This window comes from Pleurodeles waltl, chromosome 5 (genome assembly GCF_031143425.1).
Source record: "Pleurodeles waltl isolate 20211129_DDA chromosome 5, aPleWal1.hap1.20221129, whole genome shotgun sequence".
Classification (NCBI taxonomy): Eukaryota; Metazoa; Chordata; class Amphibia; order Caudata; family Salamandridae; genus Pleurodeles; species Pleurodeles waltl.
The window spans coordinates 1088015573-1088087661 of record NC_090444.1 but is presented as its reverse complement, the minus strand read 5'-3'; positions in this window follow the sequence as shown (position 1 = coordinate 1088087661).

Sequence of the window (72089 nt, the reverse complement as noted above, 5' to 3'; positions counted from 1 at the left end):
AGGTAGTTTTGTAATATATCATTTTGATGTGTCCACATACGTCTGTGATGTGTCAAACACTAAAATTGTGAAAAGAAACACACTTAGGTTATGTGAAAAAGATCCCTCACCCACCAACCAAGTTGGTGGCATGCTTCATCATCGGGGTCCCACCTGAGACACATAGCGTGTCTCACGTGTGCTGCGATGCCTGATTACAGCGGAGCAGGTTTTGTCATTTGTACCATACATACTGGTTGGATTTGGCACAAGGGTGAGTGATGGTTCAGTAGATCAAATTTTATTAACAAGAGATTTCACAAAAGTGAAATGCACTGGTAATAACTGAAAGGCCAAAAAACGGAACCAATGACTCACAGCTCGTGAGCTGTAAAGCCACGGCAAGGCACCAACTGCTTTACAGTCCATTCACACACCTTTCAGACATGACATGCACAAGACCATTCACGCCACCAGCCACGGCCCCAGCACATTACAACACTTGCATCGACAGACAGCGCCAGTCAAGGGCCCATCACTTTCATACGCCCACATGCCTGATACAGCAATCACACCAGCTGATGAGTGCGTGGACTGGCGTTTGGCTGGCACCGCTAGCCAAGCGCCACCCCAAGCACACCGCCAGCCAAGCGCCACCCCAAGCACACCGCCAGCCAAGCGCCACCCCACTCATACCGCCAGCCAAGAGCCAACCCAAGCACACCGCCAGCCAAGCGCCACTCCACCCACACCACCAGCCAAGCTCCACCCCAAGCACACCACCAGCCAAGCGCCACCCCACCCACACCGCCAGCCAAGCGTCTCCCCACCCATACCGCCAGCCAAGCGCCACCCCAAGCACACCGCCAGCCAAGCGCCACCCCACGCACACCGCCAGCCAAGCGCCACCCCATCCACACCGCCAGCCAAGCGCCACCCCACCCACACCGCCAGCCAAGCGCCACCCCAAGCACACCGCCAGCCAAGCGCCACCCCACCCACACCGCCAGCCAAGCGCCACCCCACCCACACCGCCAGGCAAGCGCCACCCCACCCACACCGCCAGCCAAGCGCCATCCCAAGCACACCGCCAGCCAAGCGCCACCCACTATGCACACCGCCATCACTTTATTTTTGTTTATAAACAACAAAGAAACCACTAACTAATTATAAAATGAGTACAAAACTACAAACACAAAAGCTCTAACTAAATACATGACAGTGATGCCAACCGTGAAACTCAACATATGAAAATATAAAACAGGCAGTTTACGCTCACAGTATTTCCCAAAAGTTTTTCCTTGTGTGGTAACTTCTAAAACAGCTGGGCACACACAGCCCAGGCTTTGAAGGGCATTCGGGGCAGTACATCCGGCTCTCCCTCCGGATTGATCTCCGGGCACATACTCTACATTTCTTTGTGGGCAAGTCTTTTTTGGGAGTGGGAGGAATGTGATCTGGAAAGTGCCGATCTTTCAATCTAGCCACATCCTCCACCACTTCTACTCTAGGAACTCTTGCCTGTTCCACCACAATAAGGCTTTCTATCACTGAGTCCTGAAATGTAACAAATGTCATCCTTGACTCAGGTGAACAATCCTTGAATACAATAAAAGCATTAAAAGTTGCCAAATGAAATAAATGTAGGGCCAACTTTTTATAGCACACGTAAGACTTACGAAGAGCAGTGTAAGGTTATAACCTCTGATCTACTCTATCAACACCACCCATATGCCTTTTGTAGTCCAAAATGCACACAGGTTTGCACACTTCCGCAACCTGACCCCAAACAGTCACAGGGGAAGTACTCTCATCATGGATGGTAGACAGCATGTACACATCCCTCCTGTCTAAAAATGTCAGAGCTAGCAACTCATTATTCCGCAAGGCACTGCACTGTCCCCTCTCAAGTTTTTTACAGACAAGCTCCGGTTTGAATGGATTGTGCCACAAGCAACATTGTCCACTCTAAACAACTCCTTGAACAACTGCACTCCAGTGTGGAAATTATCTACGTACAAATGGTGACCTTTGTTAAACAGTCGTCTACCAAGTTCCCACACAATTTTTTCGCTAACTCCAAAAAGGGGCCGGACAACCAGGAGGGTCAATACTGGAATCCCTACCAGTGTAGACCCGGAAATTATACACATATCCTGTACTGCTTTCTGACAGCATATACAATTTAATCCCATACCGTGCCCTCTTACTAGGAATGTACTGCTTAAAAACTAAACGCCCCTTGAAAAGGACCAAAGACTCGTCCACACTTATCTCTTTGCCTGGAATATAGACCTCTGAAAACCGATCTACAAAATGATCAATGACAGGCCTAATCTTAAAAAGACGGTCACAATCAGGGTGATCTCGTGGCAAGGCTAAAGCATTGTCTACAAAATGCAGCATACGAAGAAGAAGCAAATAGCAATTACGTGTCATAGTTGCAGGAAATATAGCCGTTGCCATCAAGGGACTAGTAGACCAATAAGAAGCCAGTGACAGCTTCCTGATCAACCCCATCAAAAAAGTCAAACCTAAAAACTTTTTCATCTCTTCCAGATATGTGGGAACCCACTGAGTAGCTCTAGACTGAGGCTTAAGTCTGGCAGCGTTGTCCCTCAAATATTGCTCTGCATACAAATTAGTCTGCTCCACAATCTCTTCCAAAAATACATCGTCCATAAACAAGTGAAAGAAATGGACAGGCAAAAAGTTTTCCGTATTGACTCTACACCCTGGGAGACCAGTAAATGCAGGTAACTGTGGCTGCTCCATGTTTGGGGCAATCTAGGTGTCAGGTCTTCTAATGGGAAACCCTTCAGCCCCAGGCTGCTGCACTCTTGGCACATCAATGTCCTCCTCTACAACAGGCCCTTCATCTGCACTGAGAGTAGCTTCCTCATCAGAAGAATACTTTCGGACAGAAAACTCACTGCCAGAATCTCTCACTTCCTCCTCTGCTTAAGATGCAGAGTCAGTCTCGTAATCATGGTCTGAAGACGACTCAAAGAGCATGCCAACAACCTGCTGAGCGGTCACTCTGCGGCTAGCCATGATCCTCACTAACAACAAATGGATTGCCAACAACAACTAGCACTAAAATAAGTAATAAACAAAGTGTAGCTTTATCACAAAGAGTTATGTACTAAAAAACTATACCACTCACTTGCCTGAAAAAGCTACTCACCAGCAACTACCTGCACAGACACAGCAATCACCAATGATATCCCACTAAAAAGAAAAAGAAAAAAGAAAATTAGACATATGACAACACAAATATCATTGTGCTCAAATCTAAGGACAATTTCACACACAATACTGCATTTAGTACACCACCTACAAACATGTCATTCATGCATGTCAACAATACTCCTTTGGAGTAAATTGCTTTCACTTACCTAAAACATGCAACTATGCAAACCGCAGTACAACTACTGCCAAAACTGCAAGGATCCATAGCAAAGGAAGCAAAAGCTTTGAACTAAAACAAAAAGAAGAAATAAACTGTTATAATCACAAATACAAATACTTCGCCAGTTGACAAACACCCCACCACCAAGAACTTAGAAATTGTCCCTGGTGCCTAAGTGGATTCTGCCCCCCTTGGGGGCAGATGGGCGTAACAAAAATTGACTGATCTACCCCCAAGGGGGACAGAAATGGGCAACAGCTCTGTGCCCCTTTAGGGTGCGACCCTTCCCAAAGGGGGCACCCCCAGCACAAAACAAAAAAAGGGGAACAAAAAAATAAATCCCTGGCGTATTGGTGGTTTCTGCCCTCCTTGGGGGCAGATGGGCCTACAAAAATAGGCCCATCTTCCCCCACAGGGGGCAGAGATGGCCAATACGAAATTTCCCCACTTTTGGGGGGCGACCCTTGCCCCAGGTGTGCCCCCAAACACACACCACACAATCCCTGGCGCCTAGTGTGTTTTGACCCCCAGGGGACCAGATCGTCCAAAAACATGGCTGATCTGCCCTCAGGGGGGGTTGAAACAGAAAAAAAAATAGCCCCCAGGGGAGCGACCCTTGCCCAAGGGGTCGTCCCCAAAATAAACTTATAAAAGTAAATCCCTGGTGTCTAGTGGGTTTCGCCTCCCCCCGGGGGCAGATCAGCAGAACAATCGGCCGATCTGCCCCCAGGGGGTGGCGAAACACTAAATAAAATAGCCCCCCAGGGGAGCGACCCTTGCCCAAGGGGTCACCCCCAAAATAAACTTATAAAACAAAATCCCTGGTGTCTAGTGGATTTCGCCCTCCCCTGGGGGCAGATCGGCCGAAAAATCGGCGATCTGCCCCCAGGGGGGTGCGAAATACTAAATAAAATAGCCCCCCAGGGGGGCGACCCTTGCTTAAGGGGTCGCCCCCAAAATAAACGTACAAAACAAAATCCCTGGTGTCTAGTGGATTACGCCCCCCGGGGGCGAAATACAAAATAAAATAGCCCCCCAGGGGAGCGACCCTTGCCCACGGGGTCGCTTCCAAAAAGTCATAAAATAAAAAAATCCCTGGTGTCTAGTGGAGATTCCTGCTCCACGATCGCTGGCCCTGCCCGCGATCCTGGTGCAGGAATCCAGTGAAAACAGGCACAGGGGGAAAGGAAAAACCCTTTAATTTCCCCCGTGTCTGTTTCCCCCCCACCCCCAAACCCCCAAAAAGGGAAGGACTTACTGAAAGGAATTCCTCTTCCCTCGACGCGCTGGAAGCAAATGGCTTCCAACGCGTCCCGGCAATACTTGATGACGTTGCGCGCTGTGCGCGCGCTGACGTCATCAGATTGCCGGGAGGGGTCGGCACAACCTGCTATAGGCACAAAACATTAAAACTCCGCTGCTTGTACAGTCGTAAGCAGCTATGTGGAGGGTAATAAATTCTATCCACAACATACCTTTACACAAACCCCAGGGGATTGCACTGCACAACTAGCAGTGATGACACTGGAACATACGGATCCTGACCAGCTAACACTGATTGTCTGTGATTTGTACTACTGTGTCCATTTCCTAAATTAATATCTGCATTACTGGCACCAGAATGGGCTCAGAGATTCCAAAGTTAACACCATCAAACACTGACTTCTGTGGGGGAAAGTAGATCTGAAGGAAACGCTACCAAATGTCCATGTTGTACATACACTTGGACACCAGCGCGTTGGAATGCATGTTGCTGGGAATAGATTGGCTGATGAAGCATCCAAATCAGCAGTAGCTACGGCTTCTGTTGCTGCAGTAACTCGTTCTAGAACGAAACCAGATGATGAAATACTGGCTTCTGTGAAAGTCTCGGCTGTCGGCACAGCTTTACCTGAAGGATTTCCCACTAAATATTCCTACCGGGTCGGAGGCATGCTTCACGCAGAAGGAAAAATACCAGGCGTGGAAGTTCAAGTGATTCCCAATAAAGACCAGAGTTGATCAAAGCATCACAAGAGGGAGTTGCTTCAGCCCCTGCTGGTGTGGCGGCTACAATATCATTGCTGCAGGCTCCTTATTAGTGACCAGGTCTATACAACCAGACCAAGCAGTATTTCCTTTGTTGTGGTATCTGTCAACAAATGAAGGGGTCCACCATTAAACGCCCACCGTGGACACCCCACTTAATTTCTAACAAACCATTACAGTGTGTGTACCTGGACCATTGCAGTCCTTTAACACCTGACAGTGCATACAAATACATCTTAGTCGCTGTTGACTCCTGCTCAAGATTTCTATGGGTGTGGCCACAAAGCTCAGCTGATGCTCGGACTGTTATTAAAGATTTACAAGTCTTCATCGGCACATATGTATTTGCGACTTTCCACTCCGACCAGGGTACTGCTTTCGCCTCAAGGGCATTCAGGGACGCCATGGCTTAGTTAGGAGTCCAACTCCATTACTCGTCACCATTTCATCCTGAGGAAAATAGTATAATGGAGGGACAAAACGGAAATCTAAGGCAATCCTTAACAGCCAGAGTACTAGGTACGGATCATAGTTGGCTTAATCACCTGTTTGGAGTCCAGAGAGCACTTAATAATCTGCCTAGAGGGAAATGCAGTGAACGACGACTCCGTAACAACGAAGTCGTGGTTAACGATAGCGGAACAACGCTTTCCTTAACCACGACTTTGTTGTTTTGTGCCTTAACCACGCATGTGCTGAACAACGCACATGCGTGGTTAAGGCACAGAACAAGGGAGTCAGCTGAGGAGGACGACGCGATTAGTCAGGTAAGTGGGCGGGGGTGGGGGTTTGGGGTTTTAGTTTTAGGGGCAGGATGGGGGGTTGGGGCATTTTTAGTTTTGGGGCAGGGGGTGGGGTTTTAGTTTTAGTGGCGGGGTGGGGGTTGGGGTATTTTTAGTTTTAGGGGCAGGGGTGGGGGGTTGGGGTTTTAGTTTTATGGGCGGGGTGGGGGCGTTGGGGTTTTAGTTTTAGGGGAGGGGCGTTGGGATGGTTTAGGGGCAGGGAGGGGTATTTTTAGTTTTAGGGGTGGGGTGGGGGGTCGGGGTGTATTTAGTTTTAGGGGCGGGGTGGGGGTTGGGGGTTTTAGTTTTAGGGGCGGGGTTGGGGTTTTAGCTTTAGGGGACGGGGCATCGGGCGGTTTAGGTTTAGGTTTAGGGTAGGGAGGGAGGGAGGAGGAGGGGTATTATTAGTTTTAGGGCTAGGGTGGGGGGTCGGGTATTTTTAGTTTATGGGGTGGGGGTCGGGCGTGTTAGGTTTGGGGAGGGGTATTTTTAGTTTTAGGGGCGGGGTGGGGGGTCGGGTATTTTTAGTATTTGGGGTGGGGGGGTCAGGGTGGTTTAGGTTTTTAGGGGTGGGGTGGGGGATTGGGGTGGTTTAGGTTTTAGGGGTGGGGTTGGGGTGGTTTTAGGTTTTAGGGGCAGGGTGAGGGGTTGCGGTCATTTTAGGGGTGGGGTTGGGGTGGTTTTAAGTTTTAGGGTTGGATTGGGAGGTTGGGGGTTTTAGGTTTTAGTGGCGGGGTGGGGGGCTCGTGGTAGTTTTAGGGCCTGGGTGTTGGGGTGGTTTTAGGTTTTAGGGGTGGGGGTTAGGGTAGATTAGGTTTTAGGGATGGGGTGGGGGTTAGGGTTGTTTTAGGGGTGGGGGTTGGGGTGTTTTTAGGTTTATGGGGTGGGTTGGGGGGGTCGGGTAATTTTAGGGGCGGGGTGGGGGGGTTTAGGTTTTAGAGGCGGGGTGGGGGGCTCGGGGTAGTTTTAGGGGTGGGGGTGGTTTTAGGTTTAAGGGGTGGGGGTTGGGGTACTTCAGGTTTCAGGGATGGGGTGGGAGTTGGGGTTGTTTTAGGGGCAGGGTGGGGGTCGCAGTTATTTTAGGAACAAGTTGGGGTTGGGGTAGTTTTCGGGGCAAGGGTGGGGGGTTGGTATGGTTTTAGGGGAGGGGGTGGGGGGATCGTGGTCATTTTTAAGGGTAGGGGTGGGGGGCCAGGGAGGATGCATGCTGGAACCATGCATGCCTATCACTAATGCCTTTACCAGGAATGCCTTTACAACGAGAAATCGTTGTTAAGGCATTCGTGGTAAAGGCATTAGTGGTAACAACGCGGTCGTTGTCCTGACCTCATTGTTCAGGCATGCGTTGTTCCAGCATGCGATGTTCCGACATACATTCCTGCCTAGAAGGTCCCTGGGGTGTCGTACTTCATACGAGTGCCTGTTTGGAACTCAAATGTATGCTCCAGATCTTGATGGTCCTGGCATGGAGGCGGCAGAAACACCCTGTGACATAATTGATTGTGTCACTGTCTTGCAGGAATTACAACAGTTCCATGATGACAATGCTTCTGCCAGTGCTGCCTCCTTAGGAATTAAGGATGTACCAATAACATCTACCGGCTAGATTCCAAAGGTTGGGGATCTAGTACGTGAAAAATTTGCTGTGGAAAAGGAGTTTGGTCCTTCTTATCGTGCACCGATTCCAGTCCTGGGGATGCCAGAACTGTTATTCTACCACCGCTGCCTGGTTCTAACGAAAACCACTTTGTCTCCATAGACAACGTCAAGTTACACTATATGGCTGATCCTGCACAGCAGACCAAGAGGAACAACCAGTAGTACCCGAATCCCTCTCCCTACTGGTCAAGATGTCCCTGTGCAAGTTTTAAACAGCAACGCTGACACCTCTTTGAACTTGGGGAGGGTGGAAAATGATCTTTCATTAGTTCCACTAGCATCCTTTACAACAAGCAACACAAAAAAATGTTATTGATCATTTCTCAAACTCTACACAAACGGATGGCATCATCTATTACGAACCGCCACAGGAGACTTCTGCCAGTTCTGCTCTTCAGAATACGGCTCCAGTTTTTGCATGAACTGCTTCTGGATACTTTGCTGACATCACTGACACTTTCTCGGACTCATCTGCCTCTTCTTCATCTGCACTGTCAAAAACACGTAAGCTGATAATTTGACTCAAAACAAGTTACTTTATTTTCCCATGGAACTATCTGTGGATTTCCTTGACTGTATTAGCGTTCCTCCTTTGGATTGGCTTTGTTATTACTTTCTTTCTACTAATACGTCATTTTCTTCCTGAACAATCAACAGTTGAACTGGTCCTGAAACCACATTTCTCTTCTCACAAGGTCCGCAGAGATTTGTCTTATGTGAACATTTCCGCTATACCAATTCCTGATGGGATAAAGTCACATTTGATACATACGGCTCGACAGAGGTCATTCATATACCATGTGTGTTTAAACTTTCTATGAATGATGTAATAATACCCAGAGTTGTTTCTGATGACTGGGATGTGAAAACAGTTGATTCTATGGTGACTGAATGGCATTATTTTACTGTATTTGAAAGTGAGGATGATTATCAATCCAAAGAGAATTATGGAGACATGTTCTGTTATAATTATTATGGACATCATTTAATTCACAGAGCAAGTACCCCAAAGACTTGTTTAATTACACACAATAGGAATATTGTCCAACTCCTCCACAAGGAAGTTCTAAAACATATTCTGAAAAATTTACATATTTTTCTGGCCACAATGTTAAAAATACTGAGTCATATTATTTCAAATTGCCATTTCTGGACAAGGTACATATATTACTGAAAGATACAAAATTCATTTATTTGGATTCTTTTGTTTCCCGGTTGCCTATAGAAGGCTATGAATATTGGCTGAAGTCGATTGACTTAAAAAGTGTGGGGGAATAAAAAATTGGCAAATAAGGAGTAGGAAGCTTTATTTGGGGGGACGTGGCTCAGAGCCCATGGCGTGAGGAGCAAAAGTGTGGAGCTCTGGCCTGGGAACTACCGTCCGAGCCATCCTGTCACAATGGCCTCGGAGCTGCGGCAGTCTTGACCCCTCCAAACCCCAGTGGGGGGACGGCGCCTGGAAAAGAACAGCGAAGTGCCGCGGTGTGGCTTAGAAACAGCCCAACGGGACATGAGGGCTGTAGACGACTGCCCACAAGATCGTGGGCGCGACCTGCATCACAGGATAAGGACCAGGTGCGGACCCTGCCTAGCGCTGAAGGCATATAAAGTACAGATGAAGAGCGGAGAGAGCCGGGAGGGGGGCATTGCCTGCGGCCCAGGTGAGCGAGGGCATGGAGCTGTGGCCCTGGGCGTGACTGAGCAGAGCGGTCCCGGCCGCGGCCGGTGCAGAACGTGGCTGGTGCCCCCGCCCCCTCTACCAGTGTGGGTGTTGCCAGAGCGTGGCGGGGACCGGAGGAGAGGGGAGGGGTGACAGCTGTTGGAGGAGGCCTTTGCACCCCGTGGACCTGGGACTAACGAGGAACCAAGGTGGGTAAGCCGGGCACCCCCCATCTAAGAAATAAGAAGGTAGCCCGCTGGGCCTGAGGGGCGGCGGCTGCGGAGGTGGCCCTGAGTGTGGCCCCATCCCTTCTGTCAGTGAGGACGGGGGTGGCGGTTAGTGTGCCTGGGGAGGAGAAGTGGGAGAGTGCCCCCATCGAAGTCGCGAAGGGCAGGAGGCAGCATCCCCCCCAGGCCAGAGAAGGGGCAGTGGAGAGGACGGCATGCAAACTTGGCCCTGGTAGTGGAGCGGGCCCGACATTGAAGGATACCATGGGTGAACTAAGGCGGGGTGAGTGGCCCCGGCCCCGCTGCCCCTTGAAGCCATCAGCAAATTGACAGGGCAGGGGGAAGTGGACGAGGAGCTGGTAGTAGGTTCCTCCCCCTGACAACTATCTTGGTTTGGGCCTTGCGACCTTCAGCTCGCGAAGGAAGCGCAGAACTAATCTGCACGCTTTGAGCAAGAACCAGCTCCCCTGTAGTGCCAAGCACAACTTGGCACAGTGAAGAGCCAGAAAGGAGAAGTGCTGAGGGGGAAAAATCTCACACTTAGACTATCCTTGACTGAAGCTCCTGGTGCGATTCTCGATAGAGACATCGGGCAGCACTATTGCTGGAAATGGGCAAACCCAATAAAAAAAGAGAGATGGCGGGGGACATTAGGTTGCAGTCCGGCTGTCCTGAGACACTGAGCACTACCACTGCAAATCCGGCACCCATGAGTGGACTGACTGGAGACCACTCCTTGGGGGACATACTGTAGGCCATCACAGCATCTAGGGAGATTTTGGAGTCCAAAATAGACACACTGGCAACGGACCTTTGCCTGCTGTGCGAGGACCAACGACAACTGACGGAGAGAATCACGACGATGGAACAAGAAATGGTGGACCTCAAACCAGCAATGTCAGCATCAGGGGACCGGGTGACCGCCTTGGAGCAGCAGGTGAGGACCCTAACGTTCCGCGCAGAAGACACTGAAAACAGATCACAGCAAAACAATATTCGAATAGTGGGGCTGCCTGAAAAGATTGAACTCAACGATATAACTAAGTACTTGGAGAACTGGATAGGCACTGAGGTGCCTGTCACAGTTTTTCGCATTTGAGAGAGCACACCGGGTGCCGACCAAGCCGCCCGCTCCCGGGGCCCCACCACGGCCGGTAGTGGCCCAGCTACTGCATTATAAAGAACACGACCACATCCTTGGACAAGCCCAGAAAAGGGAATAGCTAGGAGTAGAGAATAATGTAGTCCACATGTTTCCCGATTTCTCCAACAAAGTAAAAAAACAGCGAGCCACATTTCTAGGGGCCAAAAAACAACTGTAGACATTAAATATTCTGTATGCTATGCTATTTCCTGCCACACTGAGGGTGGCAGAGGGGTGAGGAGCGAGATTCTTTCGAACTCCACCAGAGGCACGATATTTGCTGGATAGCTGTGAAGGAGCAGCAGATTCTAGCACACACCAGAGAAACCGACCCAGGAGCCAACAAAGGCAGTCTGGGGGACCCCAACGCAGCGAAGAGTCACCCTACTTGGAGGAAGCATGGAGAGAGAGACTATGTGCTAATGGCGCTGTGGCATCCTTGAGCGGGAGGAAGTCCAGGCCCCAGTCAGAGGGGACAACAAGAGAAGTGCAGCAGTTGGACTCAAAGGGGGAGTCCAAGATTTCGACAGCACTGAGCATAGAACTGCTGGTAGTGACACCAGGGACATCTGACAACATCATTTGACACCCTGGCAGGTGTCTGGAACACATGTAGAGAAGCCCATTGCAGAGAGCCTATGACACAATAGATCACGCAACTCTGAGTTCCGAAGAAACTGGACGAGGTGTGACCTGGAGCCGAGGGCCCTGCGCAGCCGTTTATCTGATCGCACGCACCTCACAAGAAACATTACTTGCTCACAACTAGTTTGAATGAGGGGTCGTTTTGTCACCTGTCCTGGGGTATTGGTGTTGGGAAATTTGTTGTTTGCTGTTTTAAGGGAACCTGGCGGCTGCACCACCCGACAAGCAGTCCTGAGGAAAGATACTGTATTTATACAACCCAATCATGGCAGGTGGGCGCAAACTGAGAGATACATAATGTAGGAAGGTAGCCTCTTTCTAGCCTTGTTACCCCTACTTTTGGCCTGTTTGTGAGTATATTTCAGAGTGTTTTTACTGTCTCACTGGGATCCTGCTAGCCAGGTCCCAGTGCTAATAGTGAAAACACTTTGGGGCATATTTATACTCCGTCTGCGCCGATTGTGCGTCTCAAAAATTTTGACGCACATTCAGCGCAAAAGTTGCCCCGTATTTAAACTTTGACGCCCGAGCCCGCGGACGACAAAATTCTGCAGTGTGCGTCATTTTTTGGATGCGGCAACCTGCCTTGCGTTAATCATATGCAAGGTAGGCGTGCCGTCCAAAAATTGGCTTAAACGGGCGTGCGTCGTATTTATGCTTTCGGGCAAAAATGACGCACGGCCGGTAGGCGGACCTGGAAAATGACGCACAGCCCAATTTGCGTCAAAAATTAACGCCTGGGTCAGGGCAGGTGTTAAAATGGGGCAAACACACCTGTATTTAATCAGAACACACAGAACAAACAGCAGAGCAGCAGAGCAGCAACAGGGAGCCATGGAGGTGATTCTAATCCAGCATGCACGCAGACGCAGAGCCCAGCAGCAACAACAGCAGCTACAACAACACCAGCAGGGACCCCAAAGGCAGCGCAGAAGGCAGGAGAGGATATTCCATCCCAGAACCACCCTTCAGGGCCTCAGGGGACACGACATCATCCAGGTACCGGTTGAACTGGCAGGCCATTCAGCAGCTGCTGCGCAACATTGAACCGCAGTTGGCCCCCACTTTGCTGACACCCCGCACCATCCCAACAGAAACCAAGCTGCATGCCGTACTTCATATGCTGGCAAGTGGCTCTTTTCAAACAACTGGTGCCCTGGTTGCCGGAATATCACAACCATCATTCTCCGCCTTTTTGCCCAAAGTACTGGATGCCATCATTGGACTGACAACCCGCCACATCTGCTTCCCTAACACACTGCAGAAGCAGCAGGAAACAAAACAGGGGTTCTACCTCATCAGTGGCTTCCCACACGTCCTTGGTGCAATCGACTGCACACATGTACGCCTTGTGCCACCTGCTGCAACTGAACACCTCTACTGCAACAGGAAACACACACATTCCATCAACGTGCAGGCCATAGTCGATCACCAGGGATTGATCACCAACATCGTGGCTAAATATCCTGGGAGTGTACATGACTCATTCATCTTCCGTCACTGCACCATCAATGAACACTTCCAGGATGGACGGTATGGCAATGGACTACCTGTTGGTAAGTACAAAAACCTACTTATATACACACTGCACAGCAACCCTCTAGGACACACAACACATACACCACAACAGCAACATGTGAACAGGAACATACTGAGGTCGTGACATCGCTAGCCATGTTTCTTAGGTCACCATTGAACCTGTCACACATCGGAAATTACTGTACAGCCTATTGTTAAGACGTCAAAGATCACAACGTGTGGAGTGGGTTGCACAAATGTCACATTGCAAAATGTAAGTGCCCCAATGACCTTTACATTAATCCATTGCATAAGTCTAAAGGTATGGGATGTCCAGGGTACATTGATATGAACGTGTTAACAACACTGTCAATTTTAACTTTGTATGGAACTATCATCTCACCCCCAGTGAAGACACACGGACACCTGTATCACAAGTCACAATGCTAGGGAGGGCACACTGTACTGCAAATCCCAAAACATACTGCTGACAAACGGTTAGCAGACAAACACTCGTTCAGCCAAGGAAACAACACAATGCAGATGGTACATCCTACAAGCCCAGGATGCTACATTATAAAACAAAAGAGTCACAGACAACACAAGACAACTACTGCCATGAAAGGTCATTTCAATAGGGCCAGCTACCGCAACATGATCCCAATCATTTTCTCTTGCAGCTGATCAGGGGTATGGCATCCAGCCATGGATTATGACATCATTTGGCAACCCAAGTACTGCTGCAGAGCGTGCCTACAACGACGCACATAGGAGGACACGCAGCATTGTCGAGAGGACCTTTGGCATCCTCAAGTCAAGGTTCTGGTGCCTCGACATCACTGGTGGTAGCCTCCTATATTCCCCGGAGATGGTCTGTAGGATCATCCTAACATGTGCAATATTGCACAACATTTGCATCAAAAGGAACATTCCCCTCCTGGAACCAGAGCCACACATGCTTGAAGAGGAGGAAGAGGAGGATACTGGCCTGCAACATGAGGGGGAACTACAGAACACGGCCTATGGTATACACAGGCGGCAACATATCGTCAACAATTTCTTTTGAATATAATCACCTTCACCAATTTAGTTAAATAATTTCAATAAACGCCTATTATAATCACCATATCATGGTCTGGCTATTCATTTTTGCACACCTTCATCTCTACTTATCAGAATAAGAGTGTTGCCTCATGGAGCATTGATGATATACTGAGTAGGGCACTGAACATCCCAGAGCTAATGTGATGCCTAACATACAATGGTCACATAGACACACACTGTTAATGACATATATCATGTACATTTCTCCTTTGAAGGCCAATAGCAGAGGACCACAACTATTTCACACATACATGTTGAAATCAAGGTCCAACGCAGCATATAGCACACAAATAAGACACCATCACTCAATAAGGGGAAAACAAGCCTCATACATGAGGCAGTCAATGTGCTTTGGCATCAGTAACAGGAATGCCTGACCAGACCCATGACAGCAGTAAGTCCAACTGCATCCAATATTTGCAAGGTCTATCTGTGACCAGAGTCCCATAGAAGCAGAACATAGACAGCACAAGGGCCACACATATGAGCAGCAATGCACACATGACATTCCATGTACATGTCAGCCCATTTCCTAACTCCTGACACACCCATGCACCTGGTCACAACCCACCTGTCGGAAGAGGTCCCTGGAATACTAAGACGTGTACCCTGATATTCCCTCCTCTACACACACAGACCAACATTAGCAAACCAGTGTGCTACACCCTTTCCTATGGTATGCCATTGTCATAGAACATCTGACTGCATGGACGTCAGGTTAATTTATACACTGTCTTCTAGTTTCAAAGCCCTGTTAGCACCTGTAGATTGCTTTCCGTGTGAAAATGTCTGTTGGCCCTTAGAATGCAATTCTCACCTAAAGGACTGGTGAGAAACAGATGCAGCCCACACCTGTGATCACCTCCATGCACACCACCCATTTCAAAAAGCACTACCCCTGCTGATGCCTGGAACAGCATAGGAGTTGCCATTTAGTCAATTACACCGTTAAGCATTGATACTAATTAAGCCATGTAACACAGCCACTGGGTTCATTTGTCACCTTCAAAAACACAGGACATACACAGTTTGACATGTCAGCTCTCTAGTTTGTCCTCCAAACAGTCTGAGTCAGACCACTGATTATGTAACTTGCCAAATAGCTGGATCCTGAATCACCTTGCATTCTGTCAGCCTGACTGGCATCTGTCTGTGCATCACACTAAAGTATCCCTGTGTCTACATATGTACCACACTTGCGTCAGCAAACCTCTCATTCATCATGGGGTATTGGGCATGGGCTTCTTCAATGCATACACAAATACATTGTATAGCATCATCTGCCTTTTAACTGTACCATTTGAGTTACATCCTCTTGGAAAAGCAAAATTAATGGCCCATCCCTTGTCTGGCTCGCATTTATGCATGAATGACAAAGTGTGACAGTGTCCCAGGGCCGTAGGCAGGGATTGGGTACGGAGCTTTCAGCACAACCAGCAACCTCTGATAATGTCCATGAAAAATACACAAATGTCAGGACCATGACAGTTCACACACATAGGGGGTCATTCTAACCCTGGCGGTAAAAACCGCCAGGGCGAATGACCGCGGTAGCACCGCCAACAGGCTGGCGGTGCACCGCTGGGCATTCTGACCGCGGCGGTTCAGCCGTGGCCAGAAACGGAAAGTCGGCGGTGTACCGCCGACTTTCCGCTGCCCCTGAGAATCCTCCATGGTGGCGGAGGAACAGGATGGCGGTAGGGGGTGCCGCGGGGCCCCTGGGGGCCCCTGCAGTGCCTATGCCAATGGCATGGGCACTGCAGGGGCCCCCGTAAGAGGGCCCCAAAAAGAATTTCAGTGTCTGCCTAGCAGACACTGAAATTTGCGACGGGTGCTACTGCACCCGTCGCACTCCAGCAACTCCGCCGGCTCCATTCGGAGCCGGCTTCATCGTTGCTGGGTCTTTCCCGCTGTGCTGGCGGGCGGCCTTTTGGCGGTCGCCCGCCAGCACAGCGGGAAAGCCAGAATGGCCGCCGCGGTCTTGTGACCGCGGTGCGGTCATTTGGCGGTAACCGCATGGCGGGCGGCGACCGCCGCGGTTAGAATCACCGCCATAATCATAGTGCTCACAACATAGTGATGGCCCGTGTGTGGTGAATAGCTGCGAGAATAATCAGCACAGATGCTATGATGTTCCCAGGTGCAGTGGGAATTGCAGAGGCTAACCTGTGTACAAATGTTGTAATGACACCTGCCGGAACATGACAATTGAGACATTATCTCACTCAGCACACCAAGGTTGCCCTGTTGACTTTCTCATTACACGTCTTTAGTGACAGGGTGGGACCATCCACATGTAGGTTCACATGTCCACATCCACTTTACTCACATTGATCAACCAAGGATACTCAGTAGATACAGGGATAGTTGCCTCTCACTCATGATGAGTCCTGGACCGAACTGTGACAAATTACAACCCAAACAATATACAGGATCATCATTGGACCACACACATGAACAAGACACCTATGTGCAATTGATCACTGGAAATGTGTGGACACGTGCTGTCTTGTTTGCTGGTCCACCACAGCCACTTGATAGTTGGGGCTCACTTCTATGGCCTCAACTGTGGTGTCATCATACATTTGAGATTCACCCTTGTCTGTCTGTGCAAACAACATGGTACCCACTTCCTCAATGCATGTGTATGACTCACTGTGGGATTCACCAACTAGTGCCTAGGAAGCTGTTACCAATACTCTAGGACATAGGATGTTGAAAATGTGGACCATTGACATGAACAAGCGTCTGCCATCCATCTGGTGCATGCTATGTCACATGTGGTGTCTACGTGACCCTAAATTTTGGAAGTCCACTTTACGGGTGTTGTTACATGTATGACTAACACATGCCCTCTCTCATTTCCACAATGACTTGCATCTAAGGATTGGACACATGGACGTCACATTCATACAAGCATATGTACAAATATGCTTCATGTGATACACACACACTTGGTCAACAAATACATTATTTGCCAAAGCAAACACTTTTAGCCAAAGGCATTTAGGTATTGTACATATGTGCGTCACATTGCTATCCTCTCCTTATGCCAAACATGCACCATTTCTGCAACACATATATGTAGGCCACACTTATGACCAACTATTGCGTCAGCCAACAGTAAAAATACTGTGAAGGGAGTAGCGGATCATAGTCCGCTGCAGTATGATGTCACACATGTGAACATACACCATCAACACCATAGTGTCTTCAATCAGCCTATCTCTGATGTGTCCCAAATGTAACATAACAAAAAAACAAGAAAAATTGCCCAAAACCAGTTAATGCACTGAAATGTTGACGTTCCTAGCGTTATGCTTCATTTTTTGTCTACCAAAACTGTATTTGCGTCATTATTTTTGACGCACAGGAGTGAAAATTAGGCCGCATCCGGATATTTGTACAGGCCATGTACTATTTTGTGGATGCGGGCTAATTTTCACTTCTGTGCGTAAAAAAAAATAGCTTGCAGACCATGTGGCTTTAGTTTTGCTTTCCGTGCACCGACATTTGTAGCCCAGGTCTTGTCGGAGGATATGCAGCATGAATTTTAGCTGATAACTGGCAGAACTCAGATTGCAAGTCAAAGCCAGTTGTTACCCATCTTGTAGGTTATGGATGTGCTATGTGTGATGTGACCTTTGTAGGCTGGCCTGCCATGTACTTCCTCAGGGACATTCAATGATCTGTATTGTGATATGAGCTGTTACAAGTACAGTAGATGTATTTTCTGATTAACTTCTTGTGCCATTTCACACAATGCAGTTACTAATGTAGAATATCTGCATTTGTCTTCACAGCTGCAAACATGACTCCAGACCAGGTCCGTGAATTCCAGCGCCGGGCCATGAGATACCAGCACATCCTGCTGGTGGAGTCGGAGTTCCGGAGGATGGCCCGGCGATATCGCCATGAACGGGCCTCCGGGGCATGGAGAGCCTTCCCACAGGGTGGCCCTACTTTGCCCACCACAGCCACCACCAGCACAACCACCAATCTGAGACAGGTGGCCCCACCCACAGCTGGGACTGTTGGTCCTACATCTGCTGGACTTCCAGGCCCCAGCATTGCCACCGGTGCACGACAGCCCACTGGGCCTGGCACCACACCCACACAGGCCTCCTCCTCCGGTACCCAGACTGCCATAGCTCCATCTGTTGACCCTGCAGCCTTCAACCAAATGGAACGTAAGATGGACAGAGTGGTGCGCAAGTTGAGCCACCTGAGCCGGGATGTGCGCCACATTAACCGGGGTGTTAAGTCTATTAAGAGGACCCTCTGGAGGGCCAACCTCTAGACATTTTTTGATGGACATGATTCCCTCCCCTCCCTCCTCTTTCCTTGTTCTTATAGTTAGTGGGCTTAGGGGGCTTAGGGGGTCATTCTGACCCCCCCGGCGCGGTAACCGCAGAGCCGGCGGGAGCCGCCAGAATACCGCTGCGCGGTCAGAAGACCGCCGCGGTTATTCTGGGTTTCCCGCTGGGCTGGCAGGCGACCGCCAGAAGGCCGCCCGCCAGCCCAGCGGGAAACACCCTTCCACGAGGATGCCGGCTCCGAATGGAGCCGGCGGAGTGGAAGGGGTGCGACGGGTGCAGTTGCACCCGTCGCGATTTTCAGTGTCTGCATGGCAGACACTGAAAATCTTATTGGGGCCCTGTTAGGGGGCCCCTGCAGTGCCCATGCCATTGGCATGGGCACTGCAGGGGCCCCCAGGGGCCCCACGACACCCCATACCGCCATCCTGTTCCTGGCAGCCGAAACCGCCAGGAACAGGATGGCGGTCGGAATCCCCATGGCGGCGCATTCCCCAGGGCAGCGGAAAACCGGCGGTACACCGCCGGTTTTCCGTCACTGACCGCGGCGGTCAGAATGCCCATGGGAGTACCGCCACCCTGTTGGCGGTGCTCCCGCGGTCCCCAACCCTGGCGGTCTCGGACCGCCAGGGTTGGAATGACCCCCTTAGTGTTAGGTTAGTATAGGCTGTTAGTTTAGTTAGTGTTAGTGGGTGGGGGGTCCAGAATCTTTATATTTTTACTTATTAAGTGTGTAGGTGGGGGGATATGTTGGGGTTCTTGTGTGCTTTATAAAAAAAAAAAAAAAATACACAATACAAAAAAATATATCTTTGTATAGGATAATATAGTATGTGTTTAGGTTAGTATGTGTTGTCCTCCATGTGTCCCTTCTCATAAGGGGGGTGGGGGGTAGATGTGTAGAACGTTTTGTTACATGTGATAAGTAAGTGTAGCTTAGGTTAGTTAGGGACAGTTGTGGGTAATGAGTAGTCAGGGTAGATTAGGGTAGGTAAGATTTTTCCCTCAGTTTCCTCTTCTGTGATTAGCATTTAATAAATATTTGGTTAACCCTTAATAGTATGTGTTGAATGGTACTTGATCATGGGTTTGGATTCCGTGTACATACATTTTGTACTATAACATCTGTGTCCTATGCTACAAACAAATCCCAACTGAGCTGTACGATTGGCAGCTAGCCCAGAGCTACCTTGCAAAGTGTCGACCCTTCGAGCAACCACCAATCACAGTTAATATGGATGACAATGTATTTCTGTTGATAAGTGTGTTTTGAAAGTCACAAACAGTGCTTCCAGACTTGGTATTGGGGAAACAGTTTTAGGTCTGACTGCAGTGTGATGATCATGGACACTCTTATAAGATGAGTTCTCATTGGCAATCTTGTATTCTTGTCTTCATGACTCTCATACATCATTTGTGACACAGTTCAGCATGATTACCTATTTGTCTGTAAACTCAGACACCTTCATTTATGCAGTTTTCGTAGTGTTTGCTTAGATTAGTGTGCCATGTTATTTGTGTTATTTTTGCATGTTGACAACATTTTGCGGCCACTATTTGATGACCCAGTTATCCCCTGAGAAAGCATTCTTCTGTCCGACACAGCATGATGGTGTATGGTTTCTCACTTCATCAGATTTGTCCCTCAGGATGGGCAGAGTATGATGCAATCATGGGCACTGTGCAGATTTCTCTGACTACATATTATCAGGACAGTTGTATTGACAAGCTACGTAATTTGACAGTAGGCACATTTCAGTTATCTACTGCACAGTTGATATGTCACATTACCCAGAGACAGATTTGTTGTGTAAGTGCTATTTATTGAAAAGTGCTGTAGTGCTATTTGTACATTGTCCATGATTGTGAGTCCATTATAGTGACATCTTACATTGTGATCCAACACAAGGGTTTACCAAAATGCTTTTGACATGCTGGGGTTGATGTTTCAGACAGTGCAGAGGGACAGAATTTGCCAATGAGTTGGAGAGAGACAATCACTGGGCTGGGTGACAAGATATACAGTGGTTTGCAGAACAGTGCTTGAGTACAGTTGCTGCAAGACTGGCAAGTTACAAAGCGCAGGACCTTGGTAAATGTGGGCCATGTGGCAGGGACTAGTGCTTGTGGGTCATTTTCCTTGTGAATGTGATCTGTTCCATGTCTTCTTCTTCTGATGTGTGTGTTGCCTCCTCTGTCCTTGTTGTTGTTGGTTGTGAAAAGGCAACACACACCTCAGTGTTAGAAGACGTGGAGTCAGGCATCTTGGTCGCTGCTTCCTGTGAAGGTCTTAAGGGCAGTACTGCAGCAAGGAGGATCTGCTGGTTCTTGAAAACAGCAGCCACATCACGATGGTAGGCAGCCAGGTCGGCCCTGAGGGGGTCATGATTGCATTCGTGCATGCAGTGGAAGGTTTGGGGTGCGAGGTGTTGTGGCAACTCCCTTACTGCAGTGGTGAATTCCTTGACAGTTTCTTGTAGTCCTTGCAGGATGGATGTTAGGGCTTGCATAGCTGCTGCCTGATCTGCAGATGACATCATGCACGAACGCACCCCCTCAAGGCTGGCTGCCATATTTTGCATCCCCACCCGCACCTCCTTGGCCAGCTCCCGCTGTACTCCAGCTACAGTTCTCTCAAAGCTGGTACCAGTGTCGTCTGAGTCCTCAGCTGTATTGGAGCTGGCAGGTCTTACAATTGGGGTGGTGGGTGGATCCTCTGCGATGGCTGCTTGTTCTGTGCTTCTCCTTGTGACTGAAGGTGGGGTCTGGAGGGTTTCAAGGACCTTTTGGATAGTCTCCTGGGGTATGTTTATCGGCTCGTCATCCATGTCATCAGGGAAATCTGGGACAGGCATATCCGCAGGAGATCCATCTTCCTCTGCAATGAAACAGGGTACAATTAGTGTGTCTAAGTTGTGGCAATTTTGATGTGACGTGCCTGCCTTTTGATGAAATCACTTTGTGATCTTGTTTTGTGTTAATTGCGCCAGTCCTTCAGATGGGCATTCTTCCAGGCCTATGGCCCACCTGACTGTCACATGTATGTTATTGAGTTATTAGACTTGTCAGCCTCATCGCCTCTAGGTGTTGGTTTAGGCCAAATAGAGATTTGCCACCTTCTTGTCCTACTCAAGCCTCCGTCTACATCCAATCTCATGGTGAGACCTTTTACTGGCTGTGGGTGTTCTGATGGCCCTGGCAGCACACTTAACAATCTGGACCTGCCCGAATCTCTGATCTTTCACATCCACTTAAATGTATTTGACATGTGGCATATCCTATGCATGGCAATGTTATGATCTGATATGGATGTTGACATTGGTAATGTGTACTGCTGATGTTGGGGAATGTGTGTTACATTGAATTGCCCTGATAATCGTATCAGTGTCCTATTTCCTCCTCTGACTGTGCAGGTGTATTTCAGTGACCAGTTACATGTGTCCCCCCTCAATGCTGTTGTCTGAGCAGTATGACATTTGGGATGTTGCATTGTTACCCAGGCACAGGATGGACCCTGACATATGCAGCATGGGTGAGTCCTTAGTGCTGTGTAGCTCCTATTGTTGTTTACATTGTCTGATGTTTGCGACAACTATGGGCATTGACATTTGAGAGTACTGGGGCCTTTGTCTTGTTTCTGGGGATTGTTGAAGTTGTCATCCTCACCCCCTAATTTAGGTGTGTATGATCCATGGGGAGGTTACTGCCATTGGCTACTTGAGCTGCACACAGAGCGGACGTGGTAGTGGCAACTGTTGTCGCAGTTATATGCGAGTTGTCGGTATGGATAGAGGTTGTTAAGAGGGCCCTAGTTAATGTAGGGGTATGTTGACTGACGTGTGCCGGGATGTCAGTTTGATGTTGTGGCCTTCCCTCCTGGTGTGGCTTTCCCTTTGCTCCATTGTTGGCATGACAGCATGCCCCCATGGGACTGTTGTTGGTGTTGTATAATGGTGTGCCCCAGATCTTCTCAGAACGGGCCATGCCCCCCTGCCGTCCCCCTTTACCCATGTCACTCCATGTAAAAGATGACTTCCATGCATTTTGTGGTCGGTATCCCCCCCCCGGTTGTAGATGACATTATTGCATAATAATTCCACATACGACTTACCCTGCATGTGTGTTGTCTCCTGGTAGTCTGCGCTGTCCTGTCCTTGGATCCCTGTGACGATCTCCTCAGGTATGACGGCTGCGACCATCTCCTCCATGTGGTCCTGGGCCTCCTGGTCTGCTGGACTCCCCCCTCCAGTCTGCAGTGCTGCCTTCCTGTTCCTGCCCATCTTTTCCTTGGTCCTGCGCTTGCAGTCATGCCAGCGTTTCTTGCACTCGATGACAGTTCTGCGTACTTCAGCCACACTGTTAATCTTGTCGACAATTTGTTGCCATATTGCCTCTCTCCTACTGATTGGCAACTTTGAGGTGACAAACAGTTGGTGCTTGTGTTCCGTCACCTCTTTAACCAGAATTTCCTGCTCCTCTGCACTAAAGCAACACTTTCTTTTCTTCTTTAAAGTGTCCTGGTTCTTGTGTGGGTCATCCTGGCTGGTTCCTGGTCTGCTGTCATCTTCCTGGGGTCTGTAGTGGCATCTGGGATCCATTTTGGCTATCCTCTGGTGAAATGGCAGTGTTCGCGTTTTTTTTTTACGCTATTGCATTAAAAAACGGCGCATATCTGGTTTGCGGGGTCGTAAATCGACCCACAGTCATTTCCGCCGTGTTAACGCCGTTTTGCTTTACGACTTGACGCTGCGGTGTGCATCAAAAATAATGACTCCCACCTGTGGTTTGCGCCGCCGTGCGTCAAAGTATAAATATGACGCCCGTATGGCGCACCAAAATGGCGTTAGCCAGCGGTAATATTTTTGACGCAAATCTGCGCCAGCGCAGTTTTGCGTCAAAAAGTATAAATATGGCACTATGTTGTCAGTATGTTTGATATGTGTCACTGGGATCCTGCTAGCCAGGACCCCAGTGCTCATAAGTTTGTGGCCTATATGTGTTCTCTGTGTGGTGGCTAACTGTATCACTGAGGCTCTGCTAACCAGAACCTCAGTGTTTATGCTCTCTCTGCTTTTAAAATTGTCACTGCAGGTTAGTGACTAATTTTACAAATTCTGATTGGCACACTGGAACACCCTTACAATTCCCTAGTATATGGTACCTAGGTACCCAGGGTATTGGGGTTCCAAGAGATCCCTATGGGATGCAGCATTTATTTTGCCACCCATAGGGAGATCAGACAATTCTTACACAGGACTGCCACTGCAGCCTGAGTGAAATAACGTCCACGTTATTTCACATCCATTTTACACTGCACTTAAGTAACTTATAAGTCACCTGTATGTCTAACCCTCACTTAGTGAAGGTTAGGTGCAAAGTTACTTAGTGTGTGGGCCCCCAGGCACTAGCCACGGTGCCCCCACATTGTACAGGGCAAATTCCCCGGACTTTGTGAGTGCAGGGACACCATTACACGTGTGCACTACATATAGGTCAATACCTATATGTAGCGTCACAATGGTAACTCCGAACATGGCCATGTAACATGTCTAGGATCATGGAATTCTCACCCCAATACCATTCTGGTATTGGGGGACAATTCCATGTATCCCCGGGTCTCCAGCATAGAGCCCGGGTACTGCCAAACTAACTTTCCAGGGTTTTCTCTGCAGCTACCGCTGCTGCCAACCCTCAGACAGGTGTCTGCCCTTCTGGAGCCTGGGCAGCCCAGTCCCAAGAAGCCAGAACAAAGGATTTCCTCTGAGAGAGGGTGTTACACCCTCTCCCTTTGGAAATAGGTGTGAAGGGCCTGGGAGGAGGAGCTTCTCCTGGCCTCTGGAAAAGCTTTGAAGGGCACAGATGGTGCCCTCCTTGGATAAGCCAGTCTACACCGATTCAGATATCCCCCCAGCCCTGCTCTGGCGCGAAACTGGACAAAGGAAAGGGGAGTGACCACTCCCCTGACCAGCTCCTCCAGTGTGTCCCAGACCTCTGCCATCTTGGATGCAGAGGTGTGAGGGCACAATGGACAGCTCTGAGTGGCCAGTGCCAGCAGGTGACGTCAGAGACCCCTCCTGATTGGTGCTTACCTTTCTCTGTAGCCAATCCTCCTCTGTGGGATATTTAGGGTCTCTCCTCTGGGCGTCTCACCGGATGCCGAATGCAAGAGCTCACCAGAGTTCCTCTGCACTTCCCTCTTCGACTTCTGCCAAGGATCGACCGTTGACTGCTCCAGGACGCCTGCAAAACTGCAACAAAGTAGCAAGAAGACTACCAGCAACATTGTAGCACCTCATCCTGACGGCTTTCTTGACAGTTTACTGGTGGTGCATGCTCTGAGGGCTGTCTGCCTTCACCCTGCACTGGAAGCCAAGAAGAAATCTCCCGTGGGTCGACGGAATCTTCCCCCTGCCAACGCAGGCACCAAACTTCTGCATCACCTGTCCACTGGGTCCCCTCTCCTCCTGACGAGCGAGGTCCCTGGAACACAGGAGCTGGGTCCAAGTGTCCCCGACAGTCCAGTGGCCCGTCTGTCCAAATTTGGTGGAGGTAAGTCCTTGCCTCCCCACGCCAGACAGTAATCCTGTGTAGTGCTTGAACTGCAGCTGCTCGGGCTTCTGTGCACTTTTGCAAGACTTCCTTTGTGCACACCCTAGCCCAGGTCCCCAGCACTCCGTCCTGCCTTGCCCAGCTCACTGAGTTGAACTCCGACATCGTGGGACCCTCTTTTGTTGTTCTGAGTCGACCATTGTCCTCAGATCTTCTAAGTGCCTGTTCAGGTGCTTCTTTGGGTGCTGCCTGCTTCTGCATGGGCTCTCCCTGTTGCTGAGCGCACCCTCTGTCTCTTCTTCCAAGGGGCTACCTCCTGGTCCTTCTTGGGCCCCAGCAGCACCCAAAACCTTCAACTGCGACTCTTGCAGCTAGCAAAGCTTGTTTGTGGTCTTTCTGCATGGAAACAACTCTACATCCTCCGGCTCACTGTGGGACATCTTCTGACTGAAGGAGAAGTTCCTGGCACTTTCTGTTGTTGCAGAATTTTCAGCTTCTTCCACCCGGAGGCAGCCCTTTTGCACCTTAATCTGGGGGTTAGTGGGCTCCTGCCCCCCTGGGCACTTGCATGACTCTTGAACTTGGTCCCCTTCCTTTACAGGTCCTCAGGACCAGGAATCCGTCCTCGGTGCTTTGCAGTCAGTTGATGTCCTTGCAGAATCCCCTATCTCGACTTTACTGTCTTTCTGGGGTGGTAGGGTACCTTTAATCCTACTTTTCAGGGTCTTGGGGTGGGGTATTTTGGACACCCTTAGTGTTTTCTTACACTCCCAGCGACCCTCTACACACTACACTAGGCCTGGGGTCCATTAGTGGTTCGCATTCCACTTTTGGAGTATATGTTTTTTGTTGCCCCTAGGCCTATTTCTCCCTATTGCATCCTATTGTGTTCAACACTGTTTGCACTACTTTTGTAACTGTTACTTACCTGATTTTGGTTTGTGTGTGTATATTTTGTGTATATTTCTTACCACCTAAGGGAGTATATCCTCTGAGATACTTTTGGCATATTGGCGGTCATTCTGACCGCGGCGGTCGGCAGTTGCCGCCCGCCAAGCGCTTCCCGCTGAAAGACCGCGGCAGCCATTCCGGCTTTCCCGCTGGGCTGGCGGGCGACCGCCAGAAGACTGCCGGCCGGCCCAGCGGGAAAGCCCCTTCAACAATGAAGCCGGGTCCGAATGGAGCCGGCGGAGTTGCAGGGGTGCGACGGGTGCAGTGGCACCCGTCGCGATTTTCACTGTCTGCACAGCAGACAGTGAAAATCTTTGTGGAGCCCTGTTAGGGGGCCCCTGCACTGCCCATGCCAGTGGCATGGGCAGTGCAGGGGCCCCCAGGGGCCCCACAGCACCCGTTCCCGCCATCCTGGTTCTGGCGGTGGACACCGCCAGAAAGAGGCTGGCGGGAAGGCGGTCGGAATCCCCATGGCGGTGCTGCAAGCAGCGCCGCCATGGCGGATTCCCTGGGCCAGCGGGAAACCTGCGGGCTCCCCTTTTCTGACCGCGGCTTTACCGCCGCGGTCAGAATCGCCCAGGAAGCACCGCCAGCCTGTTGGCGGTGCTTCCGCCGCCCTCCGCCATGGCGGTCATGGACCGCCAGGGTCAGAATGATCCCCATTGTCACTAAAATAAAGTACCTTTATTTTTAGTAACTCTGAGTATTGTGTTTTCTTGTGTTATAGTACTAAGTGATATAAGTGGTATAGTAGGAGCTTTGCATGTCTCCTAGTTCAGCCTAAGCTGCTCTGCTATAGCTACCTCTATCAGCCTAAGCTGCTAGAACACCTCTACTCTACTAATAAGGGATAACTGGACCTGGCACAAGGTGAAAGTACTACAAGGTACCCACTATAAGCCAGGCCAGCCTCCTACACATAACATTAGATCCTCATGGGGGCCTTGCAACATTATAAGGTGGTCTCCTGGAATATCATGGGTATGCATAACATAACTAAACAATGTAAGGTATTCTCCAACCTGCAAAGGTGGGGGGCCCATATAGTGATGCTGTGGGAAACACACCTGACGGCAGCAGAGGGGGTAGCACTGCAGAGGAGATGGAGAAGCCAGGTGTACACAACCTACTCTGCGTACACGCGGGGTACCCTGATTTGGATTAGGACGGGAGTCCCTTTTCAGAAGACAGGCACACTTATTGACCCAAATTGGTGCTACGTAGTAGTCACTGGCCGGCTAGGGGGGGCAGGATATTGCACTCATTAATATATATGCAACAAACACAGACCAGAGTACATTCCTGGATCACCTCTCGGGCACATTGGCCCCTCACCTACTACACGCAGTATTGATTGGGGGGGGTTTTAATTGTGTGGCCAACCCCAAGCTAGACAGGTCCCACCCCCGCTAAGGGACTCACCGGTGAGCACCATAGCTAAAAAATTCCAGGAGAGGCAATCAGAATGGCGGCTGATGGATTCCTGGAGACACCTCTACCCAAGTACTAGGGATTACTCCTTCTTCTCTGTAGTGCATGACTTACACGTACGCTTAGATACCTTTCTCTGCACACCTGAGGTACATACTCAAAACTGGGAAGTGGAATATTTGGGAAGGACAATATCTGACCACAATCCTGTTCTTCTCCATTTGGCCTGCGAGAGGACCAACCCAGGCACACCAACCTGGTGCCTCAAACCAGAATCCCTAGAAGACCCTGTCTTCTGAGAACAAGTGGGGAGACACATCAGAAGCTATTTCGAGGAGAATGCGGCTACTGCCCCGTCTCCTAAGATATTGTGGGACACATTTAATGTAGTGGTTAGAGGGAGGTGCATGGCCGCATCAATGGGAATTCGGCAGACACTCCTAAGGGAGATCATGACAGCAGAAGCTGAGCTACGCACATTGGAAAACTAAAGACCTGAACACCCCGAACTACAAGGGGAAGTGGGAGAGGCCAGAGAGAAGGTAGCAGAGCATACTGAGAGCCTCCGTTGCTTCGATTACAAAAAAATATATGATAGGGGCCCATGCTGAGAGGGACAAAACAGGCACACTCCTGGCATGGCTGGCCAACCCTTCAAAGAGAGGGACTCCCATTGTAGAGATCGTTACTCCCACAGGACACAGATTACACCGTCAGGAAGAGATCAACCGTCATTTCCTAGAATACTACACCACCCTTTACACAAGCGTCACGCAGGGGGAAGGGGAAGATGTGCGTTGATTCCTTGAACCTCTCCCACGTCAATGCCTTACTGAGGTTGAGAAAGAAGCTTTGGGAAGCAATGTAGAGGAGACTGAAATCAGAGAAGCCATTAAGAGTCTAGCACGGGGGAAAACCCCAGGTACAGATGGATTCCCCATAGAATTCTATGCCACGTATATTAATGAACTGGCCCCTAAGCTGGGGCAGTAATATGGCGCGGTAAGAGAGACAAACTGACTCCCAGACTCCACAAGAGAGGCTCTGATAATTCAATTGCTGAAACCTGGCAAGCCGGCTAACAACAGCAGAGCCTACAGGCCCCTATCCAAGCTTAACTTGGTCGCATGCTAGCAACAAGGTTGCTTCCATTTATGACCCGCTTGGTCCACACAGACCAGGCCAGGTTCATCCCCACCCGGAACACAGCTCAGAATATCAGCCGGGTTATCCGTATACTAGAGGCTGACATACCAAACAAAAGAACTGCAATGATCCTAGCAGTGGACATAGAGAAGGCATTTGACAGGCTGAAATGGAAATACTTGTATGCAGTCCTAGAGCATGTGGGGCTGGGAGAGGGATTCATCAGATGGACGCAGCTGCTGTACACATACCCTGAAGCCCGAGTCAGGACCGCAATTACTATATCTGAGCCATATAGGGTAGAGAGGGGCACAAGGTAGGGGAGCCCCCTCTCGCCCTGCAATTCGTGTTTCCAATGGAGCCACTGCTATCCAGGTGCAAACTGCTACTTGGCATCGGGGACTAAGGTACAAGGACTATCACCACAAAATAGCACTCTATGCAGATGATCTACTTCTGTTCCAACGGGACACGGGGCCGGAACTAGAGGGAGCTCAGATACTCTTGGCACAATTCAGCATATTAATAGGTCTACAGGTGACCTGGCAGGAATCCCATCTATACCCACTCTCTGTATATAGTGACCCCACACAAGGAGCTGGGACAGGTCTTTTGGGAACCCCGGTGCATGCCCTACCTGGAAGTCAAGGTTTACCACAACAGGACTGATATACTAGAGGGCAATAAAGGTAGCGCCATTAGGGTACTGAAGTCTAATCTGGGATTCTTGAAGACCCTTCCATTATCGGTAGCTGGGAGGATAGCACTTATTAAGATGGTGGCGCTACCGAGACTCTTATACAAATTTGCGGTCTTACCGCTCTGGATCCCTGTTGCGCTTTTCAGGGAGCTGGACTCCTTGATAACTGAGTTGAGGGGCTGGGAGATGCCAGGTGGCTCTCGCAACTTTGAAAAGACCATGTGTGGAGGAGGGCCTGGCAGTCCCGGACTTCGAATCGTTTTACCTGGTGGCCCAATTGTAGTGGCCAACCCGGTAGACGGCAATGCGCTGACTCCGAACGGATGGAGAGGCATCAGCTATTCTTCCCCTCTCTGGGTTGGCTGGCCTTCTCTTTCGGTTCACTGGGGCTAACCCATCGGACACCCCGGAGGCCCGGGTACTTCCTCAATGCTGGAAACAATGCCTCCAGAAGACTGACACGAGCACGCCTTACATAGCTGATATCCCAATGGCATTGCTCAAAAGGGTGCTTTGCGGCTTGGGAAGAGGCAGGGCCACATAGATTGGAAACTTATACAGGAATGGAATCCTAATGCCCTTTGAGGAGTTCAGACAGTAGTGTGAACTCACACAAGCTCTCTTCCTGCTGTACTGAGCGGTCACCCACGCCATCCATACCCATTGGCAAACTGGAGGCGCAGAACCCGGACCTCATGAGGCCAACAGCTATATAGTAACCTCAGATGGCACATACACGGCCATAACCAGCTTATATGAGGCAATCCGTAGGGGAGCAATGTGCCCCTTGGACAGCCTGCAAGAAAAGTGGGAGATGGACCTGGGGATCCCGATACTGGGAAAATCCTGGGAGCAGACACTAGAGAGGGCGCTGAAGGTGTCTAAAAACGCTAGGTTTCAACTCATACACTTTTATGTTGTACACAGAGCATACCTTACTCAAAGACGGCTTTGTGACCACCTCTGAGTGGCAGATGCACAATATCCCTGCTGTGGGGAAGAAGCAGCAGATTTATCCACATGATGTGGACTTGTGCGAACTTCACTGATTATTGGAGAGCAGTGATGACATATGTAGCAGGGATCATACACCTCGAAACCTCTTGCACGCTTGGCCACTGTATCCTTCATTGGTTCCCCCAGACCCACAAGAACAAAGTTACTAGTAAATTACAAGACCTTGCATACATCTTGGCCAAAAGAGAGAGAACAAAGAACTGGAAGGGACCTCTGGGTCCCAACCTCCTTTGCTGGAAGAGGGAATTAGAGCGCTGGGCGGAATCCGAAAGTTTAGTACTGCAACAGGAACTCAGGCAGGGCAGGGGCTCCCCAGAAATAACTTGAGCTTGGAAACAGCTGGTTGTAACCCTAAAAGATGAAACTAGGATACCTCTTACTAAACCTAAAGAACCTGTTCCATCATCCATCTCCTGAGAAGGCATTGCTCCTAAAACAGGGAGAGAATTAACCCATAGGGCATGTCACCCACTAGCTTCGTAATACTGGAACCTTAAGTAGCATAGCAGAACACTACATGCACTTGCACACAAAGCATAGAACAGGCAATTTGTCAGGGAGGTGGAGCAGCAGGGGAGGGGGGAAGGAGAGGAGGCGCTAAAATAGTACTAGTCTACACACCATGATTATTAAATGAAAAGTCAAACCTTTACCTCAACAATAGCAACATGTGACTCAACATTAGAACCTGGCCCACACAGCGGGCAGGGAAATCAAAATACTAATGGGCAGAAGCACCATATATATTACCCAGCCCTGTAAGGTGGAGTGGACAAAACAAACCTACTTACTAAGTGCTAATGATTGCAATCAAAGTTGCCACAATTACTAATGGTTGATAAAAGGTAACACTTGCTATGGTAACAAAACATATAAATGTAGAGACATGCTAAGCCTCAAAAGAGGAATGTATTGGTACTAAAATTTCAATCACATCTGTTTGAAAAAAAAAGAAGCTTTATATAGAGCATGCCTGATACCTGTTCAAATGACATTTTTAAATGAAACTGTACAACAGACAAGTTGTTTATGTTTAGGAAAAATGAAGGATTTGAATGTGCCCAGTATTCCTGCCCCTGCAACATTTTACAAATGGCAAATGTTTATCAATGCAACAGGAGATCAGCTTGATGAATGGGTCCAAATTGGCACATTTAATGCTTCACTTTCATGTCCTGGTGGGTGGTTTTTGTGGCCAATAGATACCAATGGGTGTCATAAACATTTTTTAAACTCCACGGGGGGGTTTAAAACAAGTAGGCCTGACCCTTGCTATGTGTCATATGAACACACGGGTATAGTGATGACATACAGTGTAGGGAAACTATGCCAGCAATGGTTGAAGAGGTCCTCACTAGATGCTGTTAAAATTTACCTCTGTCTTCTTCCAAATAATACTCATTTACAGGATTACAACTGGGAGGCCCCAGAAAACAACATAGAAAGCGCTTGTTATATGCAGTCTATAATGAAATTTGGAAGTTTCTCAACAAGAAGCTGCTGCCCAGTTAAGGCAAATAGATCTGGAAAATTTACAGAAGGCATTAGCTGTTGTAGATAATGGAAATAATACCCTGTCCAACCAGATATACACCTTAAACAACATTGTTTCCTCTGCAATCATCATAGTACAGAGTGGCATGTCCTCTTTACACCATGGACAGAGTCAAGTAAGATCCATTATGCAGTTAGGTTGGACACTACAAACACCAAAAGCAGGTTGAGTTCCCTGGGAACATGTTAACACGAGGGACATATTTTCTACATTTTTTAACGCAACAACAACAACTAATGGCTAAGAAGGAAGTGACTTATGGCATGTTAAATATTGAAAAGTTGCCTTTAACTGTGACTGAAACATCTTCTGCTGAGTGGTTAATGCAATGGGTCATCAATCTGCCTATTTCAACACTTCAATTCACATCTTGCTTAAAACACATTCCAGTGGGCAGATATGAGAGGCTAGGAGATAGTTAAATACATGAGGTGAGAGAGCTGCTCTTCTCATACAAATGTCTCTGTGGCATGAAAGAGGTCTTTCTTAGCGGTAGTGAATGCAAGACTTCTGTCAGCAATTCAGTGGTTTGTAAACAGCTGTCCTTGCACAGGCGTGTAATGCTTCGGCATCAAACTTGGCTTGTTATCAGAAGGGAGTCCCAGTCCCCTTAATTAGACCTGCAATTCAGGTGCTCTTGAATGGCAGCTATATGCTGCTTATTAGTGTGAGCTGTTGTGGGATGCGAGCCAGAATAGTTTAAGTTGTTTCAGTCTCCAAAATTGTTACATGCTGCTGGAATTTACTTTTTTGTCTTACACAACAGAGGGAAGTAGCTGAGATTTGGCCCCATATCGTTATTTCAAATGTGAATTTTGACAAGTTGAGCAGACCCAAGGCTTTATTGTTTCAAAAGCATGTGGGGCTTACTTCTTCACACAAGACCTATGCGCCTCAGGTTGCAAGGTCATTCGCTAAGATACAGTCCCTTTTAAGTACTAACTTTCCAAGACACTTTGTTGAACTCGTGGGTCGGATACTTAACATGTCCAATACTACTGGAATCGCACGTTTCTTCAAGGATGTTTGTTCTGGTTTCATTCACACCTTCTCTATATTTGGTTTAATACCTTCAGCCATACATTCAATATTTTCCTGTATTTTTGGGGGATATCCGATAACTTTGGCTATAATAGGTGGCATTTTGGTGTTGCTACTTTTTCTGCGCAATGGCTGTCCTCTTACAACAAGGAGGATTGAAAGAGCTTCCACCAGTGCAGCTATGTCGTGAACGCATGATGCAGTACTTTGGAGGACCACTCCTGGAGAGATTGGAGTGTGACTGGTCTCTGTCATTCAGACCGGTTTTGCATTGTGTGCAGCCTGTGTTTCAGTGCCTTTGGTGTCCTTTTGAATGTGCACTAAAGGTTTTTCTTTCTACGCAGCACTTGCTTTCATTGGATATTGATCTGTTGATGTTCTTGCTGAGGGCCCCTTACCAGACATGTGCGTTGAGGGTGCGTTTGCTACGGGAAGCTGTCTATGAGTTGCCCTTTGTGGATCATGCAGCTCTAAACTCACTGTTGGGCACACCACGGAATGCTGCTGCCTTGGCTGGATATAAGGCTTTGGAACGCAATGCTCCTTAGTTTTTGTTGGCGAGGAACTTTACCACCTGCAAAAGTGGAAGATTTCCTTTCTTCAATTATCCCGAATTCAATTGGCAATTTTACAAATGACATTTGGCTTTTCTTGACGCCACAATTAACATTTTAAATTGTCCTTTTAATATATGCTCAAGTGTCTTTTGACTTGTCATCATTGACATTATGCTTTAAGATGCATTTTAGTGGATTATAGATGTTAGGTTAGGCGTTGAACCACCTTTGAACCAGCAAGGGGAGGGTGTTGTATAGCCATTTTAGCTATCATTTGATACACGTTATTTTAGCAAACTAAGGGCCATATGTACAAACACTTTTTCCCATAGACACAGAATGGGTAAAAACCTTTGCTACATCTGGCCCTAAGCCTGCCGCTGTGCACTTTAACCTAGATATATTTCATTTAGCTTTGGTATATTATTTTAACATTAGCCACATCTGCAGTCTTGTTTTATTTTCTCTATCTAGCTGTTTTTTTTTACCTAGGTCAGAACTGCATTCTTAAACAAGACATTTCTTTCACTCTGTGTTTTCTCAAGGCTGTGGTAGGATAGGTTGCCAGAAAAAGTTGTATGCTTTGTCTCCAATGTTCACAGAAACATACATACGTGGGGATCCTTTCTTGGAACATCAGATGTTTTATTATAAAAATACTACTTTTACCCATGTACAGTAGAGGGAGATTCCAGCCAGATGACCATGACTGAGTGCTGATTGTTGATCGCTTCGCTACAGCTGCTTATGTAGACTACAGGCCTCTTGCTCAGGCATGAGGGATGATGTTTCCCAGGGGGAACCTGAAAGGCAGAATTAGAGCTTAACATGCTCTAGCATAGCTTAGGTAGGAACTATCTCTACAAACCTTAGTGACAGTGTGGTAGTGTTATTCTTGTGTTTTACTCTCCTTGTCACAATTTTAATCTTATTGTGCTTCATCGTCCTAGTTATTGCAATACATGCTTTATTATCTAAGATGCAGTTACTTCAATAAAACCTTATTGAACTTTACTCTGCCTCTGATTGTCCTTGCATATGTGAGACTAGTGTACCTGAGAGAAACGGATGAGATCTGAGTGAGCACGATCCCCCTGAGGAGTCATGTATGTCATGCGCCCATTTGCCCCAATCATCCCTGATCTTTAGGGGGAGATGAGGTACTGGTAGTTAGTCATTAGGATAATGAGAACCTACCCGACACAAACACAAAAAATAGTAAAAATGGGGTATGTCCCAGTAAAATGCCAAAATTGTGTTGAAAAATGTGGTTTTCTGATTCAAGTCTGCCTGTTCCTGAAAGCTGTGCAGATGCTGAGTTTAGCACCGCAAACCCTTTGTTGATGCCGTTTTCAGGGAAAAAGCCCCAAGCCTTCTTCTGCAGCCCTTTTTCCCATTTAAAAAAAAAATGTTTGCTGTATTTTGGCTAATTTCTTTGTCTCCTCCAGGGGTACCCCCAAACTCTGGGTACCGCTAGAATCCCTTGGATGGTGGAAAAAAAGGACACAAATTTGGCGTGGTTAGCTTATGTGGACGAACAGTTATGAGGGCCTAAGTGTGAATAGCCCCAAATAGCTGAAAAAAGGCCTTGCACCTGAGGGGGAAAAAGCCTGCTAGCGAAGGGGTTAACAGTGGGTGACTATGGTGAACAAAGGTGCAGCTAGCATGTGTTACTTCCCCCAAATGTAAAAACTTTGTCCAAGATTTTCATATTGTAATGTTACATTGGCATATGGGGTGGATGGACTTACTCAAGCAATTTCACCTTCACATTTTCTAATAATTGGCACCGTAATGTGGTCATGGGTTGCAAGTATGCAGCTGAAGTCCAGCATACATGGCTGTTAGATACACATTGATGGTGAACGCTGCTAAGGTCCCCTTTACGAATGGCCTGGTGTCTGGGCTAGTACTTACTGGACCCTATAAAATCTGAATCTGCTGGGTCACAATTTATCTGATGCGATAAATAACTCCCAATTAGGAGTTTTACCACAAAAAGGGGAATAATGCAGATTTTGATCCTTAACATACCAAAATCCATATCTTCTGATAAATATGGACCTTTTTAATCCAATACATTTTGGCAGATTTGACCTGCTGAGATTTAATAGGGCAAATTATGGGAGTGAAGTGTCAGCCACCAGACATCTCCACAATGAGGGCGTAAGCATACAATTCTCTACAGTAACCATTTTTGCATGTCTATGCCAGAATGTGTGAGATTTGTCATTCACAACATCTATGATATATTTTTAAAATTATAAAATTAGACATAGGTATAGGTTTTATGTGTCATATCAGTATACAGTGACTCAATATAACAATTACTTCATACAACCATGTTGAGCTAAACATTCTCCATAAAGTTATACATAGATACACATAGGTCATCATGCCCTAGTTCCTGTGTGCCAACATATGATACAATGTCATTCAGCACATGTATTTAAGAACATATAATGTAAACTCTAAACAATTATTACCTTGTCAAGATACTCTAAATTACCCATTTTAAATGACAATTTGTAATACAAACAAATGGACATAGTACGGCATATTAAGAATGAAACATTACATTATTGTTTTCTGTCTTATTGAAACACAAGATTATCCAGCTGAGAGCGGAGGGTTGGTCAAAAGTTTCAAGGACACTACTATGCACAGGGGAGAACCTAAGGTACTTTGAATGGGCTGGGAGAGTGCCCTCAGCACACATTATGGCCCTCATTTCAACTCTGGCGATCGGTGTTAAAGTGGCGGTAATACCGCCAACAGGCCGGCGGTAAAAAAAATGGGATCACGATCATGGCGGAAACCGCCAACACAGACAGCCACTTTAACATTCCAACCGCCACGGTGGTAGCGACAAACACCGCGGCGGTCACCGCCAACAGACAGGTAGAAGACAATGTACCACCCACACTATTACAAGGCACCAATCCGCCATCTTTTCCAGAACGGTACCAACACCATCAAAAGCACGGCGAAAACAGTACACAGAAGGGTAACCACTCACCTTTCGACACCCAAGGAAGAACTAGGACGACATGGAGCCCGAATTGCAGATCCTACCCATGTTTCTCCATCTATTAATACACCACGAAGTAGAAAGAAGGCAGCAACGACGACGGTGAGTACTGCACCTAGCACACAGGGGAGGGGAGGAGGGAAAAGAGAGTGACCCACAAGCCGCACGCAACACCCCCAATCCCCACCCACAACAACATACACACACACATATCCAATAACATCACAGATGCACCCCGTCACCCCCTGGAAGAACGCAAGGACCAAACGAAATGAGTTTAACAATCAGATAGATAACAATGACAGCAAAGAATCAGTATACACTAATATTTACAGCAAGTACACAAGTCCGTACACTGTCCCATGAAATGTCCGTGGACCAGAGGTCCCAAAAAGCATGGGCGAAGTCTACACATGACACCTGCCTCAAAATGGAGAGAACACTGCAGGGGCATCAGGTGGAAAAAAACACAGGCACCTCAGGGGGAAGTGGAGGGGGCACCTCAGCCGGATGATGGTACAACGCCACTGATCCTTGAGGGGGCTCCATGCCCACTGCCTGGTCCTGGGGAGTGCAAAGCCACAGTCTCTCAAGTCTCTCAAGTGGGTTCACTGTGATGTACCTGGAACAGGTAGCATGATACTCCATGGAGGCAGAGACACACGCCATCCTGCAGCAACTTAAGCTGCCAATTGCTGGTTCGTGTCAGTGCTGGAGGTGGTGTCTCAAGTGGGGTGTCCAGGGTCCAGGACGTCACCTGCAGACTCTGACGGCTGCACACTGAGGATAAAGCTGACGTCCGACAAAGTGGCATCGGCTGTGCAGGTGACGGTGCTGATGGTGGTGCAGGTGGCGGTGTCTGCGGCGGAGATGCTGCCAGTGGTGCAAGTGACTGTTGTGGTGGATGGAGACACCATCCCGTCTCCTGCAGCCTCGGATGGCTGATCCTTGGGGAGGATGCTGCAGACTGACGTTGTCGCAGCGGCGGTGCAGATGGCGGTCGGAGTGGCGGTGGTGACTGTGGTGCATGTGGCTGCCATCCATGATGATATGGTGGTCACCAGCCCCTCACCAGGAGACATCGTGCCCTGAGGTGACATGCCCTTTGGCTTGTGGCCCTTCCCCATCTTGACAGTCGCTGCAGGGACCTTGGCACTGTCCACTCGGTGCTTGGGCGAGGCCTTGCTGGTTGGGAAGTGTGACTGTCCCCTGCTGGAAGCCGGCCCCTTTTTGACCTTTACAGATGGTGGAATAGGGTGGGCCTTCTTTTCTGTCGCTGGCCCACTGGCAGCTCTGACAGGTGCCCCCTTAGACCGTACTGGACTAGCAGGGACCACAGCAGATGCAGATTTGGTGGCTGAGGTGCTGGTCTGGGATCTAGACATCCTGGCCCTAGGGGAAGGATGGGGGGAGGTGTAGGGAAGAGGTTACTGTTAGCTAGGAAAAGTTTATTTGACACACTGGGATGGGAAGATGGAGGGGGGGTGGGAGTGGAGGAAGAGGTAGTGGTTATAGGAGGTGTAGGTCTGCTGAGTTTGGGTAAAGGTGTGTGGGTTGGAGGCTGTTGTGAGGTGGATGGCTGTTGAGTGGGTGTGTGTCTGTGTTTGTGTACTTTGGGAGGAGGGCTTACAGACACACTGGGAGAGGACACAGGGGACGTGTGAATGGTAGTGGGGGTGGTGATTGCACGTGAGCGGTGTGTAGTAATGGGTGTGCTGGTGATGGAGGCAGTGGCTGATGATGTAGTGCATGCATGTGTGAGTAGAGAAGAGACTGGTAGGGAGGTGGAGGACGTGGAGGAGGGGGACACAGTGGAAGAAGTTGATGTTGGTATGTGTGAATGGGTATGGTGCTTGTGTGAGCACCTGTGGGATGTGTGGTGCTTATGTTTTCCTGAGCCACTTTTGTGTGTTGATGTGTGTGCATGCTGGTTTGATGATGTGCTTCGGATAGGCTGAGGTAAAGGGGATTGGGTCTGGGTAGTGGAAGTTGGTGGGGGGAGGCTGGACACAGGGACAATGGCTGCCATCAGTGTTGAGGACAGAGCCTGAAATGCTCTCTGTTGGGCCGCCATGCCAGAATAAATGGCCTCCAGGTATGCATTTGCTTGCTGCAAATGCCTCTCGACACCCTGGATGGCATTCGAAATGGTGACTACCCAACAATGAGGGATCTCAGGAGGTCAATAGCCTCCTCACTGAGGGCAGCAGGGCTGACTGGGGCAGGGCCTGAGGTGCCTGGGGCGAAGGAGATGCCCACCCTCCTGGGTGAGCAGACATGGGAAACACGCTGAGGGGCTGCTGGGAGGACAGTGCTGGTAGGGGTGGTGGCAGCTGTACCTGTTGTTGGGGTGGGCACAGAGGTGTCCGCCACTGCCAGGGAGCATCCATCGGAGGAGGAGTCGCTGACACTGGTATCCCCTCCTGTCCCCCTTGTGGAGTTCCCCTCGCCCTCCATCCCACTTGTGCCTTCACCCTCTGTGGATTCACCCTCCAGGACCATGTGGGATGCAGCCCCCTCCGTTGCCGGTGCCTGTGCTCCTCCGCCAGATGATGCTAATGCACACAAGGACAGGGTGACAAAACAAGAAGGGGGGGAAAGACAGAAAAACACACATGGTCAATGCCAGCAACACCACTACCGTTGGCGGACACAACACACAGGGAGCAGCCCTATGCACTAGGCCATGCACTACCAGATAGTAGGAAATTCACCAGGCCATGGGGTACAATGCCTAACACCATTTGCTGCACACCTGGAACCCACAGGAGCTTGCCCAGTTGTAGATGACCACTAAAAATATTGGGTTTGGAGTGCCTCAGAGCCTGCCCAACAAGTGACCTACCCTGCCAAGTTCACCCTGGCCTAGGGGAACCCACAGCCCACCCCCCCACCTAGACACTTTGTAAATCGCGCAGATTCAGCTTAATGACACTGCACTCACCCCCTTGTGGCTGCTGTGATGGCCTCAAGCGCCCATCCAACTCCGGATATGCCACCGCCAGGATCCGGAACATCAGGGGGTCACATGGTGCTAAGGGCACCCCTTCAACATTGGGAGGCCATCCCCAGCTGGGCCTCCGCTGTCTTCTTGCTCCAGCGGCACAGGTCCTCCCTTCTCTTGCAGCAGTGGGTGCCCCGTCTATGATAGATACCCTTCTTCTGGTGAGCGCTGACCTAGAGGAAAGGTACAGGAGGAAAGGAAATTACCCACCCGTCCGGACCGTCATACTCATTGCCCACCAGTTCCCACCCATGCCCTGACGCACGTACACTCACCATCCTCACATGCAGCCCTCAGCCCCCCCACATGTATCTTCCATCCACACAACTCCAAACAGGCATTGCCCATGCATCATGCTCATAGTGTAATCACCTGTTTGTCTGGAGGACCGTAGAGTAGCGTGTACTGGGGGAGGACCCCATCCACCAGTTTTTCCAACTCCTCCACGGTGAAGGCAGGGGCCCTTTCCCCAAACACTCGAGCCATTGTCGCTTCCAGACTCAGGTCACAGCAGCACTTGCAGTGTAGGTCCTCTCCTGTTGACAGTCAGGTATCAAGTGAATGAACAGATAGAAAATGGCGGTCACGTCCGAGGCGGTGCGTACCGTCACCGCCCGCATACATGGCCATTGGCTCCTGGAACCCATAGGGCCCAATGATAACCAATGCTGAATTCCGCGGCTGTCTTCGACCTCCTACTGCGACGCTGCACAACGCCAGCGCAGTTACCTCATTTCCCCTTGTCCCTCCTCACAAGTCAGGCAGCTGCCATTTCAGGGGGGCACATGGCATGGCACCTAACTGTGTCACAGCACAATTTGGCAGATATACAGACAAACTACGCCACACACGGATTTACTCACATTACTGCACTCACACTTGTGCAACCTATGTGATACATGACCCTCTGCTCACCGTTCTCCTCCATAGGCCACATCCGCTGGGGAAGATGATGAGATGGCGTCATCCTCCGGTGTACAGAACCCTGGTGGACCTGTCGACAATGGAAGACAGACACATCATTATCACCTACAGACTTGATTGTGCTACAATCCAAGACCTGTGTGCCCAATTGGAGCCAAACCTGATGTCAGCTATCCGCCATCCCACAGGAATCCCCCTCTAGTGTAGGTCCTGTCAGTGCTCCATTTCCTGGCAAGTGGCTCCTTTCAAACTACAGTGGCCAGGGCATCTGGGATGTCTCAGCCAATGCTTTCTAACGTGTTGACCAGAGTGTTGCCTGCCCTGCTGAAACACATGCGCAGCTACATCGTGTTTCCCCAGTCGAGGATTTGCCCACAGTGCAAGCTGACTTTTATGCCCTGGGACATATCCCCAACATCATTGGTGCGATTGATGGTACACATGTGGCATTTGCCCCCCCCCCCGAAAATTTTTAAAGTGTACAGAAATAGAAAAAGCTACCATTCGATGAATGTGCTGATGGTGTGTTTGGCAGACCAGTACATCTCCCATGTGAATGCCAAGTATCCTGGCTCTGTGCATGATGCCTACATTTTGAGGAATAGCAGTATTCCTTATGTGATGGGCCAACTCCAGAGGCACCATGTTTGGCTCATAGGTGAGGCCCAGGTCCACACACTGTATGAGTAGGTGTCTTGGTATGAGGTAGTCCCTAAGGGTTAGTGTGTGTCTAACAGTTATCCTTCGACATTTGCAGGTGACTCTGGTTACCCCAACCTCTCATGGCTACTGACCCCAGTGCAGAATGCCAGGACAAGGGCAGAGGAATGCTACAATGAGGCACATGGGCAAACTAGGCGTATTATTGAGAGGACGTTTGGCCTCCTGAAGGCCAGATTCCGGTGCCTCCATCTAACAGGTGGCTCCCTATACTACTCACTGAAGAATGTGTGCCAGATAATCCTGGCATGCTGCATGTTGCACAACCTGGCATTGCGATGTCAGGTGCCTTTTCTGCAGGAGGATGGTCCTGGTGATGGTCTTGTGGAGCCTGTGGACAGTGAGGAAGAGGACGCAGAGGAAGAAGATATTGACAACCGAACGAACATCATCATGCAATACTTCCAGTGACACACAGGTAAGACACTGTAACTGCTCCTCACATTTCTGAATACTGTAGGACATTGTATACATCAGCCTCTTCACCTCTGTCTATGGACACTGACAGTTTACTTTGGCTTTCAATTGTTCAGATCTGGGTACCTCATTCTGCGTTCTGCTATATGTACTGCTGCCCAACAACTGTCATACATTGGTATGAGCAAGTAAAAATTTACATTGATATTTGTTGGCGATGTTGTAATAATACATTTGTGAAAGATCAGACTGATGCCAGATTGGTTTGTGATTAAAGGGTGTTTATTTAGGGTCTAATTAGTATAGGGGTATGCGGAAGGGGCTGGGGTGATGGTGGAGGAAGGTCCATAGTAGAGTCCAGTCTCTTGGTATCACAGGTGCATTGTCCAATTGGGCATAGGAAGGGGAGTAGTGGCTGTTCATGGTGGACAGGGTGACATAGTGGGACAGAAGGGTGACAATCAGGAGGGTCCTATTTCCTGGCGGGGGTCTTGGCAATGTTCTCTGCCTTCTGCCTGGATCACAGGGACCGTTTGTGGGGTGGTTCTCCTTCTGCAGGGGATGGAGTAATGGTGGGCTGTTGGTCCTGTGGCGGGGCCTCCTGTCCACTAGCGCCGGCGGAGGTGAAGGGCTAGTCCTCAATTTGGCTAGTGTCAGGGGCCCTTTGTTGTGCCACTGCCTCCCTCATGGTCTTGCCTTTTCCAGCCAGCACCCCTGCTATGGTGACGAGGATGGTGTAGCTGTTGGTGAGGTCCTCCATGGTTCCTGTGTATTGTCCCCCCTGCAGCCGCTGGGTCTCCTGAAACTTGGGCAGTACCGTGCCCATGGTCTTCTGGGAATGGTGGTATGCTCCCATGATGTTTGATAGTGCCTTGTGGAGGGTCGGTTTCCTGGGCCTGTCCTCCCCCTGTCGCACAGCAGTCCTCCCAGCTTCCCTGTTGTCCTGTGCCTCCGTCTCCTGAATCGTGTGCCTACTGCCACTGACCCCAGGTCCCTGATCGTCCTGGGTTATTGGGTTTGCCTGGGGTCCCTGTAGTGGTGGACACACTGCTGATTGACGTGTCCTGGGAACAGTGGCATGGGCCCGCTGGGTGGGTGCTGTGGTGGTGTTTCCTGAGGAGGGAGGTTCTGTGGTGACTTGGGACTGTGGCAGGGGAATCGAGTGTCCAGAGGTCCCCGATGGGCCAGGCTGGTCATTTTGATCCAGGCGTGCAGAGCTGCTGTCGACACTGTGGACCTCTTCTGTGGGGGGACTGGATATGGCTGGCACCTCCTGTCCAGTGACGTTGGATTGGGGTCCTGTTGGGGTGTAAATGCATTGTTATTTTATCTGTGTGGGCCATCTGGTGCAATGGGTGTGTTTCCCTCTATTACTGTTCTTGCACTATCGCCTTGGCCCCTGTGTAAGTGGTGATTGTGTGCCCTGGGTGAGTCGGTCTATTGGACATGCTTTGGTGATGGGTGTCCATGCATTGTTGTTGCATGCAGGGCTTGGTTGTGGGAGTTGTGGGTTGTGATGGTGGGGTGTGTGGGAGATGGTGGAGTCATGGGAGTAAGGGTGAGGGTGGGAGTATGTGATGGCATGCAGGTAGGGTGGGGGATATAATAGTAAAGATGTGACTTACCAGAGTCCAGTCCTCCTGCTACTCCTGCAAGGCCCTCAGGATGCATGATCGCCAAGACTTGCTCCTCCCATGTTGTTAGTTGTGGGGGAGGAGGTAGGGGTCCACCGCCAGTCCTCAGTACGGCTACCTGGTGTATGGATACCACGAAACGCACCTTCCCCCGTAGGTCGTTCCACCTCTTCCTGATGTCATCCCTTGTTCTTGGATGCTGTTCCACTGCGTTGACCCTGTTGACAATTCTCCACCATAGCTTTATCTTCCTTGCAATGGATGTCTGCTGCACCTGTGATCCAAATAGCTGTGGCTCTACCCGGATGCTTTCCTCCACCATGACCCTGAGCTCCTCCTCAGAAAACCTGGGGTGTCTTTGAGGTGACATGATGTGGTGTTAGTGATGTGTGAGGTGATGGTTGATGTGATGTGTGAGTGATGTGTTGGGGTGTGTGGTGTGGTGTGATGTGCGTTGATGGTGTATGACTGATGGTGTTGTGTGCCTCTGGATGCTGGTGTGGGCTTTGCTTTTCTCTCTCTCTGCTTCTTCTAAATTTTTCATTGTAAGGTGTTGTGGGTAATGTGGGTGGGTGTTTTATAGTGGTCTGAGTGTGTGGGTGTGGTGTGTGTATGTGTGTCAGGTGTATGTAGTTTGAATTGTCCAATATGGTGTAGTTTTGTAAATGTGTGTGTATTTTGAGAGCAGGGGTGTGTACCGCCAATGGATTACCACAGTTGAATGACCGCCGCGTTGATTTGTGGGTCGTGATACTGTGGGTGTATTCCTGTTGGCGTAACGGTGTGGGTTTTGCTATCGCCAGTTTATCACTGACCTTTGGTGTGGCAGACTTGTGTGGGTGTCTGTATAGTGGCGGAATTCTCAGTGTGGGTCATAATACCCGTTGAGGATTTCTTCCGCAGACATGGTATGTTGGCGGCCGTCGTCACGCGGTCAGTGGGATTTACCGCCAGGGTAGTAATGAGGCCCTATGTCTTCAAAGAAAGAACCTCCTAATTCCTAGATCCAAGTTTTGAGCCTTTTTCTGAACTCAAGGTGATTCTGGATATTTCTTAGCTCGAGGGGCAGACTGTTTCAGAGGGCTGGAGATAATACTTGAAAGAAGCGGCCACCAGCCTGTTTCCCATGGAACCGAGGAACAACCACCAGGTGAAGATCAGCCAAGCAAAGTGCTCTAGTTGGAAGGTAAGATAGCAAAAGATTGAACAGGATGGGGGAAGAACCTTCAGTGTTCATGATTCTGTGTCCTAGGTTGAGGACTTTGAACTGAACTCTCCTTTCTAACGGAAGCCAGTGGAGTTTGTGAATGAGCCCAAGAATGGGGCAGAAATTCGGAAGGGAAAACAGCAACCTGGCAGCTGTATTTTGGATCAACTGTAACCTCTTTAGGACAGATTTTTTACAACCCAGATCTAGAATGTTACAGTTGTCCAACCGGGATAGAATAATAATTACTGCAATGCAGCAACCAAACTAGTAGCTCAAATGGAATGTGAGGCCACTAGATGGTTTTGCACCACCAGACTCTGATCTCTGTGTAATGTCCCAGTCTAGAAACCTGTATTGGGCTTTCATCCAGGATTAAGGTCTGCATGCAAATCCTGTTGCATAGTTATGTTGTGCAACACACAACAGGCTACAATTATCTTGCACACTACTTCTGGAGGTTACCGGTGCACCACCCCCCTAAGAGGAAGTCCTAAGGAATGTGACTAGAGGAAATCAAGAGTGCTCTCAGTAACGGCTGGAACACCTATGTGTGCCACGTTCTACTTTTGTTAAGGCTGGGTTGTTGGATGTCAGAAAGGGTGAGGAGTTCAAATGCGAGGGCCCACCTGGCATCACATGCAACAAAGACATTATTTATTATAATGCCCTGCAACTCCATGTTTAAAGTCAACACCTTTCAAAACAGCTTCAACAGTTTCTGCAGAACTATGTGAACCATCCAAATAAAACATTCAACTGCAAACCAAAAATTTCAGTTCCCTGGTACTCCTAAGACCTCTTGGACAACAAACACTTCATCTGAAGACAGTAAAAGGAATGAAAGAAAAATAAACCCTCTGATGACCTCACTGTACTAAAATCTCTCCTCGCAATTCACAGACATCTCATCACATTAACCAAAGCAAAGTAGTATGCCAACACTATTAACGAAAACTGCCAGCAGAAGCAGAACCCTCTTAAAAACAATCAAGCACTGTATCAACACCCGAATTGGCCCTTCCATCCGGCACTCCACAGGCAAGTGCAATGTCATCAACTTTGTCTTCAGTGAAAAGAGATTCAGAAGATGCAATAGTATAAAAACACAATGCTTAGACTAGTTCCAGATGGAATTTTTCATTGTGCTTGTGCAAATGGATGAATATGGGGACATATGTTTGAAACCATTTTGCATTTCCTAATTGTGCAAAACAGCTCTTTCAGGCCATAAGGAAATGCTAAAGGGTGTTTTGGTATGTATGAATGTTTTTTTGATGGTGCAATTTGTGATTTCCATCATGTAGAAATCTCATTGTTTCCATTTGAAAATTTTAAATCACAAATTGGTATTACCAAATAACGAATCAATAACACTGTGTACAAAGGATTTCCTAATTAGGATTAGTTGCAAAATGTTGTTAGGAAATACAGATACTATCAATGTGTATCAGGTGGTAACCAAAGGCAAACTTTGAAATTTCACCCGAAATGCATCCAGCTCTTTCAGAATGGTGGCTCTCCATGTCTTGGCAAAGGGGAAGGGGATTTTGACTGGTAGGCAGAGAAGGAGAAGGAGAGGAGATTTAGGGTGATGGTCACCCTGTTTGAACAGACTGAGAAGGAGATTTATTAGAAGGATAGACTGAGTAGTGACATAATTTTGGATTTAATTGCTGATTTACATCCTCAGCTGCAGACCACAACAGTCAGAAGCAATGCAATTCTACCATATGTGTAGGTATTGTGTTGTCTACCCCTTTTAGCTTCTAGAAGGTACCAGGGAGTTATAGCAGGGGCATGGAGACTGTCACTGTTTTTTCATACGTTTTTGGACATCATGTCTGGCAAACTGAACCAATATATTTTTTTCCAAACCACTCCCCAATATATATAACACACAAAACTAATGTTTTTTTGGGTAGCACAGTTTCCACACTTGATTGGTTCTGTTGATGGTACACATATTGCCATATGTTGTCCTTCTTCAAATTATTTTATTTTTAGAAACAGGGAAAACACCCATTCACTCAATGTTCAGGTAGTGTGTGATGCCTCATGAATCATGAATGAACTTGTAGCCAGATTTCCAGGCAGCAAACATGACAAATTTTTGTTCCGCCACAGTGGAATAAATAACCATCTGTCTCAGGGTGAATTTGGCAATGGTTTTTCTACTTGGTAAGAGGATTACCAACTCAGCGTATATAGTGTGCATTAACGTGTTTGAAAGATAATCAAAGTGTGTGCCCTTCTCGCAGGAGAGAGTTCAAAATATGTTGCACCCTTGGATACCCTTGGATACTGACACACTACTTGAATCCAATAGCCAGACACAAAAGGCAACACAACAGGGCACATAGACCATGCACTCAATAATTAAAAGTACTATTTGAATACTAAAATCATGTTTCAGATGCCTCCATAAGACTGGTGATGTACTACCATACAGACCCGAGACATGTTGCAAAATGATTGCCACATGTGTTATTCTTCACAACTTGGCTATGATGAAAGATCTTTAGAACATAAACATAGAGTCAAATTCAGACTCAACTGGCAAAATACCACCACTCCAGTATCAGCAGGATTGGAACATGAGCAGCAGAGGGTCGAGTACGATGCACAGAGATCACAAACAACTATTTTTGAGGTAAGAATGATAACCACATTTAAGAAATAGGAAAAACACATGATGGTAATGTTTTTCCATTACTGAAAGATAACCTTTCATTCAGGTTGCTATAATGTATTGTAATTGTATCTCAGAAACTGTATCCTTATAGGATGCCATTATTTAAGCAAAGCAACAAAGTTTGCAAACATAAAAATAGCAATGGATCATCCTACATTTCAGTGTATACACGTTAGGTTTTACGACTTCCTGTTTTGGACGCCTTCTCAGCAGGACTTGGCTGTGGAGTTGAGAATATACATGTTACAGTTGTGTATGGCCATCCTGTTCGTCACCTTCTCTTTTGTACGGAATCTTAGGTCAGACCAGTATTTCCTTATTTCAGGTATGGTTCTCTGGGTTACACTGAGAGAGTTCACTTTTTTCCCATGATGGTGATCCAAATGTTGTTTTTCCAGTCGTCAGGTACAGACATAGGGGGTCATTACGACCCTGGCGGAAGGCGGAGAAGCGGCAGTAAGACAGCCAACAGGCTGGCGGTCTTTTTTTTGGAATTATGACCATGGCGGTTGCTGCCATGGTCATCCGCCGCTTCTCCGTTCCGCCCGCCAGGGCGGAGACGTCTCCAGCCCGGCGGTCGTCACTATACCACCGGCGGTATTTTGACCCGGCTGACCGCCATGGATTTCATGCGGTTTGGAACCGCCATGAAATCCATGGCGGTAAGCACTATCAGTGCCAGGGAATTCCTTCCCTGGCACTGATAGGGGTCTCCCCACCCCTGCCCCCACCCCCTCCCCTACACCCCCACCACCCCTGCCACCACCCAAAGGTGGCAGGACCCCCCTCCCCACCCCGACCCCCAACATCACATCACTCATACACACATGACACACATGCAGGCACCACCAACACACATACACGCACACACACTGACATACATGCCAACATCCACACACATAGTCAGACATGCACACCCACATTCAAACATACACGCACACAACCATATAGACATACCTACAGTCATTCACGCACTCATTCCCAACCTCACAACACCACCGCAAGCATACACGCACTCACATACCCCCACTACATACACACACGCACACCCCCATGCACCCACACAACACACAACACCCCCCGCCCCCCTCCCCTAATGGACGATCGACTTACCTGGTCCGTCGATCCTCCGGGAGGGGACGGGATCCATGGGGGCTGCTCCGCCGACACCACGCCGTAAACAGAACACCGCCACGCCGAACCACCGTGATTCGGTGGGCGGTGTTCTGTTGACGTGGCGGTGGAGATGGAGCAACCTCCACTTTCCCGCCGCCCGCCAGTATGGCTGTTGGCAGCTCTCCGTCCGGAAAAGGACGGAGAGCTGCCAATGGTCATAATACGCCAAGCGGCAAACCGCCACCACTGGTGGTCTTCCAAACGGCGGTCCCTCGGCGGTCTTGGCAAAAGACCGCCGAGGTCATAATGACCCCCATAGTTTATTTTTTCAGCCAGTTGCTCCAAGTCTGCCACACATTCCTTTGTCAACAGCTCCAGCTCCTTATCAGAAAATTTAATTTTTTGCTTCCTCCTGCCAAAGTCCTTATCCCCGTCATCCTTGAATAAGGTGTTGTCGTAAAATGTAAATGTCATACCAGTAGTCATACAAGAACATGCCTTCATTCCAGCTCCTTCCAAGGCTTCTGAGCTGTGACTGCACCCTGTATTTTTAAACTTCCTTACATCATCATTCTGCGTCCAAAATATAACCTTTTCCTAGTTTTGATTTCCTATTTGGAAATTGTATCAGTATGATTTCCAAACTTCCAATTTGTGAATGCAAAGTTGATGGAATTGCGAATAGTGGAATACTTTCCTTCAAACATCTCATTAAGCGAATTCCAAATAGTGATTTCATTGAAGTGCTATTTGGAAATCGCAACTAGAAAACTTCATACACATGGTTCATGGTGACTCCACATTACTTCATTAATGGAGAGTTCAGGCCAAATCCTGCCAATCGTCGCATGGCAGAATTTTTGTCCAGTTTGAGCAATGGAATGACAACAGAAACAACGTAAGGCTCCAGCAAACAAGCTGGCGAGCATGAGTGATATTTGGCATCCTCTAGCGTATTTTCCAGCTGCTAGGAAGCCTTCTAGCATGGTTTTCTAACACAAGCGTTCACAGACAGAGACCTGCTTCTCAAGTGGACTTGCTACATGAGACATAGCAAAATCAACTTTAGATATTTTTTCGAATAGGTGTTCTACCTGAACGGAGTGTTCAGGCAGTTTTTGTTGTGCGAAACACATTTTTATGTTAGTTTATTTTCAACACTAAATAAGTGCCACAGAGACTCCAACTTCTTCTTCTGTGCAGAAGGCTCCACCTTTTGTTTTGTCAATCCCTTGGTCACTTTTAATTTGGATTTTGAGGAGAAAGGATTACTCTCTTCTTTGTCTGCAATCCCTGCTGCATATACCATGAGATTTTAGGTTTTTTTTTGTTTGTTTTTCCTAACAAATTTAAATGTAACTGTGGGTGGCCTGGAGTTGCAATGGGGGCCTATTTTGCATTCACTCTATCAGTTTTACTCTAAGGGAAAACATTTGGACACTTCGAAGGACTGGGGTCCTGGTTTTAAAGTACTTTTTTTCCATTTTCTTGTCTGTTGTTTTTCAATTTTGCACTATTTTACTGTCTTCTCATGAGCCAATGCTAGCCAGCACTAGGCATTGGGTGTATATATTAAAAATAAATTTTCTGTGCTATATGTTGTTTTAAGAAAAACATGTATTGATTTATGTATGGCCCTGAATTAAATGTGAAATGTGATTTTTTGTATTTGATTTTTTCTGCAAAGACAAAGTGTATTTTGGTGGGGTAATTTTTGTTTCCTTCGGATGTTTGTGGTTGAGGAATTTTTAAAGTTGACTTGATTTTCATTTTGGACATTGCTGAATTAATAGAAGTCTTTTACCATTACTCTTTTATTTCTGGGCCAAGTGGCCATTTTTGTATGGCCAGTGTGTGCTTACCATAGGCTATCATTTTGTTCTCCATGTCATGTGGCAGGGAGGTCATTTAGTGTACCCAGGGTGATTTTACCCTAGGTCTCCATGTGTTCTTTGTAGTCCATGCCTTCTAGCGTGTTGTTACGGCCATGTGGCAAGGTGGCAATTTTGAGTAACTTGTATGCTTTCCATTTGCCATAGGCCTGCATGTGTTGTTTGTTGTCCTTGAATTATTGAATTATTCCCTTTTTTATTGCTTTTAGGTGTACAACAAGAGAAATCACACACATTACTGCCAGACAGAAGTCTGGAAGTGACACACCTGAGTCCTCCTCTCCTTCTGCTTATCTAGCTAAGTGGCAACTGCCAGAGCTAAGGAAGAACTTGCAGATGGCTCAAAAGAAAGGTCTTCCTGCCAAGAAAGTGGCCAGAGAGGAGAAGAAGAAGAAGAAAGAAATTGCCACCACTGGTGTGCCACCCTCCACGTTTTCAGGAAATGAGGCGTACCTGCCACACCTTTATCTGGGAAGCAAAAGGATAGCAGCAGCACTCACGCATTAATGGCATCACCCCAAGCTAAGTCTAAGCTCATGTCTCTCAGCGATGCAGCCACTGCAGTTGTGGAAATAAGCAGGGAGTCTGAACTGGGTTTGTCTCAGTCCACAGTACCCAATCATCACATGAAAGTGGACAATAGGAGCCGCAGCCAGCAACACTTCTTCCTGAAGTAGGAGGTGAACAGGAGGTTGAGCTTCCTACTGAGAAAGATGTTGCTTTTTAACTACTGGCTTGACGATCTGAAGCAAGAAAAAGAAAGGGTACTCCACCACCTTCTCCTAGCCCCCCATCTGATGATCTGGACATAAATTGAACCCGGGTTGTGTATGAGACCTGCTTCTTGAGACAAAGGAAAAGAAAAGTTCCTGAAAGCCTTAGAAATATGGAAAGTGATAATGAAAATGACGGCCAGTTATTGTCAGTATGTAGGATTGCTCAAAGGACACCAAGATGACCACTCTTATTTAACCTGCTCAGAGAGATATGGTTCCACTAGCACATCCACCCGCTTTCATATTTGTAGGACCCCCACTGAGACCTAGCTCCACCATAGCCACAGTCAAAGTGTGCCCTACAGGGAGGCAAATGGCACAGCCACCTATCTCCAGTTCTTCAGGTATTGGCAGTGGTTTACTAAAAAGGTCACCCTCCCCAGTTTGGGGCTTCTTTCCAATTAGCAAGCAGGAAGATAACACTGCAATATGCTCCATTTGACACAAAAGTGTTTGTCGAGCTAAGCCAGGTTCACACTATGGCACTGGAGACCAAACATCTCACCGGAAAAAACATCACACAATCCGGTGAAAGGAACACCGTAAAAAGATAGCTGGTGGTGGTAGTGATGAGAGAAGGGAAGCAACTAAATTCACAGTGATAGAAGAAAATGATGGTCATGAGTAAGACACAGATGAACGCAGTACAGAAACTGGCCCTGTACATTGTAGCGTGCCGGCATCACCAGCATCAGCAACCTCCAAATGACACAAGGCTCAGTTGCTGCATATAGTGATTCCTGCAAGATGCACATTGAGTCTACCACCTTCTGGTTCTCTGCGGAAGTTGCCTGTGTCAGCGACATCAAAAAAGAAAAACATCCAAGCTACTATTACAGAAATGTTTAGACAGGAGGGCCCTACAAACAAAACCACTCAATGGAATGTTTATACACTGGGAAGATGGCAACATTTTAGCGCTTAACCTACTCCCTTTTTCTTTTGAGGAAAGAATGGGATTTTTAGAATTTGTGGTAGCCATCTGCCTGAAATAGAAGGCTCCCCGCTGAACGTATTTTGCCACAGTTGCTGTTCCAGCACTCCATCATGATGTGCTGCAATTGATTGGCCAAGTAATGCAGCGAAGTGCTGCCTAGACTATCCATATGATGACAGACATGTGAACCATTTGTCAAGCAACTGATTACATGTGTATTACTACACACTGGATATCTTTTGTGTGGGTTAGGCAACTGCAATCTGCAGGTCTCAACAATGAAGAAAGCTTTGAGGGCATTACGCGCCAAGCAACAGTAGTGATGTTTGCCATGGAGAAATCCCATACAGTAGTGAACATCTCTTGAGGAGTTTAACAAAAAGGTGTTGTAATGGCTTTGACCCAGAGGTCTCACAATTCGATTTGTTGCCACAGACAATGGCAGTAATATAGTCAAGGCTGTGGCAGATGGTTGATATTTCAGGGTCCTGTGTTTGATGAATTGGGTCAACCTGATTGTACAGGGCTTTCTCAAAAAAGAAGACACAGTCAGCCACAAATTGGTCTCCTGCCAAAGAATGTGCACTCATTTCAGTCACTTTTAAAAGCCTGGCAGCAGTTGAGGACTATTCATCATGCTAATACAGTACCGGTTAAAGCCCTCAAACAGTAGTTGCCAACACATAGGAACTCAACATACTATATGCTGCAATGTCTATTTGAGCAGTACAGACCAATCACAACTATGTCCTTCAAAGAGGAGGTGATGCAGTTGAGAAAAGCATGACCAATGTGGCCTCATCAAATGTGTAACATAGATGCTTCTTCATTTGATATTTTCACACAGGAAGACAGCAATGAGGACAGTACTATGAGCCAAACAATCCGGTTGTGTCTGCTACAGGACCATTTGAAAAAGTGGTGCAAAGGTTTTCTAATGTGAATGAAGAAGCATATGAGTTGGTTCAGAGCTTAAAGGCTGCAAAGAGAGATTGTGTCCTCCGAAGACTGCATTTGTGCCACATTGTACATCTGGAAGTACAAAAAAATACTGAACACTGGCCACTTTCATTCCTTGTTTAGAAGGGAATGTTGCGCTTTACAAGATTTGGATTGTCGATCAAGCAAGAGATCTTGAAGAATAACAGCTGGAAGTTCAAGTTAGAGGACCGGGCAGAATTTCTAGCATGCAGTATTCAACCTTCAGAGATAGCAGTGCTGTTGTCCCACAACCAACACCATCATCACCAGAAACACCAGCAACAAAAGAATCCAGCCCAGCCTTTGCAATGGCTTAGTTTCAAGTGGCAGGGCTTGTGTCAAGTGCAGAGGAGAAGGCACCAGGAGTTCCAGCAAGTGGCAGCACCACTAGCCATTCAGATCATGGTCAAAGACCCCCTTCATATGCATTTCCTGAAGGAGTACTACACCCACTCCTCTGTATCACAGAAAGGACAGCATCTTATATTGCTTGGTTAAGGACCCCAGCCCTCTGACATTCCAGGATAAAAAGCAATATGTTGTACTCTATTCATTGCCAGAAGCCAACAAATCAGTCCTGTGCCACCCCCTTGCTGTGGCATTGCCCTTGTACCCCTTCAAGCCTCTACCCACTATCCCACCACTTTTCAGCTCCACTGCTTAGAGGGGCATGTAGAAATAAATGCATATGCCAAAACCAGGCACAAACTCTGTAACCAGTCCCGACTTGCAAGGCCCTGGGTAGAGTAGCAACGGCTCTCTATCTGAAAGATAAAATATCAAACAATTATTCTTAAATAACTCAGAAGTTGGAAAGTGGTACTCGTGAAAGGAGATTACCATCATGACTGTTCGGGAAGATGTTCCTGCCTCCAATTCTGTATGGTCACATTTTTTAAGGGTTCCACTATACTGCCAGCGTGGAGTCACAGTTTGTCAAACTTAGTCAAGTGTGCAGTGTGACTCAGTCCCTCAGCTCTGCTGTAGGTTAACAGCATAGCGTCCACTATAGTTATGATACATTAACCATTTCAGTATCCAGACTTCCTGCAGGTCTTCTGCCATGCCTGGGAGTTATATGGGGGCCCATTGGTAGGCCTTCTGAGTTCATGTCTGAATCGGCACTCTCCGATAGGGTGGTGGTTAGGGGAAACAATCTTTATTACGAAGTCTTTTTAACGAAGTTGTGGTTAACAAAAGCGCAACAATGCTTTTTTTAACCACGACTCCGTTATTTTGTGCCTTAACTACGTATGTTCTGAACTACGAACATGCGTGGTTAAGGTACAAAGAAGGGAGTTGGCGAAGGAGGAAGACGCAGGTGACAATGGGTCGACTAAGGTAAGTGTGGGGTTTTAGGTTTTGGGGAGGGGGTGGGGGGTCAGGGGGTTTTAGGTTTTGGGGTGGGGTTGGGGGGGTGGGGCGTTTTTGGTTTTGGGGAGGGGGTGGGGGGTCAGGGGGTTTTAGGTTTTGGGGCGGGGTTGGGGGGTGGGGTGTTTTTGGTTTTGGGGAGGGGGTGGGGGGTCAGGGGGTTTTAGGTTTTGGGGCGGGGTTGGGGGGGTGGGGTGTTTTTGGTTTTGGGAAGGGGGTGGGGGGTCAGGGGGTTTTAGGTTTTGGGGTGGGGTTGGGGGGGGGGCGTTTTTGGTTTTGGGGAGGGGGTGGGGGGCCTGGGGGTTTTAGGTTTTGGGGTGGGGTTGGGGGGGTGGTATGTTTTTGGTTTTGGGGAGGGGTGGGGGGTCAGGGGGTTTTAGGTTTTGGGGCGGGGTTGGGGGGTGGGGTGTTTTTGGTTTTGGGGAGGGGGTGGGGGGTCAGGGGGTTTTAGGTTTTGGGGTGGGGTTGGGGGGGTGGGGCGTTTTTGGTTTTGGGGAGGGGGTGGGGGGTTAGGGGGTTTTAGGTTTTGGGGTGGGGTTGGGGGGTGGGGCGTTTTTGGTTTTGGGGAGGGGGTGGGGGGGTGGGGTGAGGGATGTAGGGTCAATGGTGCCTATTAGTAATGCTTTTATCAGGAATGCCTTTAAAATGAAAATCGTTGTTAAGGCATTCGTGGTAAAATCATTAGTAGTAGCAACAAGGTCGGTGTTCCGACCTCGTTGTTAAGGCACTAGTTGTTTAGGCAATCGGTGTTCCGTCGTACAACCGGTGGTTAGTCATGTCTCCGAGCTTAGTCTCGCCGAGGCTGCAAGAGGGCCAGTTGTGTTAAACACCACCTCCTTTTCCCAGTGTACTTGGATTCTGGTGAGGCACATCCTGCGGATGTTGGTGAGCTTGGCCTCCATTGCTGCTTCCGTTTTGGGGATATCATCTTCTCCTTGCCTTCCAGTCTGAGTATGTACTGCTCAAGCCAGTCCCATGTTTCCGCTGCAGAGTTGAAGAACTTAGCTGGATCATCCACAATCACTTTGAGGTGTGCTGGGAAGCAGAGCATATAGCATATGCTAGCCTCCCTTAGCTCCTTTTTAACCATTAAAAAATAGGTCCTGTTCTGCTGGATAGCCTGTGTGTAGTCAGGGAAGATGGTTATGGGGACATTTTATAGCAGAAGCGTTTGGCATCTCTGGTCCATTGAAAAATGCAATCTCTGTTTTTGTAATGCAGGAAAATGGCAACCACTAGATATGGGGGGGGTGGTAGCCTCATAGGGATTCTATGTGCCCTTTCGAGGGCAAAGATTGGGACAGCCCCCAAGATGCAACCTCTCTGCCCCAATCTAACCTCTCAGGGAGTCCATTGGCCATAATGGTGCTGCGCTGACTGTGCCTCTCTGCATACTCCACCCTTCAGTAAAGCACATCCACCGTCCTGGTCTAGTATGATACTCTGTCCTTCGGTCCCTTCACACTTTGGTGCAGCCCCTTGAAGCCCCCCTCAGTTCCCTTCATGTTGTCTGCTAGTTTGCAATGAGAATCTTACAGAATCCCAAAATCTATTGAGACCTTATCAATCATGGACTACAGTGTCTCTTTGGTGGCATTCACTGCACTTAGGATGAGGTTCAGCTTCCCCTGTGGGGCTGGGAGTCTAGGAGGCATGGTCTGTGGTTATGCCTGCACCACATCACTGCTTTCAGCTATGGCTGACACTAGGGTCCACCTTTTCGCCCCGAGGGACTCCCTTGTTGCCTTTGTGTGTCCCATGCTGCTTCAGGTCTGCTGGCACAGCGGCATCTACAGTGGCACAACGGATGCTGCTTTTGTCCTCTAGTCTCTATCTCACTATCTCTGCTATATCCGGTCCTAGACACCGGACACCAAAATGGCACACTCTGGCCTCTCCAGGCTGTATTGCGCTCTGTGTCTCCCACCCAGCAGCCTTACCCTCCTGAAAGGGATGCACATTCCCCGAATCACCAGCAGTTGTTGCTCTACAGGGGGATACCCAGCTCTGAGATGTCACAGTCCCAAGTTCAACTGGACCTTCCTTTGTGCCCCATGCCACCTTGCCTACTCAGAGCTTGTTTCCAGCCCTCTTTCACCAGGCTGCCCAAGGCAACTCCATTGCAGCCCCACCTCCCTGGTGGCTGCCATCTTGCTCCACTTAAATTGAGGAAAAGCTATGGGGCTACCTGTTATCTCCCTGATGCCACTTAGCTTTCCAACTTCAGAGCCCACACTGCGAGGGCATTTAGGTGGCTCCATGTATCTCCAGCCACCTTGGATCAAAGGCAGACACTGGGGGCTCTGCTACTGTGCAGCCATCTTGGCAAGTTGTCAGTCATGCCCCTCTATTAGACATCATAGATGATGGTCTCCTGACTGCAGATAAAGAATATCCTCTCATGCAAGTGTTGCAGGGCCTCTCAGCTGCCTTCTCCACCACCAAACACTACACCCTCATCTACTCCCTGAATTCTGGAATGGGATTCACTATATATGTCCATGAGTGTTTCTCCTTCTGTTCCAGTCAACACCAGCTCATAGATATGAGCACGCCCAGCTCCCATAAGAATCTTATCATGTGTGGTGTCCCTCTGGTTTTTGTACTAGCTCCCCTCAACTTTAATATCTACTTGGAGCCCAATGGGACTATTCTCAGTCATTACAACATCCAAAATCACCAATGTGCCAATGATACCCAACTTGATGGTCTTCTCTACTCCAGTCATCCAATATCTCAAATACTGTTGGCCGCTTATCCAGACCTGTATGTTCACAACCTACTTGATGCTCAACCCCCAAGGCAGAATTATTGTTATTTTCTAAAAGCAACAAGCAAGAAATAAATCAAACCTAGCCTAATGACATGACCCTGACAGCTTCAAACCACAACTTTCACTCATTGCCAGAAAACTTGAATTCACCAAGCATACCACCCTCACCATCATGGAACACATTGCAAAAAAAAAGAAACAAAGATAACCTGATACCACTGTTCTAGGACTCTTAACATAGAGGCATGACTGCTGGTTTCGGGTGGCAGCACCACCCTGTGCAGGGGACTCACCCAAACCTAAAGTAAAGGTGATCTGTAGCAGCCTGACGTATGACACTGTGACACCTCAGGCAAGTCGTGGTTGACAGATCCTGCTTCTTTCACTTGTTTGCACAGGTCTCACACACACACACACAGGCAGATAAAAGATGCAGAGAAGTTTTCAATGCATTTATTGAAAGGACTGCAATCTCTGATAAAATATATGAGCTGCAATTATTAGAAAAATGCAACATAGCACAGTTAGAATTGTTACCAGAAGTGAAAAGCAGATAAACAATCCTAGCATATTGGAATAAACGTGTGCCCACAGATTCTGACCTACACTTTCTACCTTCTACATGAAAGCATAGCAGTGATTGCCCTTCTCTGCACGTACTTAGTCCATGGAAGGAATACCTGCCCCCATATCTGAAAAGCAGGGATCTGCCCATCGTCTCCTCGGCTGGCTGTAGAGAAAGGGGTGAGGTCAGCAAAGTGGCAATGAAGTGGCATACAGCATAGGATGGCCCTTCTGGCTGGAATGACCTATCTAACCTTCTTTGGCCTGTGTGATGTTTTATAACAAAGCATGATTGTTTCTGAGAAAGAGGCCTGACGTCGCAATGTTTCTACTAGGTCGAGGTTGGATGCACACTTTTGTGGTAGCAATACTAGCATTGGGCAGAAGAACACAGTGAAATGTTGTGCAAAAGAAAGTAATCACAACACTTCCGCAGAACAAAAGCGGATTAGTAAAATAAAACCTACCTGCTAAAAGTAAACCATACTAAAATGAATTCATATGAATACATAAAAATGAAGCAAATAACTAGGTAAAAGGGTACAGGACCCGGTGCTTCTGAATTGCACTTGTCCTTCTTTTGCATCTGTTTGGTGAAACACTGTGAGCAATGGCCTCCATCAGACTCCACACTGGCCCTGTAAAGGTCATCCTACACAACAGACCACATCTCATCCAGGGTCTACATAAATATGATCAAATCACTGGATGCCCTTGCCAGGCCACACCATCTTTAAAATCAGCATATCAATTTATAAAACTATCACAACCTGTAACCCAGCCTTCCTGTCTGCTCATCATCTATGGTGGCTCTTAGCTCAACTGCAGGTTCAACAATGAATAAGTACAGATAAAAAGTATAAAAAAGAAAAATTAGGGATTTTCCATTTCTTTCCATAGGATCTGAATTAACATCCCAATAATCACCAGGAACTATCTAATCCTTGTCCAAGTTAGGAAAGAGTTGAAGATATACCTCTTTAAAGAACACCACATCATAATACAGTAACAGTAAACAAAGTAGCCACTGCTCAAGTCACGTGTTGATTGTAATATCGCACTCTTATACTTACATAATTAATGTAGTTAGCTCACAAATGCTGTAGGCATTCCATAAATGTATGAAATGAATGTCCATCTCAAGGGTATGCTTTGTGATGTGGGTACCGTTATGAGTGACTATACTACTAACTAGGTAGGCATGCAGTCCAAGTATGAGTTCCAACAACTTATCAAGTAGCCGTATGCCACCCAAATTCCTAGAAACCTGCTGAAATGCAACGGTGGATTGTGTGTAAATGTGGCCGTTGTGTGTGCACCCAGCAAAGGCAGTGTACACATCAGTGAATCAGTTCCTGGCAACACAGGCAGCCTGAATGATAAAGAAAGGCCTATGGTGCCTGTTATAGAATTGCTGTATCCTGTGATGTAGTAGCTTGAGAGTCACCTGGTTCCAGTCAATAGCACCTAAGATATGAGAAAAGTAGACAATGGGATAGAATTCCCTTGCAACCTGTTACCTTTCTACCACTGACTGAAACATAGGCCCCCATTACGACTCTGGCGGGCGGCGGAGGCAGCCTGCCAAACTTGTACCGCCGTCAGGCCACCTGTGCAGCCTGAACACTCCGGCCCTATTAGGAGTTCACTGCAGGGCCGGCGGGCGGAAACAGTGTTTCCGCATGCGGTGAACAGGGCCTTAACATTGACGCTGGCTCGTGATCGTGCCAGTGCCAATGTAGTGGTGAAGCAGGTGCAGCAGCACCTGTCACTCTTTCCACTGCCCGTAATTCGGTCAGGCCCCTGGCAACCCCTTCCCGCCAGCCTTTGCATAGCGGGGCTACCGCCATGCAAAGGTTGGAGGAAAGGGGACTCGTAATCCCAAGGGCAGCAACCTAGCAGTGCTGGCAGTCCGACTAGGGCGCTTTTGCCACAGTCGTAATGTCACAGCCAGACCGCAGCTTTCACAGTGGTCCTACAACGATGGTGATCCTGTCGGTCTGCTGACCGCCAGAGTCATAATTAGGCTCATAGTGATATACTGGGGAACTCAGCTGGTGATGCATCTCAGTATGCAGTACAAGTCTTGTGATTGCCTTGCCTGTGAGATGTCCACCATGTTTCAATTGACCTGCTGGAAAGACATAATAATGAGGAATTGGAGTGCAACCAGAATTGTGCAGGGATGGACTGGAAGTAGGCTACAGATGAGTGAGCGCCTGATCCTGTTTTGCAACCATGCCAAGGAGCACAAATGGAGATAAGGGTGCTCTAGCAACTACTGCTTACCTGCACATGCCAACAATGTTTATCCTCTGCCTGTCTCTCTGCTCCTCAAAATGAGGGTCAATAAAACATAACATTCTCTGACAAAGTTGTAAATGTTCTTTGGTTTCAGCTTCCTTTCCTATTCAGGTAGGCCATGTGTGATTGTTGGACAGTATACTAAATATATCCTGGTGATGGATATAGTGGAGTCAGGACTGTCTAATCCACATGTCCTGTATTGAAGGCTGTGTAAACTGTGAATGAAGCCTTGTGGCTATTTGCGTTCGCCCCCAATTCTAGCCACTTTCACTGTTATGTCCCAGTGTTTTTATTGTTTATGTTTTTAAAATCAAATATATACTTTCTAAAGTATAAAAATGTATATTTTTAATGTGCAAAACTGTATTATCCTTTTTTTCCATACTTTCTATTAGTGTTCTTCGCTTTCTCACTTGATCTACCTATGATAGACTTAGTGTACGTGTTAATGGCTGTGTGCGCTAAGTGACTTACTCCAAGGACTGGATAAAATAGATTTAGGCTGCAGCAGTACTCGAGTAACTGTGAGTGTAATTTTGGTTCATAGCAATTGGTTTAATCTTTTGTTGGTGTTCAGGTGTGTTTAAGTACTTGTCTGTGCTTCTCTGTGCCCTCCTTATTTGTTTCTTAACTTCTCCCTTTTTTAAGTGATATGCCTAATTTTTTCAGTGACTTCCTCCAAGGTAATGGCCGTTAAGATACAAAACTCCTCCACCCATTGGCAAGTGTGGGAGAATGCGTGTTAGAAATTGGGTCTCTAGTTGGCAGAGATATTCACCCTGTCGAAGCAGGGGCCAAAATCCTAGTGACAGTAAGTGACTGTAAAACCTAAATTATCCTGTGCTCACCCTCCGGTAGCTTGCAGAGAGCAGGCAGGCTTAACTTAAAGGGCAATGTGTGAAGTATTTGTGCAATAACTCAAACAGTAGCACAGTGAAAACACCACTAAAAGTACTCCACACCACCTTTAGAAAATAGATAATATTTATCTGAATAAAAGAAGATAAAAAACAAAAAATCCAATATGTATAAGTCCAGATGTCACTTTTTAAAGGTTTAAATGAGTCTCAAGTCTTACGAATCAGTGGTTGTATCCTTTTGACACACAGTACCTGGGATGCACCAAAAATAACAATGCAGAAGGGCCGCAGAGGAGATGCGTAGAAAAGTAAAGTGATGGGTCTGTTTTTCCAGTGTGGCAAAAGCGTTGCATTGTTTCTTTCCACACTGCCAGGCGTAGTGGGTTTCCAGGAGGGCAGCCTTGGTTCCTCAATGCAATGCAAGGATATTTTCACGCCCAGGGACGATGCCTGGAAAACTCAGCAGGCGTTGAGCAGAGGCAAGAGGCGCTGTGTCGATCTGGCAGGTGATACAGTGATTTTTCAGCCGCAGAACAGGTGCTGTGTCAATCTGGAAGGCGTTGTTTCAAATTTTGCAGGCGCTGCATTGACTTTCTGAAGCGCTGTATTTTTTCGCAATTTGGTGAAGTCTTTGATAGCTCTGAGACCTCAGAACTGAAGGAAAGCTCAATCCAAGCCCTTGGAGAGCATTTGAGGAGGAAGGCAGGGGTCATCAGGCAGCAGTGCAACAAGCAGGCCAGCAGACCTACCACAAAGCAGTCCAGATGAGTGCTTTGGGCAGCCAGGCAGTCCTTTTGACAGAGTCCAGCTGTAGGTCCAGAAGTGTCTGATTTGGTGAGGTCAGAGACCCAGTAGATATAACCAAAATGTGTTATATCCTAATAGCCGTGAGTTAGAACCTGGAGAGGTTCTTAGAATGGTGGGGCAGAGCTGTGAGCGCGAGCTGTGAGCGCGAGCAGAGGACGTTGTGGAGATGAAAGGGGAGGCTGGGACGTTATCTGAAGAGGAATCTTTTTATGGAATAAAGCTCGTTAAATATCTTCCTGGTCTGTGGATTATCTTCGATTTAACACTGGCGACGAAGGTGGCTGACCCTGCATGTTTATAATTCCAGTAACGTCTCAACTCCGGATTTTGAAAACAGCGGTTCGTTTTCTTTCATCACCGCTATTTTTGGCACTCTGCCAAGACAAGAATACACTGTGTCGGATTTCGATACTCCAGGCGGATTGTATGTTTTTTTTTCTTCAAGACATTCCTTCATTGGTTTCAGCACGATGGAGCAGTTTTGGGCTAAATTTGGATCGCGTTTCTCGTGATGCTGTTGCCACTCTCATTGGCATTCTTCTAGATAACGTGATTTCTATATTTTTTTTTCGTATTTTGTTTTATAAAACTTCATTTTTTTTCCCTCTCTATGTGACAATAATGTTGCTCTTCTAACAACTGTGAGACACCATTTCTGTTGTTTACACGCTATCTCCTAGCAACCGAGAGACGCCATTATCACACTGGCTCTCAATTTTCACTGTGCTCTCAATTTCAAAGGAACTGTTACGAGAGATGTTTATATTACTTCTGAGTGACACTGTTACTACTTGGAAAAAGTAGTTTAGGAAAAAAATATATATATTTTGCGGCTGTTTTGACTACAGATACTGTTGTGTTGTTAATATCATATCTTTAAGTTTTCTCTAAGAATGTATTTATGCTTCTTTCAAAATTAGTCTAAATGTAGGTTCTAGGTTCATTTCACACAATGTAGTGTGTGTGTTATTTTTTTACTTATATGTTCGCATGTTATTAAGTTTGTTTTACACTATTTTTTTCACTGTATTTTAATATTTAAATATCATTAAGTATTGGTGTACTGCAGTATATCTTACATACTAAAAATGCAGAATGTTTCCTCCCCACCTTTCTTTCTTTCCACTCCTGGTGAACCCCCAATCAAATGGGCAAAGTGGAAAAAGGTTTTCGAGAGATACTCCAGAGTGTGTGGTACCTCGTTGAGCAATGAAAGAAGAACTGCTCTACTTCTTCATTGTTTGGGGACAGAAGGTCAAGAAGTTTTTGACCATCTTCCTGATCTTCCGGACAATGAAGCAATTAATTTAAGTGAATATGAGGTATGCATTAGGAAACTGGATTTACATTATCTTCCTAAAGTTAGCACAATTTTAGAGAGGTACTATTTTGGAAAACGTCAACAAGTGGAAGGGGAAACTGTTGAAAATGATGTCACAGAGTTAAGGCGTTTGTCCTCATCTTGTAAGTTTGGGTCAACGTTGGAAGAGAGAATCCGTGATCAATTCATGCTAGGGTGCAATATCGATAAAGTAAGAGATGAATTATGGCTTTTAGATGATCCTCATATTGATCAAGTTTTATCATTAGCCAAGAGAATTGAGCACTCTCTTAAGTGTGTAGAGGTGGTGAAACGCTGTGACCCAAAGGAAGTGAATGTGGTTGGGAGTAATAATAAGTTCAAAGTGTCTCAGCCTTCTAGTAAAGGAATGTTCTCCAATAATAATGGAAAGAAATGTTTTAGATGTGGGAGAGGAGGCCATCTTGCAAATAGTAAACTTTGTCCAGCTGTTAACAGCTTTTGTTTGTATTGCAAAAAGAAAGGTCACTTTTCGGTTGCGTGTAATCTTAAAAAGACAAAGCAGTCGGTGAGTGTGATTGATGATAATTCTCATGTCAACAATGATGAGTCTGACTTAGCTTGTGGTCAAATTGTACTTCAAGTTTCTAATGACAGCTTGTGTGGCCCTCTGGATTATATCACTGTAGAGGGAAAAAGAACCAAAGTGCTTTTTGATTCTGGCGCAAAGATTTCCATAGTTTCTAATATGTTTTATCAAGATGAGTTAAAGGGAAAGGTTAAGCTTTTAAAACCTGATATTAAGCCTTGTGGATATGGTGGTGAGCCCATTGACTTACATGGTTATTTTGTTGGGTTGATTGAATATGACAATCGTTTCACTTCAGGGAAAGTCTATGTTTCAAAGAGAGGTGATAGCATCATAAGTTGGTGGCATCAGAAAGATCTTGGGGTGATGCTTGACCCTAATAATTCACCTCCCATTATAGTAAAACCAATACAGGATTTAGATGGTGAGAGTGTATTAACCATCAGTGATCTCACTGAGAATTTACGTAAAGAATTTCCCAATGTTTTCTGTGGGAATATAGGATGCATGAAAGGATACTCACATAAAATTAAATTGCTTCCAGGTTCTGTACCGTTCTGTAGCAAAGTGCGGAATGTTCCCTTTGCGGTGAGGGATGAGTTACGATCGGAACTTAAAAAATTAGAAGATCAAGGTATAATTGAAGAAGTGGAGGGTACAGAATGGTTGTCTCCCATAGTCATAGCTAAGAAGGCTAATGGCAATATCAGACTTTGTGTTGATCTGCGCAAACTTAATCAATGTGTAATGGTAGACAGATATCCACTTCCCAACATATCTGAATTATTAACTATGGTGTCAGGTGCTAAAGTTTTCTCTACTGTAGATTTAACCTCGGCATATCATCAGATAATATTGGATGAATCGTCTAGGAATTTAACGGCCTTTGTTACACCTTTTGGCACCTTCAGGTTTATTCGTCTACCTTTTGGTCAAATCTCTGCTGCATCAGTGTTTCAGAGGGCTATGGAACGAATTTTGCGAGGGATTAATGGTGTGTGTGTCTATCAAGATGACATTCTGATCTATGGCAAAGACAATGTTGATCATAATGACACTCTTAGAAAAGTTTTATCGAAGATTTCGGAAAATGGTTTAACTATTAAAGCAGAGAAATGCAAGTTTGCAGTTAAGCATATTGACTATCTAGGGCACACTATTACTGGAGGTGGTTTATTTCCTAAGAAAGATCTTGTTGACACAATTTCGAGCTTGGCTTCTACAACTTCCAAAGAAGAGTTGATGAGATTTCTGAGTATGGCGGAATATTATAACAAATTCATTAAGGATTTTGCTAGTTCTTGTTATAATATGAGACTTCTGTTGAAAAAAGGGAAAGAGTTCATATGGAGTGAAGAGTGTGAGAAGGAGTTCTTGGAGTTAAAGAATTGCTTATGCAATGCCCCCAAACTAAAGAATTTTGATCCTGATTTACAATCGATTCTCACAACGGATGCCAGTGGGAAGGGGTTAGGTGCGGTTTTACATCAGGGTATTTGTAGTTCAGAGAACACAATTGCTTTCATCTCCAGGAGTTTGAAAGAAACTGAGACTAAGTACTCTGTAATAGAGAGAGAGGCTCTTGCGGTTTACTGGGCAGTTAAGAAACTTAAAAAGTTTTTGTGGGGGAGATCTTTTGTAGTTAAAACTGACCATAAACCTTTGTGTGAGGTTTTTAAATCTAAAGGTATTGATACTGTCTCGAGCAGGATTACTAAATGGATTGTAGCTTTGCAGGAATACGATTATGTTGTGGAGTATGTTCCTGGATCTGACAATTACTCAGCGGATGTATTATCCAGACTAGTATCACGAACTTGTTAAATTTTGATGAAATAGAAGATTGTGAACAATTTGATAGAGTATGTGAGGTGAGTTTTGAAATTATATCTGAGGAAAAGTGGCGTGAGGATACTAAGTCTGACAGAGTGTTACAAGAATTGGTAAATTTGCTGCGGTCTGGATGGAATAGTAAAAGTCAATGTAGTACAGAGTGCAGAGAGTTCTGGAGTGTGAGAGATCAACTAGCTGTTGATCGGGATTTGTTACTTAGAGGGATGAGGTTGATACCACCCTCTAGTGTGAGAGGGCTACTGATAGATCATGCACATAAAAGTCACATGGGGATATCCAAAACAAAGGAGAGATTACGTTCATCGTATTGGTGGCCTGGTATGGATACTCATGTTGAGAGGGTGGTTTGTGAGTGTGTTCAGTGCGCTCTTAGTGAAAAGGCTATGAAGCCTAAGGTTCAACCTATGATTATAAGGGACAAACCGATAGGACCATGGGAAGATATAGCTTTGGATATTTTAGGTCCTATATACAGCGAAGGGTCAGCTGAATATGTCATAGTGATCATGGACATGTATTCTAGATGGCCTGAAGTTTGTTTTACCAGGGGAATAGAAACTCGGAAAGTGATAGAATTTCTCACAAACCTCATTAATAGAGAGGGTATTCCTTCCACTCTTCTTACTGATAATGGTGTACAATTGATTTCAAGAGAGATGGAGAGATTTCTTAAAGGGTGTGGAATAAGACATAAATTGTGTGCGCTATATCACCCTGAGTGTAATGGTTTAATTGAGAGATTCAATCGAGTTTTAAAGGAAACTATTACATTAGCCAAAGACAATCATCTAAATTGGAAACAGGAAGTAATGAAAAAGGTGGCTGTATATAGACATACTCCCCATTCAACCACAGGTCAAACTCCTTTTGTCTTATTTCGTGGGAGACGAGGGAACACTATTCTTGAACCGCATTGGGTTAATGAGTTGTTGGGGGTAAAAGGAAAGAAGTTTTTTGATGAAGGGTGGAAAGTCAGGGAACGGGAGAAATCTTTGATGAGTAAATGTAACTTTGATAAGAAGGACTCGGTGAAGAAAACTGTCGTAAATGTTGGTGATTGGGTTATGGTCAAGAATCCAGTTTTGAGAGGTTGTGGAAAGAAACTTTCCTCTCCAATGGAGGTTGTGAAACTTTTCACTAATGCTGTAAAACTTGGTGACGGTCGAATTTGGAATTTGAATAGAATTGTTAAGCTTCACAGTAACACTGCGAATTTGGAAACTCTGGAGGGACCGCAAGATGAAATCTCTCGTTCTGCTGATGAGATGAGACTAAGAAGATCTGAGAGGAACATCAAGATACCTCCACATTTAAAAGACTATGGCCCTCATTCCGACTTTGACCGGCGGCGGTCGCCGCCGGCCTGTCGGGGGCCGCCAGAATACCGCTGCGCGGTCAAAAGACCGCCACGGTAATTCTGACTTTCCCGCTGGGCTGGCGGGCGGCCGCCTTCAGGCCGCCCGCCAGCCCAGCGGGAAAGATGCTTTCACGATGAAGCCGGCTCGGAATCGAGCCGGCGGAGTGGAAGCTGTGCGACGGGTGCAGTGGCACCCGTCGCGTATTTCACTGTCTGCCATGCAGACAGTGAAATACTTGTAGGGGCCCTCTTACGGGGGCCCCTGCAATGCCCATGCCAGTCGGACCGCCGGGATCTGGATGGCGGTAGGGGGGGTCGGAATCCCCTCGGCGGCGCAGCAAGCTGCCCCGCCTTGGAGGATTCAATGGGGCGGCGGTACACTGGCGGGAGACCGCCAGTGTTGCCGGTCCGACCGCGGCTTTACCGCCGCGGTCGGAATCCCCATTGGAGCACCGCCGGCCTGTCGGCGGTGCTCCCGCGGTCCTCCGCCCTGGCGGTCTTTGACCGCCAGGGTCAGAATGACCGCCTATGTTTTAAAAGGACCAAAAGAGTGGAATTCAAACACTATGGATGTGAGGAAGTGAATGAGACCGAGGAGAAATATCAGGACTCCTTCCCACTTAAGAAACTATGTGAGGATGTAAAAAAAAAAAAAAAAAAAAAAATAATCATAATAATATATATGCTAGCTTTTTGTTTCTCTTATATTTTTTTGAAATGTTTCAGTATATATGTAGTGATTGTTATCTTAAAGTTTTTTGTATCTTTTCTTTACTCATACTGTTATTTGGTCATCAATGAAAGGGGAGAGATGTGTTATATCCTAATAGCCGTGAGTTAGAACCTGGAGAGGTTCTTAGAATGGTGGGGCAGAGCTGTGAGCGCGAGCTGTGAGCGCGAGCAGAGGACGTTGTGGAGATGAAAGGGGAGGCTGGGACGTTATCTGAAGAGGAATCTTTTTATGGAATAAAGCTCGTTAAATATCTTCCTGGTCTGTGGATTATCTTCGATTTAACACCCTGTCTGCCAGGAGCTCTGTTGGGGGTTATCAGTCATATGTATGAGGGCAGGCCACTGGCCTATGAGGTGTAAGAGGGAGTCCCTCCATCTGTCCTGCCCAGGGAAACCCATCTGTATGCATAGGAATGCAGATGCAGCTGAGTGTCCTGTGTTTATGTCTGTCTGGGTGGAATGCACAACGTGAGCTGTCAACCAGCACAGACCAGATGTGGAATGGAGACAGGCTGTAAGGCACAGATGGCAGTAAGGCAGAGAAATGTCTATTTTCTAAACGTGGCATTTCTGAAATAGTAATGTAGAATCCAGATTCTCAAGAAAGTAGGATTTCCCACTATCATTCCAACCATACAAAATATGACCAGTTTATTCCTCATTGATCAGAAATTACAACTTAAAAGCATATAAAGAAATCTCTAATGCTGTCCCATCAGAGGAGCAGGCTTCACAGCAGTGAAAAACGGCTTTGGGAGTTTTTCAATACCAGGACATGTCAACCTTATAAGTACATGCCCTACCTTTTACTTACATAGCACCCTGCCCTACAGGTTACATAGGGCCTACCTTAGAGGTGCCGTCTGTGTAAGAAAAGGGAAATGTAAGGCTTGGCAAGTATTTTTAAATGCCAAGTAGAAGTGGCAGTGGATTGTGCACACAATGATCTGCCAATTACAGACTTGAGACTTGGCTAAGGGGCTACCTATGTAGGTGGCAGAATCAGTGTTCAAGGCCCACTAGTGATATTCAGCCTACAGACCCTGAACACAGTTAGTGCACTTTATTAGGGACTTATAGGTAAATTAAGTATGTCAATTGAGTATGAGCCAATGTTATCATGTTTAGGGGAGACAACACAAGCACTTTAGCATTGGAAAGCAGTGGTAAATTGCACAGAGTCCTAAAACTAGCAAAAATGAGATCAGAAAGGGAGGCAGGCAAAAAGTCGGGGGAAGACCACTCTAAGGATGTGAGTTCTAACAATGTGAATGTGCACACCATCCCTGTCGTTGGGCAAGGTGGGGACAGAATAAAAAATAGTCCCCCTTAGAGAGGAAGTGTCACTTAGAAGCCCCTAATGCTCCCCAGAGTTACAAAAAAGGCTCTACTGGCCACATTTATTTTAATTTTTTTAATACATAAGCCCAGGTTTGGGGGTGTAAAAGAACCATCCTATTGTTTCCAGGTTCAAATTTGTTCTTTAAAGACTCACCCAATGTTCACAAAAATTTAGAGAGTTTTGAAAAAAACATTTGAAAAGCTGATATGTCTGAACTTCACTTTCTATTACATACCAGACATATTGCCAGTGTCACAAGTGATAAACCACAGATAGGATGCAGGGGTGGGGACACATTGTACATGCAATGGCTGTGGGAGAGAAAATCACATAAAGTCTGAATGGGGATGGAGGCAAGTGAAAGGGGCGTTAGGGACAGGTCATTGAGGGACAACATAGCTGCAAGGGGCTGGATGCACATAGAAGGGTTGTGTAGAATGAAGGTCACAAAGAGGGGTTACAAGGGATTTGCATGGGGCAGAGGCTGACAGTGAGGCTAAAGGTAGTTGGGGCACATAGAAGGGATAAAAGTAAGCAGAGTGCCGAACAGAGGCAAGAGTGAAGTGTGGTGCATGAGTGCCTTTAAGGCAGCACACACGGGGTTGGTAAGGACAGCAACATACTGAGGTGGCTGCAGGGGCAGCAGAACTCAGAAGTGGGAAACAGGTCAGGGTACACCACAGAAGCTGCAAAGAGGATGGGGACACAAAGAGGCACTGATTGGGTAGGGGCACATAAAGTGACCGAAAGGGAGGTGGAGGAACACATGAGGCTCAAGTGAGAAGAAGGCACATAGCAGGGCTACAGTAATGAGGCAGGGCAAAACACAGAGGGGCATATTTATACTCTGTTTGCACCGGATTTGCGTCGTTTTTTTTTACGCAAATCCGACGCAAAACTAACTCCAAATTTATACTTTGGCGTTAGACCCGTCTAGCGCCAAAGATCTTGGAGTTGGCTTCATTTTTTAGCGTGGACACCTTCCTTGCGTTAATGATATGCAAGGTAGGCGTTCCCTTCTAAAAAATGACTCCGAGGCATGTGCGCCGTATTTACACTCCCGGGCAAAAATGACGCCCGGGAGTGGGCGGGTCAAAAAAAATGACGTCCAGCCGCTTTAGCGTCATTTTTTAGCGCCTGGTCAGGGCAGGCATTAAGGGACCTGTGGGCTCGGAAGGAGCCCAGAGGTGCCCTCCCATGCCCCCAGGGACACCCCCTGCCACCCTTGCCCACCCCAGGAGGACGCCCAAGGATGGAGGGACCCATCCCAGGGAACTTAAGGTAAGTTCAGGTAAGTATTTTTTTTTTTTTTTGGGTTGCATAGGGGGGCCTGATTTGTGCCCCCCTACATGCCACTATGCCCAATGACCATGCCCAGGGGACATAAGTCCCCTGGGCATGGCCATTGGGCAAGGGGGCATGACTCCTGTCTTTGCTAAGACAGGAGTCATTTAAATGGGGATTGGGAGTAAAAAAAAATGGCGCTAATCGGGTTGAGGCGAAAATTTTGCCTCAGCCTGACTTGCCCCATTTTTTGACGCCCAAGCTCCATTTTACCCTACGCCGGCGCTGCCTGGTGTAAGTCATTTTTTTTTACGCACACCAGGCAGCTCCGCCGGCTAACGTCATTCCATAAATAAGGCGCCCGCATGGTGCTTTGGAATGGCGTTAGCCGGCGTTAAATTTTTTGACGCACAACTGCGTTGGCGCAGTTGTGCGCCAAAAAGTATAAATACGGCCCATAGAGTCTGCAGGAAACATGGGATAACATGCAGTGGCAGCATGGATAAGGCAGTATAGCACACTGAGGGACTGCAGGTGGTAGGGAAGAATACTCACCATCCTACACCAGTGCAGCTAACATCATACATTAACAGACTCACCATCATATGTCAACACAACCATCATACACCAACAAAGCCACCATCATACACCAACACATCCAGCATCATACTTTAACACAAGCAGCATCATATGTCCTGACACTCATCATCATATGAAACTACACCCTCCACTATACTTCGACACAGCCAGCATTATACACTAACACATCCATCATCATATGTTCAAATAACCCATATTAATGTGAGTCGAGGGAGCCAATCAAGAAAATATCTTGAAGGGCTGGTTACTTGCACTAATACTGGTGGGTACGCTCTGCTTATGCCTCATTGGTGAGCAGACTATTTTTCAAGGCTTAACTACTACTTCTTTCCAGCTTCAGAAATGCACTGATCCTAAGGCCTACCTGTTTACAACAGGATAGATATTGCAGCCATTTGAGACCTTCTGGTAGGGACCTACCAGTGCTCTTCATTAAACATGGTAAGTAGATGAGGGGTGAGAAGTGAGGGAAATCTCTGAAAATATTGGTTTGGGAACCATTGAGGCCCAGTGTTTCTCCACTTGCACATCAGAAATAGCATAATTTCTTAATCCTAGTGCAAATTGTAGCCAATCAGTTTATGAAGGGATGTTGGGAATGGCAGCTATTCCCATAGATCCACATGGCTGGAAACAATCCAGCATTACATCTTAAATCAATCTCAGTTAACAGTGTTAGGCTTCATCGATGCATTTATGGCACCCCAATAGCTGAATCATCCCCCACATGACAAAATAAGTTATCACTTGTTGGTTCTGAGACCTGCATTAGATCAGATGAGCAAGCAAATATTTACAGGTGACACCACTGTTGTGAGGCACATGGCTGCTTCACCAAGCCAAATTGGTTGGCCTTGAAAAAACAGGATTGCATAGGAATTTCCAAACTAGATGATGTGTTGGAAAGGGATCACATGAAATCTTTTGCCACTCTACTAGAAGAGTCTTACCTCCATGAATCTCAATTTAAAAAATTCTTAATGCTTAGGCATGCTGTAGACATTCACTAACCAGACACCAATAGCCTGCTGGAACACAGCCTGCTTAAGGCAAGATTAATAATACATAGCTGTCCATGAAAGGAGCTTCAAAGCTGTTTAAAAGCTTTGGGCCTAGTTTGGAGTTTGGCGGACGAGTTACCCTGTCACAAACATGATGTCCTGTCCGCCATATTGGGATAACCATAGGATAAAATGGAATTGTAATACCATGGACGGCACATCCGTTACGTTTGTGACAGAGTAACCCCATCCCCCAAACTCTAAATCATGCCCTAAATCTTCTGCGGTCCAACTTGAAGCAGAATTGCTCGAAGGAGCGGGTGGGGGTTGCTGCAGTATCCTCAAAATAACCATACAGGAGTGCCAAATGTGAATGAGCATTAAAGATGACTTTAAATTGTACCTCCATCTTGCTACATTTGCTAGGTGTTCAAAGACAGGTGAAATGTCAGTCTAGTCTTCAGAAAAAAGTGTTGCTTTTTTTTTTTAACATGAAGTCTGTTTACTTTTTTTTATTCTTCCTGAGAAGTGTGAGGGTTTTGTAAAGTGAACTGTGTGACAATCTTGCTGTTGTGAAAGGAAAGGCTGTAGGT